We start from the raw sequence: 72089 nt of genomic DNA on the forward strand, positions 1-72089 counted from the left end.
TGGTGGAAAGTCATGGTTTCCAAAGAGAACATGCTGGCTCCAAATTCAGTGATGCCTCTCTCGAGCACCTACTGGATGCAGTGGAGGCCCTCCAGGATGTCCTCTACTCTCACTCTGGGTGAAGAACCTCATCCAAGGTGACAAATCTAGCATAGGAGGTGTTGGCAGTGGTGGTGAGTGCATGGTGGTGAGTGCCAACTCCCTACAAAAGAGGACAGCCACCCAGTGCCGAAATATATTGAATGATCTCCATTCCACCACTCTTCCCATCACTCTCAACTCACACACTCACAAACCCATCACACATCCACAGGGATCTCAATCAGCGCCAGCTGAAGAGACTTCAACCATTTATTCTCCCAGACACACAGTCATCTCTGCGGATCGTGTCCTCATCCCGCCCATGGCACCACTCACCACCCACACACGCCAGGCATCCTTCTCATTTGGACTGGCAGGCGTCCAGTTTACCCTCTCTCCCTCTGTCTTCATGCAGGCCAAGCTGGCTCATAACAAAACAGCAAGGTCCCAGGCTGGGGCTGGAATGCCTCAATTGAAGGTCTTGACTGATTTTGACAATAGAGCCATCTACCTGACCGGCGAGGATGTGGACTGTCCCTCTGCTGATGGTGAGGTTGGCGACACTCAACCAAATAAGGATCCAGCCATGTAACATCCATCAGGAACCATACTGTGAGTGCTGTTTCCTGTTCCGCAGTCCCCTGCCACGCACTAATGATCTCTCCTTTCTTTCACAGGTACATTTGGGAAGCATCCAAGGGCGTCTACGAGCCAGGCCCTCAACTCAAGCCCCAAAGACACCTCAGAAGAATCTGATGACACAGCACTCACCCACATCATCCACCAGTGCAGACACATCTCAGTGGGACCTAGTTCTACAGTAACCTTGGGGTCATAATCTGGTTAACATAGTGCAATTGTATCCACAGCAGGCGGCAGCAGGGACCTCCCAGGGTGCCGACACTCAGAAGACTGCTGGAGGCCAGGAATCTGCTGAGTCTGATGACAAGCGTTGGGACTTGGTCCTACCTCAGTTGCTGGAGTTGCAAAGACAAGTTCAGGGACATTAGGGAGGGTAGTCCTCTTCAGATTGTAAGACACAATGGAGGAGTCCCTCTGCCTTCAGACTAAGGTGAAAATGCCAGCATACCAATGCACCAAGGTCAATGCTGTTAGGATGGCGGCCACCATGAGATCTTAGTCCAGGACATCGGTCTTGCACTGTTGCAGGAGCTGCACTCCATCGCTGAGGCATTTGCCCGTTTCCATCAGTGTCGATGTGAGCCAGGGCGGGGCATCTTGTGCTCATTCCAACTGCCCCTTCCTCTCAAGGAGTCAGCCAGGGGCCCTCAGGCACCAATAGGGAGGAAGATCAGCAGGTGCATAACCCGTGCCATCCACCAAGGTGACGCTGGGAGTGACTGGCCGATCTGAATCCCCTCTTCCTGATACCCCAGCAGCTCCAGCTCCACAGGCTGAGGAGGGTGGTATGGCAGGACACCAAAAGCAGGACCCCGCGGCCCTCCAGATCTCGGCCCTCGAGAGCATGCCTGCCAAGGTCATCACAGGCAACAAGGCGTAGCAGCCAGCAGGCCTCCTCCATCTCCTCTGTGGATGTTGGGGATGCACCAAGACGTAGAGGCAGGATTAGGAAAGCCAAAAAGATGTAGTTGCACAACATGGGCACGGGTGTTAATCACTTGTACTTAATGTTCCCCAGTGTAAATACACGCATAATGATGTCTTCTTGTTTATGGCTCCTTGTTAATGATGAAGTGTGTTTGTGTCATTCAGGTCCCTGCACAAAATGAAGTCACAAGTCGCAGTCCAGGGATTCTCCTCTGTGCAGTACATAACCCTCTATAAGAGCATAAGAAATAGGAACATGAGTAGACCATTCTGCCCCTTGGGCCTGCTCTGCCATTCAATAAGATCATGGCTGATCTTCTTGTGTTTCAATTTCCACATTCCCATCAGTGATTGTCTCGTCCCAAAGTCAGAGCCCATCTTAGTGATGCCTGCACCTTGATGTTGATTGTGTTTACTGTAAGAATATCGTGCCCTAGCGTTGTTGGGTCACGTGATGTTATGTACACTCTGAGCACCATCAAGGCCTTGGTGAAGATGGTGTCTGTGATCTCCTGGATACATTTATAGGTGGAGGCTTGCAAGATCCCACACAGTTCCCCAGTGGAGCCCTGGAAAGAGCCATTGGGCACGGTGGTCACTTACTTGCCACTGGCAGTGGATGCCCTCCGAGTCTCCAAAGTGATAAATCCTGTAGAAGGTGGCATCTGTGAGTAACCAGTTCCCTTGACAATCGCAGTCTTTGGCGACACTGGTTCTCACTCATCTACGGTTGGGCGAGCGCCATTATATACCCTCGGTCTAGCGAGGTGCCTAAGAATAACGGCTGCCTGTGGGTCTTCCTCTACATGCAGAGGAGGCCCTTCTGTACCTTGATCTTGAGTGCTGTGCTCCTTCCTTTGCTGAGCCAGATGCATCCATCACATTCTTCTCCTTCTCTCCTGCCCATAAGCCATGAGGCAGACAGCATGATCAGACTCCTGATGGTCTCCTCATTGCAGTACCAGAGAGAGAGACGTGAGGATCATCATATGTCTCCTAAGGACCTTTCTTGGTTAAGTCTCCAGCTCCGGAATGCCCCTTCATACAGGCCGGAGAGTCCTGCCACTACTTGGATGGCTAGTGCTTAGTTCGCTTGATGCCTGAACAAAACCCCACCAACCTGTGCCCCACACCACGTGACCAAGTGGTGACAGCTTCGACCACTTAGCTTAGGTGCAGGTATTATCTTAAGCTGCACTCCAAGGCTGTGCGGTTAGCTTGGACCATAAGGTTTACTGCTCAAAGCCTAAATAACTAAAAGCAAAGAGGTTCTGAGCACCTCCCACAGTGACTGTTCCATGCCCACCTCTCCCAAGGGAACCTCTAACTTGCCCACACACCCAACTGTTCTGCAGCGCCATTAAACTATTTTGCAGTCTGTGCCCGAGGGGTTAAAAGTTCGGCAGTGCTCTCAGAAATTTGTGTTGCTTATTTGGGCATAATTGTTTCAAAAGCCAGACTCCAAGCGTGTCAATGGAGCTGATGCTGAACGATCTCAGCTGTGGCAGAATGGGTCACAGTCTGAGGATATGGGGTTGGCCATTCAGGACTGAGATGAGGAGAAATGTTTTCACTCAGAGGCTGGCGAGCTTGTGAAACTCATTACCACAGAAGGCTGTGGAGGCCAAGTCACTGAGTATATTTAAGAAGGAAATAAATAGATTTCTAGACATTAAAGGTGTCAAGGAGTATGGGGAGAGTGCAGGAGTACAGCATTGGGATAGATGATCAACCATGATCATATTGATGGTGGAACAGGCTCGAAGGGCTGAATGACCTACTCCTGCTCCTATTTTCTATGTTTCTATGCTCAATCTTGAAATGCTATTCCAAGTGCCTGGCCGATGTCGTGCCCCCACATGAGCTTGTTTACTTCCTTCAGTCTGTGCTGCCTTGCCCTCCTCCACCCCGACCTCATCCCGCACTGAAAGCTTGCCCCAGACTCCCCTCAGTGCTGCCTTGTCCCCCATTCCCCCAACCCCACCCCCTCCCCTCCATACTGGAGCCCTTGCCCCGGCACTGCACTGAAAGCCAGATGGGAAGAAACTGCTTTGGTGACTAGCCTGTGATCTCCCTCTCCGAAATTCACTAAGGAAAATTTTCCCAATCCCTTTCAGAATAGTTGATATGTCTCTGATTGTTTGTAAATGTATTATCCTAGATTTCAAGGTAGGTGACAACAAGGAGTAAAGCCAGGTCTATGTAGGATTATAAAAACAAAAAAACTGCGGATGCTGGAAGTCCAAAACAAAAACAGAATTACCTGGAAAAACTCAGCAGGTCTGGCAGCATCGGCGGAGAAGAAAAGAGTTGACGTTTCGAGTCCTCATGACCCTTCGACAGAACTTGAGTTCGAGTCCAGGAAAGAGCTGAAATATAAGCTGGTTTAAGGTGTGTGTGTGGGGGGCGGAGAGATAGAGAGACAGAGAGGTGGAGGGGGTTGGTGTGGTTGTAGGGACAAACAAGCAGTGATAGAAGCAGATCATCAAAAGATGTCAACCACAATAGTACAATAGAACACATAGGTGTTAAAGTTAAAGTTGGTGATATTATCTAAACGAATGTGCTAATTAAGAATGGATGGTAGGGCACTCAAGGTATAGCTCTAGTGGGTTTTTTTTTTATTTTTTTTTTATATTTTTTTTTATATTTTTTTTTATATAATGGAAATAGGTGGGAAAAGGAAAATCTTTATAATTTATTGGGAAAAAAAAGAGGAAGGGGGAAACAGAAAGGGGGTGGGGATGGGGGAGGGAGCTCATGACCTAAAGTTATTGAATTCAATATTCAGTCCGGAAGGCTGTAAAGTCCCTAGTCGGAAGATGAGGTGTTGTTCCTCCAGTTTGCGTTGGGCTTCACTGGAACAATGCAGCAAGCCAAGGACAGACATGTGGGCAAGAGAGCAGGGTGGAGTGTTAAAATGGCAAGCGACAGGGAGGTTTGAGAACACCTGCGGTCTGTCCGCAAGAATGACCCAAACCTCCCTGTCGCTTGCCATTTTAACACTCCACCCTGCTCTCTTGCCCACATGTCTGTCCTTGGCTTGCTGCATTGTTCCAGTGAAGCCCAACGCAAACTGGAGGAACAACACCTCATCTTCCGACTAGGGACTTTACAGCCTTCCGGACTGAATATTGAATTCAACAACTTTAGGTCGTGAGCTCCCTCCCCCATCCCCACCCCCTTTCTGTTTCCCCCTTCCTCTTTTTTTTCCCAATAAATTATAAAGATTTTCCTTTTCCCACCTATTTCCATTATATAAAAAAAAATATAAAAAAAAAATAAAAAAAAAAATAAAAAAAAAAACCCACTAGAGCTATACCTTGAGTGCCCTACCATCCATTCTTAATTAGCACATTCGTTTAGATAATATCACCAACTTTAACTTTAACACCTATGTGTTCTATTGTACTATTGTGGTTGACATCTTTTGATGATCTGCTTCTATCACTGCTTGTTTGTCCCTACAATCACACCAACCCCCTCCACCTCTCTGTCTCTCTATCTCTCCGCCCCCCACACACACACCTTAAACCAGCTTATATTTCAGCTCTTTCCTGGACTCGAACTCAAGTTCTGTCGAAGGGTCATGAGGACTCGAAACGTCAACTCTTTTCTTCTCCGCCGATGCTGCCAGACCTGCTGAGTTTTTCCAGGTAATTCTGTTTTTGCTATGTAGGATTATGCCCATTACACTGCAGCTTGGAAAGCTCTGAAAAATTTGCTCAACCAACCAGTCTAATTGTACTTCATTTGCTATGAAAATTTAATTTGTGCTCAAAAGTAACCATATGCAAATTACATTCTTAATACTTGCTTTTGTTGAAACACTTTGCATTTATTAATTTAATTATGGAATAGCTTCAGCACTGCAAAAATTCTGCTACCAGTAAGTTTTAATTTAGTATATAAAAAACTAATCAATTCAGATATTATCTTTAAACAAAAGAACGTATTAATGGGATATATATGGCATTAATGCAAAGGATTTCTTCAATAGGCTTTAGTGGATGCTACCTTTCCACAGCTAATTAAACTGATTTGTGTAAATAATCTAACAGCAACATAAAATCAAAACAATCAACAGCTATTCAAAAAGTCTGGCAATTAAAAAAACTTTGCGACTAAAAAGGAGGTGGGAAGGCTGTTTAGGGATGACATTCTAGTATTGAAAACAATAGACCATAAGAAATAGGAGCAGGAGTAGGCCATCCTGCTCACCAAGCCTATTTCACCATTCAATACGATCATGGCTGATCTGATTGTGGGCTATCTCTGATTTTCTGACTCCTCTCCAGATAATCCTTGATTCTCTTGCTGTTCAAAAATCTGTCCAACTTGAATAAGCTCAATGATCCAGCCTCCACTGTTCTTTGGGGTAGTGGATTCCAAAGACTAAAAACCCTCTGAGAGAAGAACATCCTCCTCATTTCCATTTTAAATGGGAGACCCCTTATTTTGAAACTGTGTCCCCTGGTTCTAGATTCCCCACAAGGGGTAACGTCCTTTCAGGATCTACCCTGTCAAGCATCCTCGGAATCTCATATGTTTCACTAAGATTACCTTTCATTCTTCTAAAATCCAATAAGTGTAGGCCCAACCTGCTCAACCTTTCCTCATAAAGCAACCCCTTCATTCCAGAAATCAACCTAGTGAACCTTCTTTGAACTGCCACCAATGCAAATATATTATTACAATCCTCATAGAGACTGATAACTTTTAAAAACATATTTAAATTCCCAGTGACTGACTGAAAGGATCACACAAAAAGATTTCAGGTTTTAAGATCCTTACTGTAACAAACTAAGAGCAACATTGACTAAACACTATTTTGTAGGCAACCTTTACTCTAAAGTACAGAAAAGTTTTCTCAATAAACTTTTAAGATGACTGAAAATCACCCGCCACGGTTATATTTTACACAGCCCCCTAAATAGATTCATTCTCCTGCAGCCAGTCCAAAGCCATTCTCTGCTCCCAATGGCTTGCTTCCCTCTTTCTCGGCTGAGTTTCACCTAATCCCAGAACTGACTTTGACAGTTAAAGTGGAGATTCTCTCTAGCCCAAATTAACATATCTTCTAGTCTCCTTTAAATCCTTATGAACTTGATGTCTTTACTCTGAACATCAGCTCCCACCCATGTTCTGTGTGATCAACAGTAGTGATGAAATGGTCATCATTTTCTCTGCTTCAGGTGCAGGACTAGCTACCTCTGTCTCCTGCTTTCTGCCTCTCAGCTGGCTGCGTACTAACTTATGTCTGTGAGTTTCAGGAATACCTTAGGAATCCTGTAACCTGATACTACAATGGCTTTTCCCTTCCCAAAGCTCATCTCCATGGCTACATGAATCACATAGGTCTTATACCCATGTAGAAATACTAATTAGTTATCTTCTGGAACCTCAACTCCATTTTATCTTGGTATTAAACAAACGTCTAAAGTTAGGCATTTATAAAACCTGACATTCCTAACTTCTCCCTGTGAGGCTTGGTGGTTAACATTACACTCACAGCCAGCAGACATGATCTTGCCATTGTCCCCGGGTGTGAACATCTTACACCTTGTCAATGGGTTTCTTGACTTGGCCTTCTATTGTCCCCATAGCAGCCATGATACTTAGGCTTGTTATTGGGTAGAATTCAGAGCAGGCCACACGACCCCCTTCATTCCTTCCTTTTACCTTAAATGAAAGTGACAGAACCAAAACATAACAATCTTACAAACTACATATTTGTAATAATATTACTCCTTAAATAAAGAGATGAAACTGCATGTAGTACTTGAGCGTGGTCTCCAATGCCCTTTACAGTTGTAGCAATGCTTCCTTACTTTTATACTCCATTCCCCTTGCTATATAGGCTAACATTTAATTTGTCTTCCCAATTACCTACTGTACCTGCATGTTAACTTTTTGTGATTCATGTACAAGAGCACAGTGAAAGTCAGTTCTGGGATTAGAGGAAGCTCAGCTGAGACAGAGGGAAGCAGGCCATTGGGAGCAGAGAATGGCTTTCGACTGGTTGCTGGAGAGTGAATCTATTTTGGGGACAGTGTAAAATATAACCATGGTGGGCAATTTTCGGTCATTTTAAAGTTCAATGAGGAAATTTTTCTGCATTTTAACGATTCCCTACAAAATAGTGTTTAGTCAAATTTGCTCAATTCTCTAACCATGCTAACATATATATTACCCCCAATGCCATGAGCTCTTATCTTGTGTAGTAACCTTTCATGTGGCAATGGGTGAGGTTTCCTAAAAAATCCAAAGGCTACTTGGCCTTTTTGCCAGCGAAAACTTTTATCCAATTATAATTTTAATGGCCTTAATAGGCCTGTTAATTGTCAGCGGGCATGCTGCCAACTCCCACGCATGCCTGCTGACCGAAATATCGCACAAGTGTGCAATGATATCAGGGCGCTTGCCCAACATCATCGCACGTCATTTTACGCTCAAGTGGGTCAGGCGCATGTGCAAATTTCTGTCCATAAATTTTGTTTTTGTTGCAATGGCCTGAGTATGCTTCACCCGTTTTTTATTGGTGCAGAGTATGCCAGTATGCACTGCTGGATCTGAGTGGCTCTTAACTTTATTGCACAGGCACTGAGTGGACTTTGGGTTCAAATGGAAGGTCATTTCAGGCAGCCTGGATGAAGGAGTGTTGGATCAAGGCGTCCCTGGTGTGCCTGGCTCCCTGAAGGATACAGAGATCTGCCTCTATGCCCTCAGTGTCTTCTGACTCACTACTGGGTTCATCCTCTGTGGTCTGTGAAACTGTGTCAAAATCCCCTTCCTCCAGTGGGTCCCCTTGCCAGATTGCAGCATGCAACCGCTCTCAGTGATACCCGCCCTGGAGGGTATTGTAGTGCTCCCCCTCAATGGTTCAGCCATCAGAAGTGCATCTTCAGAAGACCTATGGTCCTCACTATCGCCGCCCTTGTGGAGGCATGCCTCCTTTTTTAACGATGCTCTGCCTCTGTTCTTGGGTGGCAGAGAGGCATCATAAGCCATCTTTTCAATGGATAGCCCTTGTTACCCAGCAGCCATCCATCCAGTCAGACTGGAGCACTGAATAACCTCGGCACCTGAGAGTGTCTGAGGATTTGAGCATCATGAGAGCTACCAGGGTACTTTGCACAGACTTGCAGAATCTGCATCTTGTGGTCATAAGCTATATGGACGTTCACTGAGTGGAATCCCTTCCTGTTGACGAAGGCATCCAGATGACCCGCTGGCTCCTTGCTGGCCACATGTGTGCAGTCAATTGTACCCTGGATGCGGGGGAACCCAGCAATCTCTGCAAACCCTTTGGCTCACTCAGCCTGGCTGGCCTTGTCTGTACATAAATAAATAAATGACATTACCTGCCTGAACAGAGCTTCTGTCACCAACATGACGCAACTGTGGGCAGCTGTTTGGGATGCTCCACAAAGATGCCCCACTGACCCCTGGAAAGTGCCAGAGGCATAGAAGTTGAGGTCCACTGTGACCTTCAGAGTCACTGGCATGGGGTGTCCACCCAGACAGTCGGAGGTGATCTCAGGCCCAATCGTATGACAAATGGAAGTCACTGTCTCCCTGGAGAGGCGGAGTCTCCTTCAGCATTGTACCTTGGACATATTGAGGTAGCTGCATCGCCGCCTGTAAACCCTGACAGCAGGTTAGTGGTGACTTCTGCGGCCCCTTCCACCTTGGACTTCCTGTTGGCCCTGCGCCCCTTGTGCCTGCGCCTCTCCTCCCTCAGGTTGCTCCCCTGAAGCTGCATCGGTCCACCTGACCTCCTCTCCCTTCTGCCCCTCTCTTCTTCCACAGAGGAAGTGCCTCCAGTGGAGGCCACAATCCCCATTACCATGGTTACAGAAGGTTGTCTGATACCTGGAAGGGTCCACACAGTAAAAATCCTCCGGGGGCCTTGGAGACACTAATGTGTCCTGAAGTAAAGCCTAGAAATGCTAAGAATGAAGCTCAGAACCAAGATGAAACTGTCAAGTTCAAATAAGCAATCAGTAGCAAACTATCTCCAAAGCTTCTCACTACTCACACTGGCAACGCTCCCGTCTTTGGATGAGGTTTTGCAAAATGCGGGCTGCCCGACGAGCACAAAATCACATGGGCAAAGTAAAATCGAGTTCAATTGGATTTTTGATGGTATTAAATGGCCTCTTAATTGATAGTGGGCGTGGCTCCAACACACGTGTGTGCCCGCCGACCTGAAGATTGCACGTGTGCAGGATGACATTGGGACGTTTGCCCAACATCTTCTCATGCTACTTTACGCCTGATCGGGTCAGGTGTGCACCTGCCCATGAGGCGTAAAATTCTGCCCTCTAGAGTGGTGATATTCGGGGACTTCAATTGCCCAAGGAGCAATTAGGATAGTGTTAGAGTAAAGGGTAAGGAGGGGGAGAAATTTATGAAATGTGTTGAGGTGATCTGTTAGTTCTCAGTCCAATTAGACAGAAGCCAATTTTGGATCTGGTGTTGGGGAATGAGGTGAGACAAGTGGACCAAGTGTCTGCAGGGGAACTCTTGGGTAAGATTAATCATTGTATCATTGTTGCATTGGAGACAGTTCAGAGGAGGTTTACTAGATTAATACCTGGAATGAGTGGGTTGTCTTATGAGGAAAGGTTGGACAGGCTGGGCTTGTTTCCACTGGAGTTTAGAAGAGTGAGGGGTGACTTGATTGAAGTATGTTTTTTATTCATTCATTCATGGGATGTGGACATCGCTGCCTAGGCCAACATTTATTGCCTTTATTTGGGGGGCATTTAAGAGTCAACCACAATGCTGTGAGTCTGGAGTCACATGTAGGCCAGACCTAAAGGGACATTAGCGAACCAGATGGTTTTTGCGACAACCGAAAATGGGTTCATGGTCATCACCATTCTTTTTAATTCCATATTTTTACCGAATTCAAATTTCACCATCTGCCGTGATAGGATTCGAAGCTGGGTCCCCAGAGCATTACCCTGGATCGTCTTGAAAAGGTGGACCTGGAAAGGATGTTTCCTCTTGTGCGGCAACTCATAGACTGACAGAGGTTTACAACACAGAAAGAGGCCATTTGCGTAATTGTGCCAGTTAACAAAGATCTGACTGCACTAATCCCATTTTCCAGTGCTTGGCCCAAAGTCCTGGAGGCTATGGCAATGCAAGTGAATATCTAAATACTTCTTAAATGTAATGAGAGTTTCTGACTTAACCACCCTTTCAGGCAGTGAGTTCCAGACTCTCACCACCCTCTGGGTGACAAAATTTCTCCTCAACTAGGGGCCACTGTTTTAAAATTAGGGGTCGCCCTTTGAGGACAGAGATGAGGAGAATTTTTTTCTCTGAGGGTTGTGTGACTTTGGAAGTCTCTGCTCAGAAGGCTGTGGAAGTGAGGTCACTGAATATTTTAAGGCAGAAGTAGATAGATTGTTGTTAGGCAAGGGAATCAAAGGTTATTGGGGGTAGTTGGGAATGTAGAACTTGAAATACAAACAGATCAGCCATGATCTTATTGAATGGTGGAGCAGGTTCAAGGGGCCAAATGGCTTACTTCTGCTCCTACTTCACATGTTTGTATGTTTGTTTAAGTTTTAGGCCAGCAATGTAGAAATGCAAGGAATAATCTAAAGTAGAACATTTAAATTGGAAGAGGACTGTAGCCAATCTTTCAGCAAGAACACATTTAACTAAAATGGAGCTGACATTAAAGCAACTGTGCTGCAAACATCAGAAATGGACCAAGTTTTTTATCCCAGGAACCAAAAGGATTTAACTGACCTTTTAAAAGACAAGCTGGGAGCTGAAAAGAAATTATTCAAACATAGCCAACATGAAGTGACTTGATGAATATGTTAACCAAGAGATAGCTGATGCAATCAGACCACAGATTGTTATGTATTTGCCCAGATTCAAGTGACTGTTTTGATCATTGAATTCCTGTGGCTAAGCTGTAAATAGCACCTACAAGCAAACAGATGCTTGGCCTAAATAGCCAAGTGGTTATGGTACTGGGTTTGTAACCTCAAGATCAAGAGTTCAAATCTCACAATGGTAAATTATGAAACAATGTAACTTCATCTGAAAACAGATGGAAACGGGTTTGTACTTGAAAGAGTTACAAGCAAACAGATGCAGTTGCAGATAGTCATTCTGTAGTACAGAACTTGAGTATTGCTGACAAAAGAGACATGCAATCAAAGCTTTACATCTTACCTCATCAGAACAACTTGCAAGAAATTACCAACAGTAAAGGGGAACAACAATTTATACTTCATGAGAAGAGAGTGCTGATTGATTGATTTATCACATAATCACTTAGCCACCAGATTAGGTTAAAGAAGTTGGGGCTGTTCTTGGAGCAAAGGAGATTGGGGGGAGATTTGATAGAGTTAATAGTGGTATACAAGACAGGTTTGGATAAGGTAGACAAGGAAAAATTATTCCCTTTAGTCAATGATACAAGTAGTGGACACAGCTTTAAGATTTGAGCAAGGGGTGCAGGGGGAATGTGAGGAAGAGCTTTTTTACACAATAAGTGGTGATGGCCTGGAACTCACTGCCAGTGAAGGTGGTTGAAGCAGATGATTTTGAAAGGAAATTGGATCAGCACTTGAAGGAAATAAACTTGCAGGCTACAGAGATTGAGCCAGTGAATGGTACTGAATATAATGCTTTCCAAACAACCAACATAGTCTTGATCGGCCAAAAGTGCCTTCTTCTGTGCCATAAATGACTCTAAGCATTATGAGCTCAAAATTCTAATTGCAAGCAGAGGGCAGTTTGGGCAGAGTTATCTGATGAGCGCCAGAATTTGGCACAGAACCTAGTCCCACCAGTATTTTGCCCATTTACTTGGGTAAGGGGGTAAGACGGTGAATCTTCCACCTGTCTACTTATATCAAAGGGGGTGGACAGGCGGTTAGGCTCATTAAGAATCTTGTTGAACAGGGATTAAGCGGATGATTGAATTTTCCAGTCGGCCTCTGGTTTCTCAACGTGATGGGGCAGATCAACTGCCTGGAGATGGGCATTCATTGACAGGCTGGGATGCCAGCTCCCTTGGCCGGCCTTACAGGCTCTCCCTGCTTGCCTGAGTGAGGGTTACTGCCAAAAGCCACCCTATAGAGGGCGCATCCCCACCTTTCACAGTGGTGGCCTGGCTGCTTTTTGTGTTTTTTAATTAAAGTTTTTAAAAAGTAGCTGCAGGCGCCTTCTTGTTGAGGCACCTTCCTGGATATTTACCTTGTACTGATTGGCTCTCTAACTTCAAGACTCAACCTGCTGCACTTGGATGAGGAACCTCTCTCCATGCTAATTAAGGGCTCACCCATGCGTTAATCTTAATTTTAAACAATTTTCCATTGGAGGTTGCTTTGGGACTTAAGAACTGCTCTTACTCCGGTTTGCCACTTGTGTGGGGAAAACTTAGCCCAATAGCATCCTGCAATATACGCTATACTGCTATCCTGGCAAATCTAAGTGCTCACACATCCTACTTCTATCTGCTTTGAGAGAATACAATAACATTGCCTCTCTTTACATATAGGGCCATTACACCTAGGCTGCACTGATGGACGACGTAATGGGAACTGTTCAATATCTTGTCTGCTCCCGCCTGGGACGATCAGCTGGGTAGAATTTTAACGTGACTGTGAACCTTTACGGCAACTGGCATCAATGTCCTCACCCTGGTGTGAAGCTGCAGGTCTTTTTGAAGGAGGTGGAACAGCTCAGTGATCACCTCCTTGCTGAATCTGAGTTGCCTCAGGCATTGCTCCTGGGTGGGGTGGAGGTATGAAAAGCGCTTTCTGAAAACTTATGGCAGTAGCTCTTTTGTGGAGAGCTCTCCTCCTGTTTCCCTCTTCACAGAGCTTCCTGAGGAAATGAAGCTCATAAACTAAGAGATGACCTTGGTGCAAAAGTGAAATTTAGATACATTTGCAATGACAGAAGTGTTGATAACATTAATTCCATTCCAATAGCAGCAACATCATGCACATTTAACTGAACACAATGTCCCAAGGCACATCAATAAATATCAATTTATAATTTGAGTAATGCTAATGCTGCTCTGGATTTTCTACATAAGCATATCACAATAGTAAATGCCAGTGAAGTATAATAATAATTTAGTCAATTATTTAGCAAGTTACAAATAGCTGAATCGATGTTCCATAGCCCATATCTTGAAATGGTGCACTTTAATAAATCACATTTGGAATTGTCTTTATCAATTCCATCAAAGACAATGTAACAAAACTGTAGAGTATCATTCACACTAATCATAGCGGGAATTGTACTGCCTGAGAAAAATCAAAACCAGAAAATGTCAGTGCAGGAAAAGGAAGATGGTAAGGAGAGATACTTGCAGATAGGAAAGACTCTACATATTTTGAAGAAGCTTCCTGTCTTTGACAAAGAAACAGACATTGGATGTTTAAGTATGGCAAATAAGTAACCATCTCCAACTTTAGAGACATCCTTTGAGACTCCAACTCCTATAGTTGCTAAAGTGACACCATTAACTGTTTGGCTTCTGGGTGTTTCCAGATACCAGGGAGAGATTACAGTAAAAAAACAAAAAATCTGCGGATGCTGGAAATCCAAACACACTGATCAAGATGCCAAACACAAGAATATAAAATTCAGGAGGTGATTGATCCACTAATACAATTTGTCCATTTTTTCAGAGAAGATTTGGCTAATCAGACATCAAGAATTTTATAGTAAATAAAGACAGAAATGCTGGAACTACTCAGTGGCCAGGGTTTTTCAGGGGTCGGGCAGGCTCGACCGGAGTGGTGGAGTGGTTGGGGGCGGTCGTAGGGTTGACTGCTGCCTGCGATTGGCTCCGCAACCGCGATTTCAAGCAAGCGGGCCAATTAAGCCTCCTCCTGCATGGATCACGAGTGGTAGCGCTGACCTGTGTGGGCGGGGGGAGGAGGGAGAGTTGGGTTCAGCGCTCTTTCGTGCATGTGCGTGACAGAGCGCTTCAATCTCCTTGAGACACAGAGCTGCCTCAGGGAGATTGAAGTGCTTTTTAAAAATATATATAACAATTTAATGAAACGTATCCCCTCATGTGACTGTGTCACATGAGATGGGACGTGTTTTTATTTTCAAAATAAAGTTTTTATTTCATCAGTGTTAGCTTTAGGAAAACTCATCCTGCTTGTGGATGAGGGTTCCTAAAAAACATAAACGCCGTTTGGCCTTTTCGTCTGCCCGCCAACCGTAAGGTTGGACAGGCAGCGTAAAATTCAACTTAATTACCTAGTTAATGGCCTTAGTAGGCCTTTCAGTTATTGGCGGGCATGCAGCCGACTCTGGTGTGCACCCACCGAACGAAATATCATGCGAGTTTGCGATGACGTCATCGCGCGTCATTTTATGTTCCAGCGTGTTGGGCGCGCACCCACACGCCAAATATAAAATTCTGCCCAGTAGGTTTGGAAGCAACTCTAGGGACAGAAAGAGTTAATGGGCAGAATTTTGTGGAGGGGGTCCCGCCACCACAGCTACAAGCCTAGGGAGAAGACCCTAGTTTGAAGGGTTGTAGACCTGGGGCCACATTTTGCTGGCAGAAGCCAATTAGAGGCTGCTAGAGGCCTGCAGTCCATATTAATGATAATTCCCCCGCCATCGCTGTGGGGCTGGCCATTGCCATTTGGGCCCCCTCCGTGGGCTATAGAGTGCCCAAGTGGAGGGTCCCCACTGCAGAACCCACTCAGAAGTTACCTGGGTTTACCTGGTGGTTTCCCCACATGACGATGGGCCCCATGACTGGAAAAACCTATCAAAACTGCCCCCTAAAATTTCCAGCCAAAGTTTCAGGTTGATGACCTTTCCAGATTATCAAATCATTGATCTGAACCATTAACTCTATTTCACTCTCCAGAGATGCTGTCTGATCTACTTGTATTTCCTGAATTTTCTGTTTTTGTTTCAGTTTTCCAGCATCTGCAGTATTTTGCTTTTGTGTTATTGGTGCAAAATGTTTTATATTATTTCTGGTATCCAGAGCATACCGGACATGGTCGACTGTACCCGTTTGGAATTGTAGGTGTCATTGATCAGCGTGAGGAGTACATCTGCTTTAATGTCTAAATAAGCACAATGTTTGTGATACTCAGGGAATTTTCTCCACTTGGGCATTCAATAAATTGTAAAGTATAGCTTCAATATCTATGTAGACTTACTAAAATGACTCCTTTCATTAAATTAGTTAAATGTAAGCTGGCCAAACCTTCATATGATGCAAAACTAGAAGGGATAATTGAAGCTAAAGATGTTGAATAACAGAAGATAAAATTTAATCTGCCAAGTTCCTTACAGATGAGACTGTTCTTGTTCATATTTGATGACTATGCACACACATGTACAAGTCTCTCTGGTTTCCAGTGATTATTTTTTCATGTGCTTGAACATCTATTTTTAATATCATGCTATTTCCTGAATACCCAGACTATGTGTTTGAATGAACGGGCTGCATCCCCATAACAACAAATTGTAACAGTAACTGCTTTTGTATCTAAGGGAAACTGAGTTGAGTATGGGTTTCAAAATGTAGGGGACAGTTTTTTTTACAAATCACGTTTAGGTAATAATGCCAATAGGATTTGCATTCTTTTTTAACCAATGAATCATTGTGTTAAATGTCTGAGATGGCAACCACAATAATATGTGAGTCCATATGCGCTCCCTGATTAACTGTTTTATTTCCTTAATGTGCTCAAAGATGGATTCCCTTCTTTCAGTTCATTACTACAGAGTGTTTGCCTGCTGCCTTCCTGATCAGGCACAACTTTATTAGATTTTATTTAGTCAATGTTTGATTCCCTTTGCTGATGAAAATAATACTGCCTCAGCCATCAACTGACCTTCATCTGGTGCCATGGAAGGGTAGCCTCAGTAAGTATTGCTGCATAGTTAAAACATTGCTGGTATAGTCAAATTTTAAAAAGGGGACAAATGTAATCAACATCTTTCCAAAATAGATCTTTTTCAGAAGGAAACTTGATCTAAACCTTCAGTATCTGTCTAGATCTAGACTGTGGATATGCTGGACTTAGGCTACATATAATTATATACAGCATAGGAAAAAGTCCATGCAAATTTCTTAAATTTCCTGAACTCTGCAGGGATTGACATGGCAAATGCTGTAGGACTTTGTGCTGTCTTCAAGAATTTTGCACAAATTACTTGCTCCCAAAAATAGGGCAGAAGGCCTCTCAGTAAAAAGCCATATCTGCCCAGAGTGTTCAGGGAACACTGCTCTTACCTGAAACTCAATGAGGAACCATATAGCACGCAGGGGGAGGTGATAGCATAGCGGTATTGTCACTGGACTAGTAATCCAGATAACCCAGGGTAATGCTCTGGGGACACGGGTTCAAATCTTGTCACAGCAGATGGGATTTGAATTTAATAAAAATCTGGAATTAAAAGTCTAATGATGAAACCATTGTCAATGGTAAAAACCCATCTGATTCACCAATGTCCTTTAGGGAAGGAAATCTGTTGTCCAGCCGACATGTGACTGCAGACCCACAGCAATGTGGCTGACTCTTAAATGCTGAAACTCCCTTCCTAACAGCACTGTTATCCAAAAGCAGCAAGCATTTGTGGGTTTAAATAAAGAGGATTATTTATTCACCCTGTAAGTTAAATGCTACCTCAATCACACAAAAACACACACATACTCAAGAAAAAATACAATTAGGGAGGCTAACACACTTTTACAAGTTTTAAACAAACGAATAGGTCATAGTTCATATGTTTGGATCACCTGATGAAGAAAGTAGCCGTGGGACTGTTGAAGAAGGCATTTTCACTCCTGCAGGGTTAGTGTAGGTAGATTCAAATAGCTGGAGTTGTATGTCAGAGTTATTGCAGGATTCTTCAAAGAGGTGGATTTTTCCAACATGTTTCAAAGTTGGTTACTTGTGATTTGCTTACCACGAGGTCAAGTTTCTGTACAGGTGGACTTGGAATTGGAGCCAGGCTGGGAGACTTTAAAGATACAGCAATCTCTGGGTTTTAAAAGGCATGGGTCTATTGCTATTTCTTGATGCTGATGCCCTGAAGTTGGAGACCTTTGTGTAGATTGACTTGGTTTCTCTTTGATTCTTGGGACAAAATAATTTGTGATCTGAAGTCAGTTTTGGTCATGTGGCAAATGTTTTGGGCCTTCCATTGCCCACATAAAGGGCTGGAGCAAGGTGATTGATATGCAATGGGGGAGTAATTGATAACTCATCGACATAACAGCCACAAAGATAAAAACAAAAAAACTGCGGATGCTGGAAATCCAAAACAAAAACAGAATTACCTGGAAAAACTCAGCAGGTCTGGCAGCATCGGCGGAGAAGAAAAGAGTTGACGTTTCGAGTCCTCATGACCCTCGAAGGGTCATGAGGACTCGAAACGTCAACTCTTTTCTTCTCCGCCGATGCTGCCAGACCTGCTGAGTTTTTCCAGGTAATTCTGTTTTTGACATAACAGCCACGTTGAGCTGACTGAATGACTTTTTTGATATTCTATCCTCACGGCTCTGATGAGTCTGGTGGCCAAATTTGCTAAGCCCCATCCATTAGAGTATTCACTTTCCACATGAGAAACCCATTTTCATTTAAGAACTTTCAAGGGACATTTTCAGACATGAGTTAACACTTTGTCTTTGCAGAAATTGCAAAAGTCACCAGACATTTGGCAGCCATCTTAGTCATCTGTCCATTTTTAAGTAAAAGACAACTCCAGAAAATTATATACTGAGAACAGTCCATGTTTAAAATTAAGAATAGGACATGCATCAGAATATCATTATCAGGCCAGTCATCCAGCTGTTCTGCAGTCCACTAAAATACTCATGACTTTGCAGTCTGTGCCGGATGGGGGGGTGTTGTGGGGGTGGGGGGAGGTGAAAATCTTTGGAGCACTTAATGGCACTTTGATGCCTTTCCACGGCTTGAATGGGCAGATAAGGTAGAAGCCTGACTCCAACCATATCCATGTGCACCTGAACTGTCTGAGTTGCAAAGGAATGGTCACTTCATATAGGTTTCCCTAATGTGTGGCCACTTCCCTCGCCCACGCTACCACCACCCCAAATGCTTGTGTGCTATATTCAACAGCAGGCCCTTGGGCCTCCCCATCATAAGTCACCTCAATGGCAGGGCTGCCCTTAACCACAACTCTCCAGCACCCCTCAAGCTTGAAGTCCAACAGGTGACCCTGGCAAGTGCTGCACAATGTTATTGTGTACTCACCTCCGAGTTGTCCTCAAAGTGCAGGCTGCCAGGTGCATGTCACTTATGTGTTGTTTTGAAACAAGTTGGTATGCTTTCCCGCCGGTGTGGCTGGATGACCAGTGAGTGGGGATGGTTCCCTTGGGCTCGCCTGATGATAATATTCTGATGTATGACAATGAGCTCCCCGACATCCGATGGTGGGAAACATGCTCTGCTGTCGGCAAGCTGAGCAGTCGATCGCGAATTGGTTTTGTGCTGTTGTAAAACCAATCACGCCATATTGTCCACTCATGCCACCAATCACACCCAATGCCGGCAGGCACGCAAAATTCCACCCCATGGCTCTGTAGTTGTTTAAACATCCTGAATGTGGATAGTAGGTCAACTGTATCCTAATTAACACTGGGGAATTTTGTGGGCATTTTGACAATGTCCCTTCGACCTTCCTTCTTCTACAGTACCTGGAATGAGTTCCATTGTAGCCACTTTTACACACTCTTCTGAAGATCCATCTATTATAGTGGCAACCTTTTCTGCCCTGATTTTTATGTCTTTGTTTTTGTTTGGCTCTCCCTTGCTTGCCATTAACCCAAACCACACCCTGGTCACTCACCTTTCCCGACTGAACTAACCCAATGCTGGTCCTCTGTACATGCTGTCCTATTCATTGACTGACAGGCTATGTGCTGCAATCTCACCACAAGGGATCCATCTGCTTACCAGCACTTTATTCGAGCACCATCCCAGTACTACGTCTTCATAGCTTTTTTGTGCAGTCACTATGCTGTGGTTTCAACACTCTCCAATGATGAGACTCCATTCTGGCCTGACCTGAATGCCAAGGGTCATCTCATTCCTTGTAGCATGATCTAAGTTTGTTCACCATGTGTAACCTGTACCTAATCATGCTGCCATGCTGTTTGACCACTGCTGAGCACCATATCTTTTTGTTGTAATGACATAAAGGCACCAATCATTTATAAGGGATTGGGTAAACATGTGTATTCATTTATTTAGACTAGGCACATGAGAGCAAAGGTACATGGATAGTAAGTTTGATGACATCAGAGCTGCGGTTTGTTCTACTCAGAGACAAAAGTGAAACTGAGACTGGATCGCATGACGCATTTTCCTTCTGGTGAGATTCATTAGGCTGATTCCTGGGATGAAGGGGTTGACTTACCAAGAACGGCTAAACAGGTTAGGCCTTTATTCTTTAGAGTTTAGAAGAATAAGGGGTGATCTTATTGAAACGTACAAGATTCTGAGGAGGCTTGACATGGTAGGTGTTGAGAAGATTCCATTAGTGGGGGAATCTTGAACTAGGAGACATAGTTACAGAATAAGGGGACACTCATTTAAAACTGAGTTGCAAAGGAATTTCTTCTCTCAGAGGGTAGTAAATGTCTGGAATTCTCTACCTCAGAGACTTGTGGAGGCGAGATCACAGAAAGTATTTAAAGAGGAGGTAGATAGATTTTTGAAATATTAGGGAGCTGAGCGCTTTGAGGAGCTGGCACAAAAGAAGAGTTGAGGCCTGGGGCAGAACAGCCATCTTATTGAATGGTGGGGCAGGCTTGAGGGGCCAAATGGCCTACTCCTGCTCCTATTTCTTATGTTCTTACATGGATATTATTTCTTTCTTCTGGTTCTGTCACTTTTTTCTACTGCTGTTATGTTATGTCTAATATAAGTGCAGCTACTCCACTGCTCCTTACTCCATCTCCATCTTTCCTAAATCTGCTATACACTGTAATACTTAATTCCCAGTTCTGATTTTTTCCATAACCATAACTCAGTAATCCCTACTAGACCTGGTTCCTCACAATGAATTATTGCCATCAGTTTCTTTGTTTTATTACAGACAGATTAAGAGAACTCCAGTTGGTCACCTACAGCAATCACCTAGATTGGGGTTTTGTATTAAATCCTCCAGGGAACCACTAAGCTGCAGCTTGTCAGGAGGAGTTTTGAAATACTGACAAAGCTGTTTCTATTTTCTGCCTCTCAAGCTTCTTAACTTCCTACTGTTTTCACTCTGATAACTTAAACAAGAATCCTGATTGGCAGTGTCCTCCAAATTGATGAGAATACTGACAATCTGCATAGATCCAGAAGAGGAAGGGACTATAACCTTAATATTGCTCCTTCTGCTCTGTCATTCAGTCAATGGAGATGGGGAATAAAAGAGAGTTATAAAAATATTGTGCAACTTGCTGCCCATATTTCCATTTAAATATATTTATTCCTCCTATTCGAAATGCTTTACTGATAGCCATTAAAAGTCAAAGCAGGTTTTGAAATCATCCATGGAACAAAAGATTTAATGAATATGTTTTCTGGCCACTCTGGCACTTTATTCATCTGATTCATAAGAGAATACATTACAGCCACAGGGAATGACATTTTTATTCAAACCATGCCAGTTTGATAGATATGGCAGATCATTCACAGCTTATTGAGAAGTGTTAGATTTTTTTTGAGAAGAATTTTTTCTCCGATTGTTTCAGAATTAAGCAAACAATATTGTATCACAATTGTTCCTTTATTAATCTGAAAGGCTGCTAATATTCTAATAACATTTAAATTACCATGGATTGATGACAGAGTTAAACCATAAACCCCAGGTGGAGTCTGCACAGGGTCCATTGGCCAGAGGATGACCGCCAAGGTCATCAAGGCCAACAGGGAGCAGAGTCAGCAGGCTGTCTCCAAAGCTAACGAGAGGGGAGCACCTAGATGTAGCACTCGCAAACGTAAGTTAAAGGCACCATGAGCACAAGAGGGACAGGTCACTGGTGATTTTATGTTCATTTTTGTTTATTTTATGTGTATAGATCTGATGTTGAATACCAGAAATTTTTCTGTTAAGATTTTTGAACTGTCAGGATGATATAAATTGTGTTTTTGTCATCATTGCCTGTGTATGCTTCACCATTTTATTTCATTGTTTCGGGGAACGCCAGTATGTAATGCTGAACGTAGGTGGCCCTGACCTTTATTGCACAGTCACTGAGTGTTCTTCGTATTCAAATGAAAGGGTCCTTTCAGACATCCGGGATGGAGGCAGCAGCCCTGGCTTGTGTTTGAAGCTGATCTTTGGCAGCCTAGCTGAAGGAGCATTGGATCAATGTGTCCTTGCCTCCCTGCAGGTTACTGAGGCCTGGCTCCATGCCCTCAGCAATCTCCTCACCATGCTCCTCTTCTGGCTCACTACTTGATTCATCAGCTGTGGCCTGTGCAGCTGTGTCAAGATCCTCTTCCTCCAGTGGGTCCTCCCTTGCCAGAGCCAGATTGTGGAGATCGCATCATGAACCACTATCAGTGAAACCGACCCGGGCGGAGGGGGGAGTATTGTAGTGCTCCCCCTGAATGGTCCTGCCATTGGAACTGCTTCTCGAGGAGACCAATGGTCCTCTCTACCACCGCCCTTTTGGAGGCATGACCCATATTGTAACAATTCTCTGCCTTTGTTCTTGGGTGATGGAGAGGCGTCATGAGCCACCTCTTCAAGGGAAGGGATAGCCCTTGTCACCCAGCAGCCATCCATCCAGTTGGGCTGGAGCACTGAAGAGCCCTGGTGCCTGGGAGTGTCTCAGGTTGTAAGCATCATGGGAGTTGGCTTGAGTACGTTAACACTGAAGCAAAAGGAAAAGGCAAATTACCGGACAGCTGGAACAAGAACACAAAAGAGGGAACACAATATCTAAGGAGAAAACGGTCGACATTTTGGATGGTAGCTCTCATCAGCACAAGGTGGCCAATCTTATTGAAACAAAGCTTGCATTTCTCTTGTATTGTCTGAGAATGTCAACCCAGCTGCTATATTTTTTTAGCAAAATAAAATCCATGTCCATTAGTGCAGTCATTACATATTCATTGGCTACACATACAGGCGTAATCAAAGATACAATGAATAGTTAGAATTTTAAATTGAAATGAATAAATTATAAATTTATGAATAGATTATTTTTAGAAGCATTGATAATATTTCCTGTTTATCAAGGTGCCGAACCTAAATACTGGAAAAGGATTCCCTACAAATTTACACCTCAGGTCATCATCAGAGACTCTGATCATATAGGATGTGGTGCAGTTGGAAAGTGAAGTTCTTTTGCACTGCTCATCAGTGTTCTTCAACCTTAATCTCAAATCATCCTTACAGCAGCTTGGCACCTCCGTCTCTCAGATAAATCAACCTTGTAGCCTTTCTGAATAAAATTACCTGCCTGTCTGCTCCTGAGAAAGGGAGGGATCTTTTTTGATTGCTATAGACTACATAGAAACTAATTCCAGAGGTGGAAAAACATTCAGGTGCACAGTGCAAAGAGATAAACATTGTCTTCTCCTTACCTTAAAGTGTTACTGAAGCTAATTGAACATGCTAGCAGATATTCTGAAGGAGATGTTCCCTCCTCCACTCCACAATTACCTCAAGCTTGAGGAACAGAATCACATTCTTCAGTTAGGCAATTTACAGCCTTCTGATTCAACATTGAGTTCAACAATTTCAGGCCATAACCTCTACTCCCATTTTGTTTTCTGTTTCCGCAGATTTTGGTTTTACTCTCATTTTCCTCTTGTTTTTGATTTTGGACAACAGTTGTTTATCTTTCTGCCATTTCCAACTCCTTTAAACATATCTTTTGCTTCTTTACTTGTTTCTTTCTTTTTCTATTCACTCTTGGGATGTGGGCATTACTGGCAAGGCCAGCTTTTATTGCTCTACTTTAATTGCCCTTGAGAAGCTGTTTGTGAGCTGCCATCTTTAACCGCTGCAGTCCACGTGGTGTAGGTACATCCACAGTGCAGTTAGGGAAGGAGCTGCAGGATCTTGACCCAGTGACAGTGAAGGAACAGTGAAACAGTTCCAAGACAGGATGGTGTGTGACTTGGAGGGGAACTGGTGTTCCCGTGCATCTGCTGCACTTGTATTTCTTGGTGGTCGACGTACCACTCCCTTTGGCTTTGCACCTCCGACTCTCTTCTCATTTAATTTCTCCTGTTTTCTGCCCTATCACAGATCTTTTTTTTGTTCATGTTCTCTACTTGTTTAAAACCTGTTACATTTCTAATTTTTCCCGGTTCTGATGAAAAGTCAATGGCCTGAAACTTTGGGCAGAATTTTGCTGTTGGTGAGCAGGGGGTGGGGCCTGCTTGCTGACACATAAAATGACGCGGGATGACATTGGGCAGAACACCTGACGTAACCCCGCCCCATTTAAATTTTCAGGAAGGTGGGGTTGCAGCAAAATCAGCTGTGGGCCCGCCGACCTGTCAATGGCCACTTGAGGCCATTGACAGGATCATTTAAACAATTAAAGGACCTGCCTGTCCAACCTTAAGGTTGGCGGGCAGGCCAGGAGCCCCGGCGGCAAATAGAGAAAACATGAAACATCATCCAGTGGCGGGATGAGGTTTCATGCAGGGTTTTAAAAAATTTTTAATAAGGTTAATCTGTAAATTATGAACATGTCCCATCTCATGTGACATTGTCACATGAGGGGGACATGTTAGGGATTTTTGTTTTCTATTTTTAATATTGTTCAAAGTGGAAGCAATTTCCCTGAGGCAGCACTTAGCCTCAGGGAGATGAATGCGCTGTTTTGTGTGCATGCATGAAAGACTGCACTCTCAATTTCAAAGATTCACCCCCCTACCCCCGCTTCCTGCTGGATGTCACACTGGGTGGGCCTTAATTGGCCTACCCACGAAAAATGGCCGTGCGGCCCGCTTTGCTGGCAGGAATCGGCTCCCCGCTCGCCGGAGATTGCGTCGGGCCCACCCACCCAACAGGCAGAAAATTCTGCCCATTAACTCTGCTCCTCTCTCCACAAATGCTGCCTGACCTGCTGAGCATTTCCAACATTTTCTGTTTTTATTTACTATTATTGAACATGCAATCAAATGCACCAAATGTATAATTGCAGAATAGTGATGTTGGATCATTGACTACTTGGGTCAAATGAATGAAAGAGCTGTCTAGCACTTGGAGAGAATGTCCTCCATCAGAATATGCAACAACTTTGCAACCACTTTCATTTAGTTATTGATTATGATTATCGATCCAAGTCCTTTGTGACTGAATATTTACTGAAAGCAAGGAGAAGGAATCCTCTTTTCAAATAATCTTATAAAAATAATTATCCCTGTAATTAAACTGTAAGGGAAATTTTTTGACTGGTCGATAAATCTAGGAAATTTGGTGATGTGCAAATTCATGGCGCACCTACTATTATCTTACGATGTGCAATTTTCCAGTCAGGGTTCGCATCCATGTATGTTCCCTTTACACATTTTGGATGAGTGCTGTAATTTAATACTAAAACAAGCCTTAATGGAAAAGAGAGTAAAATTGATTTTCCATTGTTTAGGTTAGAATGGTATTGTGGACTTAGCCTGCCATTCACTGTGGGAATGAAGAGAAGAAATAGATGGGGCAGAATTTTACCCTTGGCATGGGGAACGAAGAGAAGAAATAGATGGGGCAGATTTTTACCCTTGGCATGCGGGATCGGTGGGAGCAGTCGGGAAGCTGGCCACTGCCCGCGATCGGCAGTGCTCCAAGATTTTACGTGGGAGGGCCAATTAAGGCCCATCAGTATGATACGTGGCCTGGAATGTGTGCAAAGGGGCAGACGAGGGCGTGGACATGATGTCCGCTGGGTCCAATGGTGACCCGGCGCCAATTCAAGTGCGGCCTCAGAAGCACCAGGAAGGCTGCCACTGAAGGACGCAGAAGTGTTGCGAATGGAAACTGTTGCAGGTGGACACGGCAGGCAGGAGGGCAGGCCGTGGGGCAGTTGGCTCCACGTTTCTCAGATGAGTGCCCCGCAGCCCTCCTGGAGGATGTGGCAGCCAGGAGAGAAACCCTTGTCCCCAGGGAAGGGAGGAGGAGGCCCCCCACCTCACCAAAAAGGCCAGGAAGGAGGTGGCATCCAGGTTCAGCAGCCATGACATGGTGAGGCGCACATGGGTCCAGTGCCAAAGCTGCTTTAATGATCTGCTGCGATCGGGAAGGGTGAGTACCATGTTGGCATGGGTCACTTCGCAGAGCAGTTAAGAGCTGCCTATCCCCCCGTGGACCTCAGAAGTGTTACTGTGTGAGTGGCAAATGTCAATGAGGCAAGATCTGGCCAAGGGGGTGAGCCCTGGCTGCTTGGACTGAGTGCCTTGTGGCTCCAGGGTCACGAATCGGCTGAGCCCTGTGAGGTGTTCCTCAGGTGTGATTGGCCATGCTGCAATGGCGCTGCAGGTACAGAGCGGACTAATCGATGCTCCTCTGCCTTTTCAGGAGAAAACATCCCATAGCATTGCAGAGAGGTTGTGGATTGGCAGGAGACCCCCACACCTCCTCATCCTCTCGCGGTAGAAGCAGGAGGCCCTGGAGCTGGAGAGGCGCCATGTACCTAGGTCAAGCAGCCGCGGTGAGGTTGGGGTGCCAGAGGGAGGTAAGAGTGCAGTGCACTGAAGTGAGAATGTTGGTTATTGCTACCAATCCAGTGTAGTCTCTATATTGATCTGAGCCTCGAACCTGGAATCCCCATTGATAATGGAAAGACAAGGGCACCCTGATGCATACCCCTGTCCAATCAGGGTGCCAGACATGCACAGTGACAGTGTTTTGACTTAAACTAATGACATATCCTTCTTCTCACTTTTAGGGTCACCAGCAGCCCCTTGTGAGGAGCCTGAAGGCCCACCCTGGCCCCTGAAGACCACCATGCTCACCATACACCAGCATTACACCCTCTCTGTCAAGCAGGCAGCAGCGCAGATACCAGCACCTCGGTGGAAATAACATCACCATCTAGTCTATCGGTGCACATTGGTGAGGGCACTTCACACTCGCTTGAGATTTCAAGCAGAGGCAGAGAGTTCCCAGGACATCAGCAGTCGGAGGACCACTGGGGACCAGGACAATGCTCAGTCGTTGGCTGATGGTGGGCCTTTGAAGTCATCCCTGAGGCAGCAACTGCTGGATGTCCAGCAGGGTGTGCGGGAGGATCTGGTGGAGATACATGAGGCAGGTGCCATGGCGTTCATTGTGGAGGACTCCCTGCAGAGCATGAGCAGTGTGTTGACCCTTATGGCCGAGCGCATTGCGTCCTCCATGGAAAGAATGGTGAATCTCATGGAAAGGCTCCTCCAGGAACTGAATCAGGAGTTCCTGGGGATGGGCTCAGACCTGCAAGCCCTCACACAGGCAATGACCTCAGCTGGTCAGTGTCAGTGTGGGAGTTGGATTGGGCACCCAGTATCCCTGCTAGGCCCGTCCATCAATGGTGAGCGGGGAGGTCCAAAGCGACCTGATGGTGGCACACAAGATGCCTGCCGTCTCTGCGGGCTCCTTCAGGGTGCTTTGGACGATGGCAGTAGCTCCTCTGCCCTTCTGCCAGTAACCATGACATCTGATGAGCCAGCGGCAACTGGGGAGGTGCCAGACATGGCATTGGCCGCTCCCTCCCAGGCGGGGCCAGCACAGGCTTCTTGGGCCAAAGGATGCTTGTTAAGGTCATCAAGGCCATCAGGACAGCAGAGTGAGCAGGCTGTCTCCAATGCTGGCACCAGTGAAGGGGGAGCACCTAGACGTAGCACCCACAAGCAAAACCTAAAGCATCTTGAACAAAACATGGGCTTATCACGGGTGAAATTTGTTTCCCCCATTTTTCTTTTTTGTTAATGGTGTGATGGAAAACACCGGCTCACGTTAATTTTTGCAACTTTTAACATTTACAAGTAAATGATATCTTATTTTGTGCAACTGGACTCTTTTTGCTTCATTTGTTCTGTAGGTGCAGAGTAGGCCATGATGTTATGATGGAAGTGTGGCTCCTGAAACCTTATTGCAAAGGCACATAGTTTATGTTGTTGTCCAAGGAACTAGTCCTGTCAGGGGTCGAGTATGGAGCCTGCAACCCTAGCATGTGGTGGTGGTTCTTCTTTTGTAGACTAGCTGAAGGAGCATTGGATCCAGTGTCCTGGGTGTCTCTGCCTCCCTGGAGGTTGCCCAGATCTGCGTCTATGCCCTCAGCATTCTCCTCACCATGTTTGTCCTCGGACTCACTACTAGACTCATCATCTGTTGCTTGTGGAACTATGTCAAGATCTTCTTCCTCCACTGCGTCCCCCCTTGCCAATGCCAGATTGTGGAGAGCGCAGCATGCAACCACTATTAGTGACACATGATCTGGGTGTATTGGAGTTCACCCCCCCCAGAATGGTCCAGGCATTAGAAGCGCATCTTGAGAAGACTGATGGTTCTCTCTACCACCGCCCTCATTGAGACATAGCTTCTAATGTACCACTGCTCGGCCTCTGTTCTTGGATGGCGGAGAGGCGTCATGAGCCACCTTTTGAGGGGAAAGCCCTTGTCACCCAGCAGCCACCCATCCAATTGGGCTGGAGCACTGAAGAGCCTCAGCACCTGGGAGCATCTCAGGATGTAAGTGTCATGGGAGCTGCCAGGTTACCTTGCACAGAATTGTAGAATCTGCATCCTGTGATCATACACTATCTGCACGTTCATGGAGTGGAAGCCCTTCCTGTTGACGAAGGCACTGGGCTCACCTGCTGGCGCCTTGATGACCACATGTGTGCAGTCTATAGCACCCCGGACGCGGGTGAACACAGCAATCGCTGCGAAGCCTCTGGCTCGCTCTGCCTGGCTGGCCTCGTCCATATGGTAATGAATGAAAGTCAATGCACGCCTGAACAGAACGTCTGTCACCAGTTTGATGCAATTGTGGACAGCAGATTGGGAGGTTCCACAAAGATCCCCCACTGAACCCTGGAAAGAGCCAGAGGCATAGAATTGAGGGCCACCATGACCTTCAGTGCCACTTGGAACTTATCTCAGGGCCAATCCTCTGGCAGATGGAGGTCACTGTCTCCCTTGAGAGATGGAGCCCAAGTTGGTATTGCACCTCAGGCATATTGAGGTAGCTACCTCGGCACCTGTAAACCCTGGCAGCAGGATATTGGCGCCTTCTGCAGCCCCTTCTGCCTTGGACTTCCTGTTGGTCCTGCACCCCTTGTGACTGCATCTCTCCTCTCACAGGTTGCTCCCCTGGAGGCTGAATAGGGACACCTGGCCTCCTCCCCCTCCTGGCCCTTTCTTCCTCAGAGGAGGAGGTGCCTCCAGCAGAGACCACAATCTCCATTACCAGGGTAACGGAAGGCAATCTGATACCTGGAAGGCCTACACAGTGTGAATCCTCTGGAGGCCTGGAAAACACAACAGTTGAGTCCTGAACTGAAGCCTCTAAAATATCGGAATGCAGCTCTGAAGCGAAATGAAGCTGTTCTGTTCACAGTTGCAACCAGCAGCAAGTGATATCCTGCACTCCTCACTAATCGCTTTGACAAGGCCACTGACCCCCTCTTATGTCGCCCTTGGGTGAGGTTTGGATAATTGAGGCCTGCCCACCTGCCCATTTTGCCCATGCGACAGCCTAAAAATAGTACGGCAAGTCGGAGACAATTAACGTCTCAAGGGCCTTAACTGGTTACTTAATTAACGGTGGGCTGTCTCCGTCTCCATCGTGCGCCTGCCTAGTGAAATATCGTGAGAGTGCGTGTTGACGTTGGCATGCTCGGCCGGTGTCAACATGCTTTATTTAACGTTCGAGAGGGTCGGGTGCGTGCCTGCCCATCAAGCTAAAAATTCTGCCCTGAAAGCAGTTCTTAAAATGATGGAGGATAATGTAATGAATATTTTTCAATGGCTTTATACTACTGTTGTTTGCGAGATTACTTAATGTTATTTTTCTGGGTGGGTTTCCCACTTTTTTTTTTGTCAGCAGAGCATGTTGGGACTGTTAATGTGGGCATAAAAATAAATCAGCAAAACGATGGGGAAGCTGAGTCCAACTGAAAGATTTACAAGAGTTCACATGAACAGAAAAATTACCGAAAGAGTGGGCAGGTAATCAAGCTTGAGAAATACAAATTTATTTTAGTGAACACGAGGTACTCTAGAAGTTATAGAATTCTAGACTGGAAGGAAACACAATCCAACATTAATGCCCAAGAAGCCAAAACACTCCAGTAGCAGTATTTCAAGCTTGAAGTATTACAAAATGAAAGAAGGCATGCCAAGGAAATGAGGGAGAGCCATATCAGGCTGCATCTTCCATTACGCTAACAAAGGCATCTGCAGGTCTTGGCCTTTCTAACTGGCAATTATCTTAATAGAAGCTGGAGAATAAAAAGCAAAGTCTCTGACTATAATCTTTAAAGTTATTTGTGGAGGGGAAAATTGTCTCAGAAAACTGAAGAGTGGAAAACGTGACTCTTTGTTTTAAAGAGATGAGATAGGGATATACCAGTAAATGATAGGCTAATTAATTTCACTTTATTTACTCATAATCTACTGGGGTGGGGGTGTGTTATAGAGTCAAAGAGGTCTACAGCACAGAAAAAGGCCCTTCAGCCCATTGAGTCTGCACTGGTCAAACAAGTACCTAAATATTCTAATCCCATTTTCCAGCACTAGGCCCATAGCCATGGCATCGCAAGTGCACAACCAAATACTTCTTAAATGTTATGAGGGTTTCTGCCTCTACCATCCTTTCAGGCAGTGAGTTCCAGATTCCCACCACCCTCAGGGTGAAAAAATTCTTTCTCACACCCCCTCTAAACCCCCTGCCCCTTATCTTAAATTTATGCCCCCTGGTTATTGATCCTTCCACCAAGGGGGAAAGTTCCTTCCTGTCTATGCTCCTCATAATTTTATACATCTCTATCATGTTCCCCTTCAATCTCCTCTGCTCCAGGGAAAATAACCGCAGTCTATCCACACTCTCCTCATAACTAAAACTCTCCAGCCCAGGCAACATCCTGGTGAATCTCCTCTGCACTCTCTCTAGTGAAATCATACCCTCCCTACAATGCGGATTCCAGAACTGCACGCAGTACTCTAGCTGTGGCCTAACCAGCATTTTATATAGTTCCAGCATAACCTCCCTGCTCTTATATTCGATGCCTCAGCTAATAAAGGCAAGTATTCCATATGCCTTCTTAACCACCCTATCTACCTGTCCCACTTCCTTAAGGGACTGGTGGATTTGCACACCAAGGTCCCTCTGATCCTCGGTACTTCCCATGGTCTTACCATTCATCATGTATTCCCGTGTCTTGTTTGTCCTTGCCAAGTGCATCACCTCACACTTATCCGGATTAAATTTCATTTGCCACTGATCAGCCCATCCAACCAGCCCATCTATAACCTCCTGTAATGTAAGGCTCCCCTCCTTACTATTTATCACCCCACCAATTTTCGTATCATCCACGAACTTACTGATCAATCCTCGTACATTTATGTCTAAACCATTTATGTATACCACAAACAGCAAAGGACTCAACACCGATCCCTGTGGAACCTCACTAGACACAGGATTCCAGTCACAAAAACACCCCTTGACCATCACCCTCTGCTTCCTGCCACTCAGCCAATTCTGGATCCAATTTGCCAAATTGCCTTGGATCCCATGGGCTCTTACCATCATTATCAGTCTCCCATGCGGGACCTTATCAAAAGCCTTGCTGAAGTCCAAGTAGGCTATGTCAAATGCATTGCCTTCACCTACACACCTGGTCACCTCTTCAAAAAATTCAGTTAAATTGGTCAGACATGACCTCCCCTTAACAAAACCATGCTGACTATCCTTTATTAATCCCTGCCTCTCCAAGCGTAGATTAATTCTGTCCCTCAGAATTGCTTCCAATAGTTTCCCCACCATTGAGGCTAGACTGACTGGCCTGTAGTTCCCTGGTTTATCCTTTCCTCCCTTTTTGAATAACATTGGCTGTCCTCCAGTCCTCTGGCACCTCTCCTGTGGCCAGAGAGGTATTGAAAATGATTGCCTGTGCCCCTGCTATCTCCTCCCTTGCCTCACTCAACAGCCTGGGATACATTTCATCCAGGCCTGGAGATTTATCTACTGTTAAGCCTGCAAGACCACTTAGAATCTCCTCCTATTCTTTGATAATTTCTTTAATTATATCACAGTCCTTCTGCATGATTGCCATACCCACATCATCCCTTTCACTTATGAACACCAACACAAAGTATTAATTTAGAACCCGACCTATGTCTTCTGGCTCCACACACAAATTACCACTATGCTTCTTAATGGGCCCTACTCTTTCCCTAGTTATCCTCTTACCCTTAATGTACTTGTAAAATAATTTTGGATTTTCCTTTATTTTACCTACCAATGTTTTTTCATGGCCACTTTTTGCTCTCCTAATTTCCTTTTTAAGTTCCCCCCTGCACATTCTATACTCCTCCAGGGCTTCCGCTGTTTTGAGACCTCGGTATCTGCCATAAGCCTCCCTTTGTCTCTTTATCCAATCCTGTATATCCCTCGAAATCCAGGGTTCCCTGGATTTGCTGGTCCCACCCTTTATCTTTACTGGAATATGTTGGCTCTGTACTCTCCCTATTTCCTTCTTGAATGAGTCCCACTGCTCTGACGCAGATTTACCTAAAAGTAGCTGCTCCCAGTCCACTCTGTGTTTGGGTGGAATCATTTTGCAAGTAAACACTGCCAGTGGGTGAGCTTCTCCAAACCAGTCCATAGTTGGAAAATTACCACCGCTCCACACTCCTAACCCCCCACAACCCCTCTCCCACCACTGCCCCACTGCTCCATTGCCCCCAACCACAGTTCGTATAGACAAATAAATTACTACTCACATGGAGAAACAGGAGTTAATCAGAGGCATTCAACCTCTGTTATGTTCTCCCTGCAAGGCAGTGGAGTCCAGCCTCTTTTAATTCCAGTTTATTGCTCTGGTGGTTGGAGACACGTGTTTTGACTCATGAATGTCAAATGTTCACTCCTCAGCTTGGAAGCTTTTCGCTTTAAGCAAACTATACCTAGAGAACTGGTCAAGATATCTTCCTGATTGGTGCAAAAAGGATCCTCCTTTGTTGTGTTACAGTTGTGAGGTTTATAAGATTGTGATGCTTTGGAACTGTGTCTTTCACTTAGGATAAAATGAGGGAGGCCACGTGACCCGTCCTGAAGTCTGTCTAACAACAGGCCTGGGTTATATGGCAGCTAAAGATTAAAGAAAGGCTCAAGTTGTTTTGCTGGAAAGAAAATGTACGATGTTCACACATGGAAGTAATGGCATCAGCAGCTGTGCTTACAGTGTTTTGACTGCTTCTCACCAAAGTCCCAGGAAGGTGTTGAGAATGTCGGGTTGTAAACAATCATTCTTTAAACTGTCCATTTACTTCCACGATAAAAGAGAGTTAGGGTCTCAAGGATTCAAGAATTGAATCAACATTTCTACCTGGATATAAGAATCATGTGATTCATGTTGCCATGGAGATAAGCTATGTAGGTGGGAGCTTATACTCAGAGTGTGAGGATTTGAAACAAGGTTAGAAAATTTGCTTAGCTTCCACTAAAGAGAGAATCTCCAGAAGATCCAGGAGAAACCTTCACAGTGAAAGACAGTTCTGGGATTAAATGTTACCAGGCTGGGAAAGGAAAACAAACAGAAGTAAATCCTCTAGAGCTAAGAATCACTTTGGTCTGGCTCCAGAAGAATTGAACTTCTACCTAATAGGCAGTGCAAAATATGAAGTGGGATTTTTGGCTGTAGAAGGGAAAAGTTTTGTTTGTTAGTCTAAAGTAAAAGTTATCTACACACATAGGGCAGAATTTTGCCCTTGATGGGCGGGTGGGCTCCACCAGCTCGGCGGTTGGCGGGCAGCCAATCACTGCTGCCGAAACAGGCCCCCTGCCATTTTGAGTGGGTGGGTCAATTAAGGCCCGCCCAGCGGGCCACCTGACAGGAAGCGCTTTGCGCTTCCTGTGCAGGGGGGCGGGGCAGGGAGGGATTCCCCAACTGTCAGAGTGCGCTCTTTTGTGCATGTCTCAGGGAAAGTACTGAGAGTGTTATAAACTTAAAAAATAGAAAAATAAAAAAATTATTAACATGTCCCCCTCACGTGACAATGTCACATGAGATGGGACATGTTAATAAATATCACATAAAGTTTATTAAAGTTTTTTAAAACAGACATGAAACATCATCCATCCAGTGGATGAGGTTTCATGTATTGTCAGAAGCCCGCTGGGGCTCCTGGCCTCCCGCCAGCCTTAAGGTTGAAAGGTCAGGGCCTTTATTTGGCTTAATTACCCTGTCAATGGCCTCAATTGGCCATTGGCAGGTCGGCGGGCAGCCAGCTGATTTCGCTGTCCGCCCGCCTTCCTGAATATTTAATTTGGGCGGGATAACATTGGGGGTTCCCCCAGATGTCATCCCGCGTGATTTTCACATCTGCGAGCGGGCCCCGTCCCCAACTCGCCGATGGAAAAATTCTGGCCAGTTTAGTCAAATTTGCTCCTAGTTTGCTTGTTACAATAAAAGTCTCAAAACATGAAATCTTGTCATGTCATCCTTTCAACTATTAAATGGGAGTTGCAATTTATTTTTATAAGTTATTGTCCTCTAAGTTGATCGTAACAGTTGATCTAAATGCACAATTTTTAAAAAAAAGTCTTTTTCTAATTCTCCACGCATGGAGGCTTAAAGATCTAAGGGCTCCCAAATTGTTTCCCTTTTCTCCCTGACTCTTTGCAGTGGGGCTTGCAGTTTCTGACCTAAAAAAGTGGATAGAATTTACAAGTAGCAGGATCATTTTCACAGATAGGATGTAACCATTTGAAACAGGGATCTTGGGCATCCGGCTATGAAGTCTGGTTGTTGCACTTTTCTAAACAGGTTTTATACTCATATATTTTGCGCTTTGCAGCACTGGTCACTGGATAGCAATCAGCAATGGAAATCTTCTTTTCAGTTATGGTACCCAGATGATGTCTGAATCTGTCAATTCAGCACATCCCGTAAATCAAACCTTAGACCTTCTGCTCTGTATGGGCTGGTATTAAAGTGGGCCATGCATTTAACCATTGGAGAATTGGGAATAGTGATGTACACACCATAGAGATTGCTGGATCTTTGTGGACATCTTTCAACAAGATCAGCAGCGAGTACTGTTATTTTGCAGCAGATCACAAAATCTGGGCCATTGGGCAATACCGCTGCCCACAAGAAAATTTATATGTCTTGTAACTTTGCTAGTCCTACTCCCTGCTCTGGTCTGATCTCCCAGCTATGCTAAAAGCTCTGGAGAAAAACAAGATGTTGGAAAGCCAATAAATATTATGGGCAGAATATTACACCCTGCGGGTGTGTGCACGCCCGGCCCGAATGGACAGGAAATAGCACGAGATGACATTGGCCGAGTGTCCCGAAGTCATCCCGCACGCGAGCAATCCTCAGGTTGGCGGGAATGTGCAGGTGTCGGAACCAAATCCATCATCAATAAAAGGCCACTTAAGACCATTAAAAAGGCAATTGTTCATGATTTTATGTTGCCCATGGGACTTTGCGCTAATCACACAGGCAAAATAGGCAAGCAGGCAGCCCACTTTTAACAAACTCTCATCCAAGGGTGGGATGAAAAGGGTCAGCAGCATTGCCCTTGTGAGTAGTGAGGAGTTTTGGAGATAGTTTGCAGCCGGTTGCTTATTTGAACTTGACAACTTCATTTCTGTTCTGAGCTTCATTCTTAGCATCTCCAGGCTTCATTTCAGGGCTCAGTGGTGTCTCCAAGTCCCCCCGAGAGTTTTGACGGTGTGGACCCTTCCAGGTATCAGACAGCTTTCTGTAACCCTGATAATGGGGATTGAGTTCTCCGCTAGTGGCACCTCCTCTGAGGGGGAAGAGAGGGGTAGAAGGGAGAGGAGGTCAGGTGCCCCAATGCAGCTTCCAGGGGAGGGACCTGTGGGAGGAGAGGCGCAGGCACAAATGGCACAGGGCCAGCAGGTAGTCCAAGGCATAAGGTGCCACAAAAGATGCCACTATCCTGCTGCCAGGTTTTATAGGTGGCCATGCAGCTACCTCAATATGTCTGAGGTGCAATACCAATGGAGGCTCCGCCTCTGCAACCTCCCTTTGTCATATGAGTGGGCCCAAGATCACCTCCAACTGTGTGAGTGGATACCCAGTGGCTCTGAAGGTCACTGTCACCCTCAACGTCTATGTTTCTGGCTCTTTACAGGTGCCAGTGGGGGATCTGTGTGGTGTGTCCCACTCAGCTGTCCACAGTTGCATCAAGCGGGTGACAGAAGCTCTGTTCAGGCGGGTAATGACATTTATTCATTTCTGTATGGACGAGGCTGAGCGAGCCAGAGGCTTTGCTGTGATTGCTGACTTCCCCCGCATCCAGGGTGCAATCAACTGCACATACATGGCCATCCAGGCACCAGCGGATCAACCGGGTGCCTTTGTTAATAGGAAGGGATTCCACTGCATGAATGTCCAAATAGTTTGTGACCACAAGAAGATGAAATTGCAAGTCTGTGCAAGATACCTTGCCAGCTCCCATGACGCTTCCTGAGAGACTCCCAGGTTCCAAGGCTCTTCAGTGCTCCAGCCCGACTGGATGGATGGCTGTTGGGTGACAAGGGCTATCCGTTGAAAAGGTGGCTCATGACACCTCTCTACCAACCAAGAAGAAGCAGAGCATTGTTATAATAGGAGTCATGCATCCAAAAGGGCGGTGATAGAGAGGACCATAGGTCTCCTGAAGATACGCTACCAATGCCTGGACCATTCAGGGGGTGCACTACAATATCCCCAGAGCGGATGTCACTGATACTGGTTGCATGCTGTGCTCTCCAAAATCTGGCACTGGAAAGGGGGGATCCACTGGAGGAAAAGGATCTTGAGACAGCTCCACAGACCACAGAGGATGAACCCAGTGGTGAATCAGAAGGGAAGCACAGTGAGGAGAATGCTGAGGGCATGGAGGCAGACCTTGGTAACCTCCAGGGAGCCAGGGACACCAGAGATGACTTGATCTAACGCTCCTTCAGCTAGGCTGCCAAAGATCTGCTTCTACCTCATGCCAGGGCTGCCGCCTCCATCCCGGATGTTTGAAATGACCCTTTAATTTGAATGCAAAGTCCACTCAGTGCCTGTGCAATAAGTTTAGAGCCACTCACATCCAGTATTAGATACTGGCATACCTTGCACCAGAAAAAAAAGGCAAAGCAGAAGGCCATTAAAACAAAAGCAAAATTTATATCATTTTGACGCTCATATCAATTGAAAATAACTATATCTGTTGTTAATGACCACACCAGTAAACGCATTAACAAAACATGGCAGAACAAAAGAACTCCCGTGAACAGTCCCCCTTGTGCTCATGGTGTCTTAAACCTACATTTGCGAGTGCTGCGTCTTGTTGTCCCTACTTGTTGGCTGCGACTATGGAGACAGCCTGCTGAGTCTGTTGTTTTGTTGGCCTTGATGACCTTGGCAGTCGTCCTCTGGCCAGTGGAGCCTGTGCTGGCCCCGCCTGGGAAGGAGCGGCTAGTTCCACAGCTGACATCTCCCCAGTCATCACAGCCTCATCAGATGCCACGGTTACTGGCAGAGGGGCGGTGGAGCTGCTGCCCTCATCCAGACCACCCTGAGAGGTACCTGCAGAGATAACAAAAAAGCTCATGCGCCAACATGTGTTTGCTCTGGACCTCCCTGCTCGCCACTGATGGACAGGCACCTAGCTAGGATACTGGGTGCCTTGTCCATCTCCCACACTGGCACTGACCACCTGAGGTTGTCCAAGCACAACCCCAGGAACCCCTCATTCTATTCTTGGAGCTGTCTCTCCATGAGTGTCGCCACCATCTCAATGGAGGAGGTAGTGTGCTCGGCCATAAAGGTCAACGCAGTGCTCATGCTCTGCATGGACTCCTCCACAACAGAGACCATGGCACACAGACCCTCACGGATCTCTGCCAGATCCTCCCACACATCCCGTTGGACATTCAGCATCTGCCACCTAATGGATGATTCCAGAGGCCTTTGACTGAGCATCATCCTGGTCCCCAGCAGTCCTCCAACTGCCGGCGCCCTGGGCACTCTCTGTCTGTGCCTTCTCATGCGAGTGTGAAGTGCCCTCACTGCTGTGCACAGACATTCCAGCCAATGATTTAATGTCCACCCAGGTGCTAGTACCTGTACTAGTGCCTGGTTCAGAGAGGGGGTTGTTGCAGGTGCATCTGAAGATAGGTGGTCCTCTGGTGTCAAGGTTTGCTCTTTGGGGTCCTGCGATTGAGTGTGTGCTGGCAAACCTAATAGAGAACAACAACATGTCATTAGTTTAAGTCATCACACTGTCACTGTGCATGCCAGGCACCCTGGTGAGACAATGGAGATCTGCATCATGATGCTCTTGTCTTTCAATGATCAATGGAGACTTCAATTTTGAGACTCCCATCAATAATGAGACTACACAAGAATGCACCACCTGAAACTCTCACCTCTGTGGACTGCAGTCTTACCTTTTCAGAGATCTCAGCCTCTCCACGACCGGCTGACCAAGGTGCGTGGCAGCTCTCCAGCTCCAAAACATCCATTTGATAACTTGTCATGATTAGGAGGTTTGGGGGGCCTCTGCCTATCCTTAACCCCTCGATGTTATTATGGCTCCTCTTCTTCTGAAAGGGCAAAGGAGCATTGATTAGTCCACTCTCTACCTGCAGCACCATTGCAGCCTGGCCAACCCCACCTGAGAAGCACCCTGCAGGGCACATCGAGTCGTGGCCCTTGAGCTGCAAGGCACTCAGTCCAAGCAGCCAGGAGAGCTCCCACATCATTGGCAGTTGGCACTCAGACTCTAACACCCCTGAGCTCCATGGCGGGGACGGCTAGCCCTTAACACTTCTCCACACTGATCCATGCCAACATGGTACTCACCCTTATTAAGTGCAGCAGATCATTGAACCTTTTGCGGCACTGCACCCATGTGTGCTGCACAACATCGTGGTTGCTGACCTCGGCTTTCACCTACTCCCAAGCTTTTTTGGTCTTGTGCGGTGGCTACCTGATGCCATCCCTGGTACAAGGGCATCCTGCCTGACACTGAACTCCTCCACAAGGACCATGAGGCACTTATCTGAGAAATGGGGGGGCCCTAGTGCTCATCCAACCTGCCCACCCTCCTGACATTTCCTGCTACTGGTGAGGTAATTGTTCCAGTTTCCGGAGTGAGTCTACGGATTCTCCCCTGGCAACCTTCAGGGAGCTGACTTTACTGGTTTTAAAACGCCTGCCATGTCACCATTGGACCCGATGCCTGACAGTTCTCTGCCCCTTCCCGATCATTCAGACAAAGTGTTTCACGTTGGGCAGACCTCAATTGGCCACCCAGTGTGAACTGGCAGCCGGCGGCTGATTGCGATCTGGGGCTTGTTTCCCAGATGTTCCCAGGCCTGCCGATCGTGCCTGCCCATTGAGAGAAAAATTCAAGCCTATGATATATAGCCATAGAGGTGGAAAGCAAATCTCACAAAATCATGGTAAGGATTCTCTTTCCACAAGTGTTGTTCCAGCAGAATGGGACCTGACATCGCTCTGAGATGTCCAGAAACAGCCCATCTTCCGGGGTCAGGGGTAAATAAGCAAAGTTGCCTCCTGATAAGATTGTCACCACTAAAACGCAGCCCAAGCTGCAAAATGTGTAATTAAGGAATAAAACCAGACAAACCATCTGGCATTGACCTAGGCACTGGAAATGACAATGGCACACCCAGCTCTGTCCATCCTGCAAAGTCTTCCTTACTAACCTCTGGGGGCTTGTGCTAAAATTAGGAGAGCTGACCCAGAGGCTAGTCAAGCAACAGCCTGACATAGTCTTACTCACGGAATAATACCTTAGAGGCAATGTCCCAGATACTACCATCACCACCCCTAGGTATGTCTACACCCACCAGAGGTGGTGGCACAGTGGTATCCAGTCAGGAGGCAACGCCCTGTGAGTCCTCAACATTGACTCTAGAGCCGATGAAGTCACATGGCATCAGATCAAGCATGGGCAAGGAAACCTCCTGCTGATTACCACCTCTGCTAAATGTGCATTTAACTGACTACATTGCTTGTACTTGTATGGCCAGCACAACATACAGTTAGCCTGTACTTCTGAAAGACAGCCTGCACTTCCGAAAGGGGAGGTGTATATTTTTTATTATTAATTCATGGGATATGGGCTTCGCTGGCTGGGCCAGCATTTATTGCCCATCCCTAGTTGCCCTTGAGAAGGTGGTGGTGAGCTGCCTTCTTGACCCGCTGCAGTCCATGTGGTGTAGGTACACCCACAGTGCTCTTAGGAAAGGAGTTCCAGGATTTTGACTCAACAATAATGAAGGAACAGCGATATATTTCCAAGTCAGGATGGTGAGAGACTTGGAGGGGAACTTCCAGGTGGTGGTGTTCCCATTTATCTGCTGCCCTTGTCCTTCTAAGTGGTAGTGGTCGTAGGTTTGGAAGGTGCTGTCTAAGGAGCTTTGGTGAATTCCTGCAGCACATCTTGTAGATGGTACACACTGCTGCTACTGTGCGTCGGTGGTGGAGGGAGTGAATGTTTGTGGATGTGGTGTCAATCAAATGGATTGCTTTGTCCTGGATGGTGTCCACTTTCTTGAGTGTTGTGGGAGATGCACTCATCCAGGCAAGTGGGGAGTATTCCATCACACTCCTGACTTGTGCCTTGTAGATGGAGGACAGGCTTTGGGGAGTCAGGAGGTGAGTTACTCATCACACAATTCCCAGCCTCTGACCTGCTCTTGTAGCTACAGTACTTATATGGCTAGTCCAGTTCAGTTTCTGGTCAATGAGAATCCCCAGGATGTTGATAGTGGGGGATTCAGTGATGGTGATGCCATTGGACATCAAGGGGCGATAGTTAGATTCTTTCTTGTTGGAGATGGTCATTGCCTGACACTTGTGTGCTGCAAATGTTACTTGCTCCTCATCAGGCTAAGCCTAGATATTGTCCAGGTCTTCTGCATTTGGACATGGACTGCTTCAGTAAGTGAGGAGTCGCGAATGGTGCAGGCTACAACCAATGGTGGAAATGTTAGTTAAAATTTCTGAGGGAAGAAGAAGATTACCAATGGACCAACAGGTAAGAAAGAGGCCTCCCAGGTTCACTGATGCACTGCTGGACGTTTTTGGCCAGATGGCTGAAAGGAGGAGAGTGGTCATGTTTCCATATGGGGCCTGGAGGACCTCGAGGCCTATTCTGCATAGGCATGGGATCAGATGGGAAGAGAGCTGATTTCCATGAGTCTGCTTTTAGGTCCAATGGACTGCCACCTGACCCACCAATGGAGCCTCATCATGGAGTGTGCGAGCAAAAGCAGACCTCTGCTGAAGAAGCACTGACACTAGATCTGACATCTGCGGCCATCAGTTCTGGTATTCCATTGCATGAAGTTTGAAGGGTAGTAAAGAGGCTGGATCAGCACGTGGTTAGTCACGAGGCAAAAGTAGGCTGCAGCCAGGGCAGGGCAAATGATAACACATATGCCAGCGCACCAAAGGATGAGGTCACAGATGAGTTCTGCTGCATGAAACAAATGAGGACTTTGATGGGGTGGCATATAGGAGGCACCATATCTTGAAACCGTGCCTCCTAGTTCTACAATCCCTCACATGAGGAATCATCCTCTCTGTATCTACCATGTCAAACTGCAGTACTTTGCTTTTATCCCCACAAAATCTTACATATTGCAATATGATTACCTCTCACTCTTCTAAACTTCAATGAGTATAGGCCCAACTTTCTCAACATTTCAGCATAAGACGACCCCTTCATCCCAGGATCAGCCCAATTAACTTTCTCTGAACTGTTTCTGATACAGGTAAGATCCTTAAGTAAGGAGAATAAAATTGTGCACTGTATTCCAATGCCCTGTAAAATTGTAGCAAGACTTTCCTACGTTTATACTCCAGCCCCTTGCAATAAAGGTCAACATTCCTGTTTGCCTTTCTAATTACTTGCTAACTTTTTTGTGGTTCATGTACAAGGACACCCAGATCATTCTGTATTCTGCAGCCTCTCTCTGTATAAATAATATTTTGCTTTTCTATTCTTCCTGCCAAAGTGGGCAACCTCACATTTTTCCACATTATATTCCATCTGCCATTTTTTTGCCCACTCACTTAATCTATCTATATCCCTTTGCAGACTCTTTGTATCCTCCGCACAGCTTGCTTTCCTGCCTTTCTTTGTATCATCAGCAAATTTGTTGACAATACTGTTGGTCCTTTCATCCAAGTCATTGTTATGGCACAGCTGATGGTAAATGCTGAGCTGCTCAAATCCCAAAGGGAAACTTGAAACAACCACCACAACCGTTTTCAATTTGAATGTATTTTGAGATGCAGGCTTTGAATTCAGTAGCAATAAGACCACTGGCTCCTAAAAGTTTCTTTCAAAACTAAATTAAACCTTGATTAATAGAAGAAATGATTTTAAGTACATACATAGATTGACACATTACTACCATGATAACTTCTAAATCCCCTAGTTAATCTAACTCTCAGTTACACATTCATTAAGGCAACAGTGAGACACATAGATTTTAAAAGATCCAGGCAAAGTGACACACACACACTGACCAGTGGAATTAAAGGTGTTTTTTTAAGCTTCGGTTCTTTGTAGACAGCAGCTTGAGGCTTAGATGCTGAAGGCTTTTCACACTTGTTTTAGATCTTAGAATGCCTGCCCTTACACACAGCCTTCTCTCCTTTATATATATATATATATATATATATATATATATTCGCCTTTGAATGCAAATTCCTATTGTTTCACCATGCCTTTGGACTTTTACCTTTCTAATAATAAAAATCCATCAAAATACCAATTGTATCAGTAGCCTTTGGGAAAAAATAAACACACTGTTTCTAACCTTCTCCTGGGTAGGTGAAACATTTCACCCCACTCCCTCTTTTGAATTTAAGCCAGTTTGGTTAATTTAAAAATGCAAATGTTCCCTTAACATCTATGTTTATCTACTTAACATTTCAAAACTAGCTTACCTTCTGTTACATCAAAGCCTTCAGACAAGCTGCCTTTAATTCAATTAAGTCCCCCACACACACATAGACACATAGACACAGACCCCACTATTAGTGTAATTTACAATAAATTCCAATAACATTATGAAAATTATCTTTTCCTGACAGCCCCTACTTATTAAAAAATGAACACTCATAATTTAAAAGGATGGCTTCATTTTCTGAACTTATCTTACATTACCTCCTATAATTATTACACTATCACATTACTAGACACATGCATTAACATAACAATATGTATACAAATCCTTGGTATCAACAGAAAACATTCCAGTCCAGTGTTCAGATTTTAAATGTCCAAATTTCCCTTTAAGCTTCAAACTCTTGACAATGCATCTGCAATCAGATTTTCTCATCCTGCTACATGTATAATCTGTAAATTAAATGGTTGCAGTAATTAACTCCATCTGGATAGCCTTGCACTTCTGTCTTGAAATTTGTCCAGAATCTTTAAAGTGCTGTGGTCTGTATAAACAGTTGTTTCTGATGAATTATTTGCAATGTAAATTTCAAAATGCTACAATGCTAACACCAACCCCAAAGTCTCCTTTTTGATGATTGAATATAATGTAATGTTGTATATTCAACTTCTGTGAAAAATACCCTATTGGTTTTTCAATTCCAGTGTCATCCTCTAGTAACAGTACAGCCCCAATGCCTATATCGCTTGTGTCAATGGCCAACTTCAATTGCTTGGCATAATTGGGTGCTGCCAAAACTAATACTGTAGTTAATACAGTTTTCAAACTATCAAATGCCTTCTGACACTCATGTGTCCATTGAAACTTCTTGTTATTTTTTAAGTGTTCAGTCAATGGAGCAGCCACACTGCTAAAATTTAGTACAAGTTCCTGGTTAAGGCCACTCATGCCCAGAAATCTTAAGACTTCTCGTTTTGTTGTAGGCACTGGGAAATCCATGATAGCCTTGATTTTTACACCCCTAGAGCTACCTTACCATGTCCAATGGTTTGGCCTAGATACATGACTTGTGCTTTTGTAAATTCACTTTTAAGCAATTTCACCACCAAATTAGCTTCTTGCAGTCGAGTAAATAATTCTTCCAGATGTTGTAAATGCTCCTCCCATGTCTGAGTGAAAATTATCAAGTCGTCAATATACACAGCAAAATTGCTCAGATCTACAATTACTTAGCCACTCTTTGAAATGCTGCAGGTGTATTTTTATATCAAATGGCATGACTTTAAACGGATATAGTCCATCTAGTGTCACAAAAGTCGATTTTTCCTTTGCTCTCTCCGATAATGGTACTTGCCAATATCCTCTTAGCAAATGAAACTTTGTGATAAATTTTAATTGTCCGACTTTCTTGATATAATCTTCCACCATGATATTGGATATGAATCCACTTTCGTCACCACATTCACTTTTCAATAGTCCACACACAGTCTTTGTGTTCCATCCAGTTTTAGTAACCACACAATAGGCAAACTCCAATTACTGCATCTAAACTCAATGATATCATTTTGAAGCACAAATTCAATTTCTTTCTGTACTTGTGACAACTTTGCCGGATTTAATCTATAAGGAGGTTGCCTTAGTGAAGATGAAATGTCTACCTGTGTATCATGTATAGCTAAATTTGTCCTTCACAACTTATTTCCACAAATAAATTTGTGTGACTGCAATAACTTCTGCAAATCACTCTGACACTTGAGTGGAATGTTGCTCAATATTACATTTAAATTTTCAAGTACACCTTCATTATCCAATTTGATTTGAGGGAAATCAATTTCAGAATCATGCACTTCTATTTCTTTTTCATTATCTACCATCACCAATAACTCCTTTTGGTTCACTTCCCTGTCAAAGTACTTTTTACGCATATCTACAATGACATATCCACTATTGTCAGTAAGTGCTGATTTAGTCTTAGAACGGGGTCCTACAAAATCAATCATTACCCTAGTAAAAGGTTCTCCAAATGCTGGAATTGAAATTAACGTGCCGGTTTAATCACTGCATGTGGTTTTCCTATCACCTGCCATGCGTGACATGTTGTACAGAATTTGACTACAGTCCCTATGCAATCTAGGGCAATAAAAATGTTTTTGTATTTTTGCCTGTGTCTTTCTATTTCCTAAATGTCCCCCCATTAGAATTTCATGAGCTATCCTCAGAATCTCATTTCTATATCTAATTGGTGTTACAATCTGACACACTTCCCTCCAGCTTTCATTTACTGAAGCATATTAAGGCCTCCATTTTCTCATTAAAATATTACCCTTAAGGTAATAATGTCATGGAATACATTTTGCTTCTGTTTCTGAGTAAGCTGTCTGATATAACTATTTTATTTACAAATCCTTTCTCTGTAACTCTACCAACTGCTTTGAGTTAAGCACCGCAGTTACATTGTCTTCCAGTCTTTCTTCCTGAGCAATCTTATCAAACACAGTGTCAGCTAATTGGGCTTCCATACATTCTCTGCCTTTGAACTTCCTGTTCTTGTTTCAACCTATGAGCCTGTGATTTTGTTATCACACAATCTGGAAACAATCCAGGGTGCTCCTCTTGTAACACCTCTGTTGAAAACACCTCTACAGGCTGCTCAACCATCATAGGCATCACCCACATCTGTGATCCAGCTATATCATTACCCAAAATGAATTGAACCCCTGCAATGTGCAATTCTTTCACTATTCCAAAAATCACCTCACCTGTTTTCCACTTACTCTTTAAATTTACCATCAACAATGGAATAGGTTTAGCATCTCTATAAACCCTACCTGTTCCTGCAATACTGAACAACAAATGTCACTATACCACAACATTAAGGATTGACTAGCCCCTGTGTCTCCTAAAATTTTAACATCTTTACCTACTCCACCCTTCACACATAAAATCTTTAACCATTTCTGTAACCTGCCCCTGAGAATTATCTTGGGTAAAATGTGAATACATTCCCAGTTCTTTACCTATCACAGATTCTTCCTGTTTTACCTGAACACAAACCTTTTTTTTTCCCTGTGCCTGAACCTCAGAACCCACAGTACTTTTACTTCTAGAACTTTTCTGCACCCCTATAATTCCCACAGACTTTCCATGAAATTTTCAACACACTGACTTTGTGTGTCCAACTTCATTGCAATAAATACAGCTCAATTTTTGTGCGTCACTTCTACCCTCAGCCACCTCCTTTTTATTCTGAGAAAAAAACTTCCTGCAAATTTCCACCTACTCCTTCTCTTCCCTGACTGCCCACCTTCCTTTCACCTTCCCACTTTCTATCCTTTTCTGATTTATAAAAGTGTGATGAAAAGGTTTAGCTCTATGAACTAACTCATAATCATCAGCTAACTCTGCTGCTTGTCTTACAGATCAACCCTCTGTTCCTCCACATGAGTTCTCACTACTGAAAGAATTGAATCTTTAAATTCTTCCAAAAGAATTATCTCTCTAAGAACTGCATATATTTTCTCTATCTTTAATGTTCACATCCACCAGTCAAAATTAATTTGTTTTACCCTCTCAAACTCAACATAAGTTTACCCAGGCTTTTTTTCTCATATTCCTAAATTTCTGCCTGTATGCCTCAGGAACCAGCTCATATGCACTCAAAATAACCTTTTATTTTACCACATCATAATTCACCGACATTTCTTCTGACAGTGAAGCATAAACCTCATGTGCTCTACTCTCCAACCTGGATTGTAATAATAATGTCCAGTTTTCCTGTGGCCATTTCATTTGCTTAGCTATCTTCCCAAATGAAATAAAGAATGCTTCAGCATCTCTGTCCTCAAACTTCATAAGAGCTTATACAAATTTAAACATCTCCCCACTGGGTTTTAGGTTAAAAGTTTTCTCATCATCAGAATGTTCCTCAGCATCTGATGTCTCCTTTTTTAAAACCAGCTTCTTAAGCCAGTGCTCTCTGTCTCTTTCATAGAGTCATAGAGCTCTACAGCACAGAAATAGTCCCGTCGGCCCATCGAGTCTGCACCAGTCAAACAAATACCTAACTATTTTAATCCCATTTCCCAGCATTAGGCCCATAGCCTTGTATGCCATGGCATTGTAAGTACCCATCCAAATACTTCTTAAATGTTATGAGGGTTTCTGCCTCTACCACCCTTTTAGGAAGTGAGTTCCAGATTCCCACCACCCTCTGGGTGAAAACATTCTTCCTCACGTCCCCTCTAAACCTCCTGCCCCTTACCTTAAATCTATGCCCCCTGCTTATTGATCCCTTCACCAAGGGGAAAAGTTCTTTCCTGTCTATTCTATCTATCCTGCTCATAATTTTATATACCTCAATCATGTCCGCCCCTCAACCTCCTCTGCTCCAACAAAATTAAGCCCAGTCTATCCACACTCTCCTCATAACTAAAACTCTCCAGCACAGGCAACATCCTGGTAAATCTCCTCTGCACTCTCTCGAGTGTAACCATACCCTTCCTATAATGCGGATTCCAGAACTGCATGCAATACTCTAGCTGTGGCCTAACCAGCATTTTATACAGTTCCAGCATTACCTCCCTGCTCTTATATTCTAAGCCAAAATAAAATTTGTTCATGGGATGTGGGCATCACTGGCTAGGACACCATTTATTGCCCATCCCTAATAGCCCTCTCTCAAACACATTGCTGTGGGTCTGGAGTCACATCTAGGACAGACCAGTAAGGGTAGCAGATTTTCTTCCTCTGAACCAGATGGTTTTCACAACAATCATCATCAGACATTTAATTCCAGATTTTTTTTTTTCAAATTCAAATGTCACCATCTGCTGTGGTGGGATTCGATCCCAGGTCTGAATAGTATTACCCTGGGTCTCTGGAATGACAATCCAGTTGCAATACCACTATGCCAATGTCTCCCCTGTCCTGAATGCCGCTCCTTTCCTTCATTCTCTCTTCCATTGCTAACTTTTCTCTCTGGAGATCAAGTTTTCACATTTCCATTTCTTTTTGAAATAATCTTTCTTTTTCTGTTGCCATTAGTTCTAGTTTTTTAACTTCCAATTCTTTTTCCTTTTTGTTTGCCTCCAATTCAAGTTTTCTCAGTTCCTTTACTTGTTCAAATTCAACTTAGTCTTACTACCTCCAGCTGTGATTCGTTAGTGTCAGGTATCACTGCCAACTTCAAATGCTCTACTATACCTTTAATTATGCCTGCTTTTCTTATTCCTGCGGATAATCCTAATTGTAACTTATTCGCCAATTCCATTAACTTAACTTTAGTTACCTTTTGTAAACCAATCAAAGTTATAACTTCAACTCAGCAAAAGCCAAAGCCATATTGCAGTCTCACCACTTTAAAAAATCATCACAACCTGAATTCTAAGTAGTTTGCATGCTCGTAGCCTTAAGATTCACCAACTCCAAACCAATCAAAGAATCTCAAATATATCCCGCAAAGTCCTTCCAACTTGAAAAAGAGCAACAACTGTTTTCAATTTATATACATCTCCAGATGTGAGCTTTGAATTCAGTAGTAATAAGACTACTGGGTCTTATAGGTTTCTTACGAAACTAAATTAAACCTTGATTAAAAGAAGAAATGATATTAAGTACATACATAGGTCTACAAATTGCTACTATGATAACTTCTAAATCTGCCATTTAATCTAACTCTCAGTTACACTTTCGTTAAGGCAACAGTAAGACACATACGGCAGAGTTTTGCTGTTGGTGGGCAGGGGTCGGGGCCTGCTCACTGACACGTAAAGTGATGCGGGATGACATCAGGCGGAATCCCGATGTCATCCTGCCCTATTTAAATTTTCAGGAAGGCAGGGGCACAGCCAAATCAGCTGTGTACCCGCCGACATGTCAATGGGCAATTGAGGCCATTGACAGGATAATTTAAGCAATTAAAGGACCTGCCCGTTCAACATTCAGGTTGGTGGGTAGGCCAGGAGCCCTGGCGGGCAATAGAAAAACCATGTAACCTCATTGACGGGATGATGTTTCACGTAGGGATTTAAAAAGTTTAATAAAGATATAATGTAAATTATGAACATGTCCCATCTCATGTGACCTTGTCACATGACGGGGACATGTTATGGATTTTTTTTTCTTCCAATTTTCGTATTTTTAGACATGTCAGCGATCTCCCTGAGGCAGCACTTAGCCTCAGGGAGATGTGTGCTCTTTCGTGGAATTCAAACACAAGCAGATCAACCGTGATCTTATTGAATGCAAGGGAAGGCTCGAGGGACTGAATTATCTACTCCTTTTCCTATTTCTTATGTTCCTTGTCCTCTGAACTCCGTGAAAAAGTGTTGCATCCCTCCCTCCTAAATCCAATAACTTTTCAGAATGCCTCTAACAACATTGCCAGGTTGGATGCTTTATCAATATTTGCCGCTGAACAACATCGCAACAGCAACAGCATCCTCATACTGCATGTTTCTGGCATACACATGGCAGACCCATGTTAGTGCCCTTACAAGAATAGTGTGCATGCAGACTGCACTATGGAGCAAAGTTTAGCAGTCAATTTTTCAGGTCAATGACCTTTTGTCAAAATTGTTCCGATGAAAGGACCTTGATTTGAAACATTAACACTGTTTCTCTTCCCACTGATGCTGTCAGACCTACAGAGTAGTTCCAGAATTTACTGTTTTTATTTCAGATTTCCAGCATCCATGGTACTTTGCTACTGTACTTTTGAGTATATAATAATATTAAATTGTGAATGAAACGCTTTTGGGATCTTTATGAAAGAGGTTAATTCATCTGGAATCTACATTGCATTTTTATTAGTGATTCAAACTTCATTGGGATATTAGAGATTTCAAAGCTTCCAGCACCAGATGGGGATGACAGCATGATAATGAAGTGGTGATTAGTAATTGTATCAGCTGTCTCCTAGTAGCTACTTATCATTTCTGACTGACTACTGCAGCTCTCATGGGCATGGTCTATTATTAGAGAATGGGGTATCTAAGTCATTGTGCATTCCTCGTTTATACTTCTTTAACAGAATGATTAGGCCAGGGCAAGTTTATTTCCCATTTAATTGACCTTCTGATTTAAATTTTTATCAATAATATTTCTGAAACAGGCAACTTTTCTTGGTGGAAACATTGAGTTTTATTTACAAGACAGCAGCAGTAACTACATGTGTGCATCAAACTCTATAACTAAAGAAGAACTCCCTCCTAGAGGTTCCCCGAACTGTTAACACATTGGTTTACACAGATCATATGACTTTACAAAATAGGATTACTCTTAAAGCTACAGTCCAACGTTTATCAAAACTATAATTACTACAGAAATAAACAAGGGGTCAACATCTATGCAATAGTATGACGAGCCATATTAATAATCAATGACTGATAGTTTAAAAAGAAACAGATTGAAGGCAGTCATTCAGATCGACCAGACAGCACAGAATTCTATTCCCCGGCCTGAATTTTCATGTCCCATCATGGGTGGGAATGAAGGCAGGTGGAGGACAAGAATACCGGGACTGAATGGTGTGTTGTTTTTCTGATGCTGTTTCTGGCGTAAATGAGTTTCACCAGATTGGCAGAAGGGCAGGCCCGAGAACCCACCCAATCTAATTAACCATGGCAATTAAGATGGTTAAATAGCTCATTGAGAGCTCATCAATTTTGATCGAGACAATTGGGTCTGGGGCAGACCAGGAACACGGAGGCACACACACACACAACTTGGGGAGCCAGTTGTGGCCACTCCAGGGAATTAGATGAGCCCCATGAAGGGTGAAAGGCTCAGAGGAGGGACGAAGGGAGGAGGGGGAGAAAGGGGCGAGGAAGTGAGGGAGGGGAGAAAGGGGCGAGGAAGTGGGAAGGAGGAGGGAAGGAGGAGGGAGGAGGGAAGGAAGGGGGAGGGAGGGGGGGAAGGGGGAGGGAGGAGGAAGGGGGTGGAGGGGGCGGAGGGGGGAAGGAGGAGGGAGGGGGCAGGAAGGAGGAGGGAGGGAGGGAGGGGGTGGGAAGGAGGACGGCAGGATGGAGGGAGGGAGGGGGTGGGAAGGAGGACGGCAGGATGGAGGGGGAGGGAGGGAAGGAAGGGGGAGGGAGGGAGGAGGGAGGGAAGGGGAAGGAAGGGGAGGGAAGGAGGGAGGGTGAGGGAAGGAGAGGGAGGGAGGAGGGAGGCGGGGTAGGGAAGGAGGAGGGAGGGAGGGAGGGAGGGAGGGGGAGGGGGAGGGGGAAAGGGGAGGAGGAGGGGGGAAGGAGGGAGGGGGGAAAGGGAGGGGGAGGAGAGAGAGGGAAGAGGGGAGAGAGGGAGGAGGGGGGGAGGAAGGGAGGGGAGGAGGGGGGAGGAAGGGAGGGGAGGAAGGGAGGAAGGGCGGAGGGGAGGGAAGGGAGGAAGGGCGGAGGGGAGGGAGGGGAGGAAGGGCGGAGGGGAGGGAGGGGAGGAAGGGCGGAGGGGAGGGGAAGACTGGAGGGGAGGGGAGGAAGGGAGGGGAGGGAAGAGGAGGGGAGGAAGGGAAGAGGGGGAGGAAGGGAGGGGAGAGGAGGGGAGGAAGGGAAGAGGGGGAGGAAGGGAGGGGAGGAAGGGAAGAGGGGGAGGATGGGAGGAGGGGGGTAGGAAGGGCAGGGAAGAGCGGAGGGGAGGGGAGGAGGGGAGGAAGGGAGAGGGGAGTGGAGGAGGGGAGGGAGGGGAGGGAGGGGAAGGGGGAAGGGAAGGGGAGGAGGGGAAAGCAGAGAGTGGGGGAGGAAGGGGGAGGGAGGTGTGGGGGAGGGAGCGGGTGGGGAGGGATGGGGAGGGAGTTGTTGGTTCGGAAGGGGGGAGGGAGCGGGTGGGGGGGAGGTGTGGGTTAGGAACGGGGAGGGGAGGGGGTGAGGGGAGGGGAGGGCAGGAGGGGGCCAGGGGGCCATTGGTCAGCACAATTTGTGAGGAGAGTGGTCAGTAGTATTTAGGTTGTCACCTTCCTGGGCAAGGCAGGGCCATAAGAGGAATGGGAAAAGCTTTCTAACAAAACTGGGGGAGGTGGGGGCACCCGAGCTCAAGGAAGGCAGCAATTGGCAACAGGGACATGACTCTCAGATTTTGGATGCAGTTGCGATGACAAGCAACATCCTCTGCAGGAGACTGTGACTCTCCAAGCAAGTCGTCACAGAGATTTGTGCACATGTTGCTGAAGACATTACACCTCACAGTACTCCTCGCCATGCCCTGTCAGTAGCTGTCAAAGCCACTGTGGCCTTGAAATTCTTTACTTCCAGCTCCTTCCAAGCTGCAGACCTTGGTGGCAACTTGCAAACAGCTATACTTCACTGCACCTCACCGGTCACTGATGCTCTATTTATGAAAACTAGACAGTACATTCAATTCCAGGCAGACATGGTCTTGCAGACACAGGGGACAGTGGCTTTTGCCTCCATCATTGGATTCTCCAGGTGCAGGGCACCCAGTGTCTGTGGCACTCAGTGTCTGCCCACTTGGATGCAACAACAGGCTTCCACTCCCAGTGTTCAACTGGTCTGCAACCACAACAGGAGCTTCCAACATGTGTACGCTTGCTTCCCTGGCAGCTGCCATGATTCCTTCATCTTCCATCAACCCAGGCTGTTGCAGCTCCACATGCCACCACCCAGACTTTGTGGATGGATTCTAGGGGACAAGGGCTGTCCTGTGAAGAGATGGTTAGTCACCCCCTTACAAGAACCCAATGAGTGTCAGGAAAATGTGCTTTACTCCAAATAAAGATGTTTAATCCACTGGCTCAAAAAACAACAAAACTTTAAAATACAGAGACTTTTTAGACTTTTAAAACACAGATTAAAAGTGTGACTTGAGCTCACAACGAAGATGGCCACACAACTTGCATCACTGCACTCACCACATTGCAACCTGCTGAGACGAAGACATCACATCTGCAAAGACCCATCAAGGATCATGACCTCAGCAGAATATGAGTAAGCCACATATAATGTGCCCATTAACATGGCATCAAGGTAACCTGGGATATTCAACAGGAGATTTCCACACATGAACTCATCAAGTTACAATGGGAATACGCTAAACCCAATCACTCGAATAATGGGGCCCAGGCTGAGAGATCGGATTCCCAGACATGAACTGATTAAGTTACAAGGGAGAAGTACACTAGTAATGACCATGTTTGAATCACTGGGTGACAGTCATGTGACAGGTCCACTCATTGTGTGTTGAAGCTTCTGCTTTCTCCGTAGGAAAAGAACAAGCATCTGAGACATTGACAAGAGCAGACCCAAGTGGGCTCCCTCCTTCTTCCCTATCTCTCCAATCACCTTGCAAGCTTCAAACCCTGTTAGCTGACTTTGACCAGCCAGGGTTATTCCTGCTGTAGACAGAGACTTCTTAAAAGAATTCAACCCAGCAGTACCATCTCCAGAAGAACCATAAATCAGCTGAATACATCTTTAAATTGGAAGCACCAGGACCACCAAAGGAAAGTTGCAAGACTGCCAAATTCAGTCTGAAGCCAGCCAAGTCACCAAACTATAGACGGTTTACCCTTTTTATTTCTCTGCACTCTTGACAAATCTATCCTTCCCTGCTCTAATTGAATTGTGTGTATGTGCATGTGAATTTTGGGTGTGTGCTTATGTGCATACTTGAAAGTCAAAGCGTATTTTATTATGTAACTTAAATCGGTTTAAGTATAATAAAGTTAACCTCTTTCTTTGCTGAACTCAAGAAAACGTGTCTGATTGGTTCTTTTATGATTACAGCGCAGTAACAGTTACACACTCACTGACTTGGCAAGTATATCCTTTTCAAAAGAAGTCCATTGCAGCCAAAGGAGGAGGAAAAGAGGAGAGCCATTCAACTCCTCCTCAGCTGATTGTAACAAGAGGCACAAAGGTACTATAACCCATGCCATCTGCTCACTAGAGCAACCATTGTGCAGGCCATCAACCTTCTGAAGATGTGCCTCTGGTGCCTGGACTGGTCAGGTGGGACCCTGCAATCATTCCTGCCAAGGTCTTTTTCATTGCAGTTGTCTGCTACGCTCTCCATAGCTTGTCTCTCTAGAGACATGTGGATTTTGAAGAGAGTGAAGCACTGGAACAACGCAACATTCTGGAGAAAGAGGAGAAGCAGGAGAAGGAGGAGGAAGATGCAGAGTGGTGAGGTGCCCTGGCAGTGCTGAGAGGTGGCAGGAGCCAATGCAGGGCTCGAGGGTCTCTTCAGGGTGCTGTCAATGTCTAGGGTCATCTGATGCAGGCTTGTTTCACATGAATCCCCTTAACTAATTAAGAACAATGTGGCTGGAACTCACTTTGAGTTGCCTGTGAGAACACTTCCATTGAAGACGCAGCTTGGAGCAGCTGAACTCTCACTGCAATGAGGGATGCACATCTTCAAGAGGTTTCATTGTCACTATTCAGGGATGCTTGCTCCCTTTCACCTCTTCATTTCTCTTCTTTTCTTCTGCCATGAAGAAAAGGAGGTATTCACACCTGCCCTTACGTGTCAATGTTTGCATGGTGCTACAAAAGCCAATAAGTGGCTTCTCTGGGCCAATTCTAAATGGTACTCCCCCTGTGCCCTCATAGGAGGTGGAGGCAACTGGCTCATTTGTCTTGGCTTGTAGCTGAGATGTGCATGGCAATTGTCCTCATTGTGGAAATGCCCATGGAGGCATCGCCAGAGGCTGCTACACTGACATCAATGTATCATGGAGTTCTGCTGCACAGGTGTCCTTTATTTAGAGGATTCAAAGGAAGCCTTTGATGATGATGCCCCATGAGGGGTGGCACCCTCAACTTCCTCAGTTTCTGCATCAGCCCTTGCTGTGCAATGGCACCCCTCTAGATCTCCTACGCTGATTGGTCAAGTCTACATCCTGTGAATGTCTCTGTGCTGCTGCATATGGCTCTGCATGAGGTTGGCCATTCTCTCGATAGAGGAGCTCATGCATTCAAAACATGGCACTATGGTGGCGCACCATGGATGAACTCCTCCATTATCTGCCCGTGACCGCATGCTGCCTCAGGGGTCTCTGGCATGTGGGAGCGCATCTGTTGCTGTTGATGTAAGTACAACCTCCTTTCCTGTGACTTCTGAGGTGTTGTTTCTATTTCCAGCTGAGCAGGGATCTGTTTGTCCTCATTCTTCCGAGGGGGACTGTCTGCAGCTGACTACCTCTGGCATCTTCTCATCCACACTGCTGTCATGCTGCTTACCCAGTGGCACACTCTGTAAATGTAATGTGAGGACCCACTGAGGTGACTGCACTGCAGGATGGTGTGTTGTATGGTGTGACGGTGCTTGATCTGAGCTCAGCTGGGGCTGCACTTGGCCTGGTGATAATGAGGGAGTTGATCTAACTGCCTCAACATTTGACAATTTGACATAAGAAGAAATGATGAAAGCTGGCATTGGACAGCAGAAGCCTCTGCAGTGTTGAGGCTTCTCAGTGCATGTCAGTGTTCGGCTGCTGGATGGAGTGGATGGCAATGTACCCTCTGAAAGAACACACTGCTTTCTCTAATCACTGTGGTGATTAGAGTGTGCCTGCTAATATGTGTAATATAATAATTTAAAAGTATGATTATGTAAGTAGTTATGTCATCACTGAAAGTGATGCAAAGTGATGCAGCGGCCATCTTAGTTAGTTAGTCTGCACAATAAGCTGCACATGTAGCAGCAGTAAGAAGCAGCCTCTACTCAACCTCTATGTCTGCCTTAAGCTTTGTATTAATCTAGAAAGAGATAATACAACAATCACCATCGCCATCACCACGGAGCCCATTTTGCCACCTAACGTGTTGTGGCCAGTGACCCTGGTGATGTCCATCACTTCCTGCTCCATGGTGGTGATAATTTGTAGCTATGGAACCCCACCTCCCATCTGGGCCCTATTTTGGGTATTATGAATCCATTTCTCCTGCAAGGAAAAAAAGAGAGTGAGATAAAGCAATTATGGTCTTTACTGCCAATGCCTGTTGTTCCCATTAATTAGAAGCTGCATGCTTCAACGTTGGCAGGTCCTTAGCAGCACTGTGGCTCAGAACCATTCTGAGGAGCCACTATGTGCCCTGGGCAGACACTCATCCCATGTTTATGAGCTCCTCAGCTGGTGTGTCTGCTGGAGGGTGCAAACCCAGAGGCCTATCTTGAGGTTTGACATTGCACTCATCTTGTCAGGGTGAATCAGGTCACTGAACATCTTCCTGTACTGCACCCAGTTTCTACACACCACACTCTGTCAGATCACTGTCTCAGCAACATCTATTCAGGCCTGCTTTGTCTGGATGTATGGCCTCTTCCAGTCACCCTCAAGAAACAGGACCCTCCCATCTCTCTCACACAGCCTCGAGGAGGACCTCCAGGTCTGCATCCACTAATCGAGAGGTTGCCCTGACCCGGCTTCCAGGCCTCTGCTTCTCCTGAGGCAACTTTCACACACATGATAAAGCAATGAAAGAACAGCCACAGTAATGGCTGCCATTGTCTGCTTAAATTGGGCCCATACCTGCACAGTCCTGCCTCCTTTCCCATCTCTCCTGTTAGGCCACAAAACCAGCTTCCAAGCCAATTAAGAGGGTGTTCTCGTGAAACTTGGGGCTGGTGACTCTCCCCTGGATGGATAGAGGACCTGGAAATGGTCCTGACATTTCTTGCCCACTGTAGGCTATCCCCTTCCCTGGATCAGCTACTTAGTCTTTGTGGTTTGGAGGTCTACTCTGGATATCAATGACTCAATGTACACTTGCATTATAAACAACACTTTAATTAACCAAAATCCCTCAGCGTATAAAAATACTGAGAAAAATATCTTCTAATGTATACTCACGAACCTGTTGTTTGGTTTCTTGAGAGGCAGGCAAGGTTGGGTGGTCGAACTGTCCTGTTCTGTAACTCTCTTCCGACTGCAGCCACAAGTCTTCTGCATATCTGGTTCTTATACCCTTCTGTTGGACCTGCATAGTACATTTACAGTGATGTTGCTCACTCATTGGTACAGTGCTTTAGATTCAAGTTACCCCCCCGCCCAATGAGATGATGGGTCCTTGGGGTCATCACAACTGCTGCATCCTGATTGCAGCATTCAAACTACATACAGCTGGTACTTTGTTCCAGGGTTCTACAAAAAGGTGCAGTTTGACTCATTTCTGCCTACGTGTCTGGGCATGTTCTCTCTCTTCTGGCCATTGTCTGTCCACAATCTAACCCTCTTCCTGTCAGCTCTCGGTCCACCAAGCAACCGTTTTGTGTTACACTAAAAATACATTGTTCAATCTCTAATACTACATTTGGTATGACTTCTATAAAGAAAACCAGTAGATAAATGGTTTCAAAAATGTGGATCGGAGAAACAAACAACAAAAATATCAATATCAAAATATGAGTATCTCTAAAAACACCAATATCAACATCTATTATCGCAAATACTGGGCAAATTCCATTCTGATAATGTCATCACGATCTTGTTCTATCTCTATATTGCAAAGTTCAATGGTTAAGTTACAGATATTATTCTCTTAATTTACTGACAACTGAACCATGCTATCTGTTGTTTAACAACAATGTATAGGTTTCTGTTGCCAGACTTATTAATACTTTCATGCCCACACCATCCCAGGAAGAAAAATCCTAACCCCTGTGCCTGTTCCTACAAACTGCTTTAGTTTTTTTGTAACGATTGCAGAGTGTAATAATTTACTTTCCAATACAAGAAAACAGTCAAAAGAACACCTTGCTTTTAACATCAACTGTGGATGAATACTTAACACCTTGATCTAACATTGGTCTATTATTTTCAATTGGTTAATGCTTCAAGGAGGCTCTTAACATTAAGGTTTCTTTAGGTGCAAGGGTTCCATTAAGCACTTTATAAAAGCTGTTAAATGTTAAAGCATTTCATATACTGAGAAACAGACTACTGCATGAAACCAGTAAATGTTTCTGCATAGTTTTTTGAAGTGATTTTCCGTTATTTAAAATCAGGTTACTCGCAGTCAATTGTCTAGATATTTTTGTTAAACACTTGCTTTTAGTGACAAACCTGTTCTCAGCTGTATTAATAAAACTGCAGCAAGGAATATTATTAATACTAGAAAAAAATAAACAATTATATTCTAAAAGTCCAATTATGCTGGTCCATTCTATGTTTGTCAACAATGCAAATAAGCTTGAGCAAAAATATTCAAACCAGAAAAGCAGCGCAATTTTGAGTGTGATTTGCTCCTCGGTTGCTCAAAGCACCCACAGCGCAAACTCTACCCCTAGAATGTTTCAAAAGGACAGCAGGTTAATCAACATCTGAAATGGAATGCCAGGTTAATATTTGGGTGCAATCCTTCAACATAACTCAGTTCCAAGATTTTGTTTTGATGCTATTGACTCATTGTCATCTGTTTACCAGATTACTGCAATTATAAAATAAGTATTCTCCAGCTGGTTTTTTAAAACTTCATTCATGGGATGTGGGCTTCGCTGGCCGGACCAGCATTTATTGCCCATCCTTAGTTTCCCTTGAGAGGTGGTGAGCTGCCTTCTTGAACCGCTGCAGTCTCTGTGGTGTAGGTACACCCACAGTGCTTTTAGGAAGGGAGTTCCAGGATTTTGACCCAGCGACAGTGAAGGAATGGTGATATATTTCCAAGTCAGGATGGTGAGTGACTTGGAGGGGAACTTCTAGGTGGTGGTGTTCCCATCTATCTGCTGCCCGTGTCCTTCTAGGTGGTAGTGGTCATGGGTTCACACCCCATCCACCACAATGTTCCTCTGATTTGTCTGATGCAGATCAGAAAGTGAGTCGCTTTTTCGTCTTGTGAAAGTTGATTGTTCTGTGAGTTAGGATCATTATGGCTATATGTTGAAAAATGTTCCAATTCACAAATTAAAGTGGGCCTGAATTTTGCATATATTGAGCACGCGAGATTGACGGGCTTGGAACCGCGATTGCCCCTTCTGCCCGTGAATGTCAGAAGAAAGCAATTTCACACCAGCAGGCCAATTAAGGGTCAGCCAGTGTGAAACACACCCTCACACTGGGGAGGAGCTGCTGGCGGGGTTGGGAGCATGGAGGGCACGGGGTTCAATGGGGATCTGGAGGGAGGTTGGGAAACGGCTTAGACAGTACCCTGAGGCTGCCAGAAGTTCCTTAGGAGGCACAGAGAGCTGTCCAAAGCTAAATTGAAGGTATGGCATCAGCACCAGATCAACACGCCAGGCGGGAGGGCAATGCAGGTGGGCTCTCTGCCTCCCGCTTCTCGGGCAAGTGCCTGTGTATTTTCAAGGAGGCAGTGACCACCAGGCGGGACATCCTGATGCTGCAGGATGGCAAGAGGAGGCCATCCCACTGAATGAAAAATGCCTGGGCCGAGGTGGCAGTCCAGGTCAGTGGGAACAACGAGGTGCGCCACACCTGGATTCAGTGCCAAAAAAGATTTAATTATCTTCTGCTCTCGAGAATGGTGCATCCTAATTTGGCATAGTACTGTGTGGAGAAGCCTTGAAGGTGTGACGCTCAGGGGTATAAGACTCAGAGTAATAAGGCTGGGATACCAGAGTGGTAGCCCTGGGTGCATATGAGGGTCAGGTGTGCAAAAATGATGGGCACTTCAATCTGCTTCCTGGGGGTGGGTGGGGGTGGGGAGCGAGCCTGATATGGTGTTGCAGGCAGAGGGCGGACTAATGAATGGACATTTGTGCATACTGAAGGAGGGAAGCCTCAATGCCGCTGAGCACACAAGTGTGGTGGGGAGGCCAACCTGCTCATCCAGAACAAATGCGAGATGGACGCCCTAGAGCCTGGGTGTGTGTGTGCACCAAGGTCATCAGGTCATGGAGGATCAGGCATCTTGGAGAAAGGTAAGAGTCCATTGGACAGATGTGGGACAGGCAGGGATTGCAAACCATGTAGGGTCCTCTCATCTCAAAAGGTAACTTGCAATCAAGAGCCCCCAGTGATGCAGCAATGACAATGGCACCATGATGTCATTGTCCATGGTCTCACCAGGCTGCCCAGCGTGTGCAATCAATATGTGATGATTGATACCACTGACATATTGTCTTTCTCCTTCAGATGCACCATCCTCCAGAGGCACATGGGACCCTGAGGACCCTCTAGTGACACTGGAGGAGGATCCACACACAGATCGCTCCCTGTCCTACCCTCTCTTGCCAGCAGGCACCAGCTCTGGTACAAGCATGTCGGCGGGCTATCGTTTGTCGGCTCAGGCAGTTGTGCACTGTGGGGGGTCACGGCACACTCACATGAGGAGCTGATGGAGACAGAGAGTGCCCAGGGTGCCAGCTCTCAGAGGACAGCTGAAGACCAGGACGATGCTGAGTCCAAGACAGATGTGAGCCTCTGGAGTCGTCCATCAGGTGGCAGATGCTGGATGTCCAGTGGGATGCATGAGAGGATCTAGTCGAGATCTCTGAGGGTCTGTGTGCCAGATTTCTGCCATGGAGGAGTCCTTGAGGAGCTTGAGCACTGCATTGACCCTAATCACCGAGCACACTGCCTCCTCTGTTGGGAGAGTGGTGACTCTCATGGAGAAGCAGCTCCAGGAACAGAATCAGGGGTTTCTGGGGTCACGCTCCGACCTACACTCTCACACACCGGCAGTGACTGCAGGAGGTCACTTACTGTGAGAGATGGATAAGGCACCTAGTCTCTCTGCTAGGTCCATCAATGGTGAGCAAGGAGGTACAGACAAGACTCATGCTGAAGGATGAGCTGCCTGTCATCTCTGTGGTCTCCTCTCACAGTGCTCTGGACAAAGGCAGCACTCTTCCACCCCTCTGTCAGTGACTGTGGCATGTTTCAAGGCCATATTGGCTGAGGAGTGCCTCACTGGTTGCACTCTCTCAGGCAGAGCCTGCTCAGGCCCCGATGGCCAGATGATGACTGCCAAGATCATCAGGGCCTTCATGACAGCAGAGTCAGGAATCTGCCTCCAATGCCACTGCCAGTGAAGGCTGGGTTGGGGGGGGGGGGTGGGGGGGGGGGGGAGGTGGGGTGGGGGTGGGGTGGGGGTGGGGAGCTTGTTGGGGGGGCTGCTCCATGACGCAGCACTCACAAGCGTAAGCATCGTGAACAAAGGATGGGGTCATCATGGGAGACATTCTTTCATTTCATCAGTGTTATGTACTGTTTTTGTGTGACAGTAGCAACAAAATTATGTTATGTTCCTTTTTTTGCAACTCTGCAAAAGATATAAATCTAGATTTTGTTTCAATGTTGAGTGTCCTTCATGTTTCCCATAGGTGCAGGTCTCATCAGTGCCTTATGCAAGACAGCAGAGGCAACAAACTTTAATACAGGGGTTGTGAGGCAACAATGGGGTCATGGGATTGCTTCCTCAGAAATGTGTTTGAAGGAGGCAGCGCCCTTGCCATAAGGTCGAAGCCATGCCTTGGCATCCTAACTGAAGGTGCATTGAATCAATTTCTCTCTGGTTTGCCTGCCTCTCTGGACATTCCTTAAGTCTACCTCTACATCCTCACCCTGTGCCTCCCTGGCCTCCCCATCAGATCCATCAGTGGAGTCATCCTCTGAGGCCGGTGGAGCTGCTTTGCTATCCACATCCTCCAGTGGGTTCCCTTTGCCAGTGCCAGATCATTCAGTGTGTAGCAGACAACGATAATAAGCAACACACGCCCTGGGGAACATTGTCGGGCGCCCCCTGATTGGTTCAGACAGCAGAACCTCATCTTCAGTAGACCAATGGTCCTCACAACACCACCCTCGTGGGGGCATGACTCCTATTGTGCCTCTTGTCTGCCTCTGTCCTTGGGTGTTGGAGTGGCATCATGACCCACCTCTTGAAAGGATACGCTTTGACACCCAGGAGCCAACCCATCCAGCCAAGCTGGAGCCATGAACAGTCTAGGCACCTGGGAGTGTTGTAGGATGTAAATGTCATGGGAGCTGCCAAGGCACATTGCACAGACTGCAGAATCTGTGTCTTGTGCTTGTATACTATCTGCAGAATGGAGTAGAAGCCCTTCCTATTCACAAAGGCACTCGGCTGACCCGCTGGTTCCTTGATGGCCACATGAGTACAGCCTATAGCACCCTGGATGTGCAGGAACCCAGCAATGGCTGCGAAGCTTTTGGTTCACTCAGCCTGGCTGATTTGGTCCATTCAGTAATGAATGGATGTGAAGACCTATCTGAACAGAGCATCAGTGATGAGCCTGACACAACTGTGGACAACTGATTGAGACATTCCACACACATCCCCCACTGATCCCTAGAAAGATCCGGAAGCAAAATCATTGACGACTACTGTGACCTTCAGAGCCACTGGCATTGGGTGCCCACCCACACAGGTGAAGGTGACCTTTGGCCAAATCATCTGGCATGATATCCCTACAGAGGTGGAGCCTCCTGCGGCGCTGGAACTCGGCCATGTTGAGGTAGCTGGATCGCTGCCTGTGCACTCTGGCAGCAGGATAGTGGCATCTCCTGTGGTCCCGTCTGCCTTGCTGTCCCTGCTGGCCCTGCACCCCCTGTACCAGCTCCTCTCCTTCCACTGGCATGGGCCTGCAACACTGCCTGTGTGCAGCTATCCTCCTCTCCCTTCTGCCCCTCGCTTCCTCCTCACACGAGCTCCTCCCAGCGGAGTACACAATCCCAATCTGCTGAAATTCAGATGGCACTGTTCCATGCAATGAAGGCTGTATGCAGCAGAAATGCTCCAAGAGAATTGACAAAACAAAAGAGTCCTCAAAACAAAGCTAACAAAGCAAAACCTTCAGAAGAAACTAAAGGAAAAGAACTGTAACCTCAACAAACAAGAAGCAGCAAACTCTCACCTCAACTCCTAACAACTCACACAGCCAATGCTCCGCTCCCTTTGGTGCGCAAAATTGCATGGGCAATGTAAAATTGACTTCAGTTGCACTTTTAGTTGCCTTCCGTGGCTGATTGATTGTTGGCAGGCTCAATTCTGAGTACCACATGCGCAGCCAACCAAAATACCATGAGAGTGCGTGATGTCTTTGGGATGCATGCCCAACATCTTCTTGTGAAATTTAATGCTCTTCTGGGTCAGGCACGTGCCCACTACTAGCATGTAAAATTCTGGACATTGTGTACCTTGGTTTATCATCCCAACGAAAGGAATGAAATCTTGTAAAGTTCTCTGGAAATCGCCACAACTACTTTTATTTTCATATTTTAAGTATCTGTGACTCTTCAGGAAAAATCATTTTTGGCTTGAAAAGTAAAATTTGGCTAGGCTCCAAAATGCTGGAAGATGCTTCCAATTGAATGTCAAAAATCTAGATTTCCTGGGGTTCATCTCTAACTTGGCTACAAAATAAATCTCTCACATTCATAATTTTCCAATCCACCATTAATGAAAACTCTACTCTCCTGCAATAAAATTGATTGAATTTTAATTATACCTGCAGTTTAAGTTGTGGTTACTGCTCTTTGTTTTGACTTGTCAAAGACATATATTCTGGGTTGTTTTTGAGCTGTATTTTGGGGATTGCATCAGCTTTTCTGAAGCTGTTGCTCAGCTTTGGATAGTTTTCTAGGTCACTGCAGATTTAATAGTTGTTTAGACATTCCATATTATCCAGATGAACTGTGCATATCTCAAATCAAACAGTGTGTCATTTAACAATTAGAGAGGTAAATGTGAGGTGTTCAAAAATTAATCTTTGCCATCTCTTAATGCTCAGTGCCCTAATAAAAGAGTGCAATGGTTAATGTAAAATAGGATTTCTCTACTCAAGTTATTTCAATGCTGTAAAAAGACAAAACCAATAACAAAGGAAGGAATTCAAGGCAGGAGATTACCTGCACTGCTTGTGGCTCGTGGGAAAATGTGATGCGGGATTTATGCCACTTAATCTTCAATAATCATATTATTTTCAGAGAGCTTGTGGGTCCAGGAAGAAATATCCAAGCTACTTAAATGGGCACATCATCTTTTTCCAAGGAAAAGCTTGGATAGAAGACTTAATTACTTGTTTACAGACTATGGGAGGGCATCCTTGTGTGCCAAACAGGAAAGTGTGCTTGTCTGCATTCCATGCAGCATCAGCTCTATAAGCAACATCAGAAAAATCTAAGGGATTCCTCCATGCTATAAGGCAGAGACTTCTAGGTTTGCTTGGGGTTTTATAGAGTTGCAGCTAATTGTAGTGAGTTACAGGACAATTGGCCCTGATGTATTTTTTTGTTTATTTATCTGTTCACGAGATCTGAACCCCCAGGATGTTGATCGTGGGGGATTCAGTGATGGTAACGCTATTGAATGTCAAGGGCGGATGGTTAGATTCTCTCTTTTTGGAGATGGTCATTGCCTCGCACTAGTGTGGCACGAATGTTACTTACCATTTGTCAGCCTAAGTCTGAATGTTATCCAGGTCTTGCTGCATATGGGCATGGATTGCTTCAGTTTCTGAGTCATCATGAATGGTGGTGGGACAGCTATAGCGTTACCATTGACCAGAAACTGAACTGGACTAGCCATATAAATACTGTGGCTACAAGAGCAGGTCAGAGGCTGGGAATCCTTGGTGAGTAACTCACTTACTGATGCCCTAAAGCCTGTGCACCATCTACAAGACACAAGTCAGCAATGTGCTGGACAATGCTCCACTTGCCTGGATGAGTGCAGCTCCAACAGCAATCCTAAACTTCAAAACCATCCAGGGCAAAACAGCCCACTTCATTGGAACCTATCCACCACTTTAAACGTTTACTCCTTCCATTGTGGAAGCACAGTGGCAGCAGCATATACCATGTACAAGATGCACTGTAGCAACTCACCAAGGCTCCTTCGACAGCATCTTCACTATCTAGAAGGACAAGGGCAGCAGATGCATGGTAACACCATTACCTGCAGGCTTCCCTCCAAGCCATCCACTATTCTGACTTGGAACTATATCACCGCTCGTTCACTGTCACTGAACTCCTTTCCCAATAGCACTGTGGGTGTACCTACATGGATTGTAGCGGTTCAAGAAGGCAGTTCACCACCACCTTCTCAAGGGTTCCGTGAGTGTGGCCAGGTTAGGGATAAATTTTCCCACCTAGTTCACCATCCCCAGGAAATGTTGATTATTGGTGATGTATGGTGGTTGGGGAAGCTCAGAGATGGCCTTTGTTTTCTGAGGGTTGACCATAATACCATACCATTGGATGATGTGTCCTAGGAATTTTATGTTGCTCCTGGCGAACTCACAATTGTTGTTCACCATAAGAACTGCTTCCTGGTTGGGGACCTCCCTTACCCTATGGTTGTATTCGGCTCTTGTAGAACCATTTATAAGGCTGTTGTCCATATGGCGAACACCCAATTTGCTTGCATGGTACATTGGGATATCTTAGGGGCAGACAAAATGCCAAAAGGGAGGTGGTTAAAGCAAAATCAACCAACGGGCATGATAAAGGAGCCTAGTTTCCTTGTTGAGGGGTATTTACCAAAGTATGCTGTTAACATCCAGCTTTGTAAAAAGGATGCCATTGATGAGCTTGGCCAAGCTGTCATCCACTGACGCCAATGGTGGACATCCCGCTGCACGGCTTTATTAAGCTGCACAAGCCGGAGATGGCAATCAGGCTTGGAATAGATGACCACACTGGAACACAAGCAGGTTGGCTGTGTGACTGGGGAAATAACACCCCTGTGTAACGTGTAGTCAAGTTCCTCCTTAACCTTCGCAATAGGGAGTGCGGCACTCTCCTAGTGGTGAACAAACACACTGCACATGGTGTTTGGGAGCAGGGAAATATGATATTCAGTCTTCAGCTTACCCAGCCCTTGAAAAAGTTGTGGAAATTCCTAGTGGAGGGTGACCCTGGTGTCAGAGGGAAGAATATTATTGACTTTTTGTATGAGGCCTAACTGTACACTCGCGTTCCTGCTAAACAGGGAAATGGTTTGGTTGTGGATGACATAAGGGGTTTCCGTGATCTGCCAGCTCTAATGGCACTGTGTGACGGTAAACTGTCTGATGCCCTTTCTGAAGCTAGTAACATGTAGGTTTGTTCTACCCGGGCCCTAGAGTTTCATATTGGAAGGCTGGAGAAGAATTGTGTGGAGCCATGCAAGGTAATCAGCTAGTACAGACACCCAGGCACCTGTGTCCTGTCTGAAAATGTTGGGAATCCTCAGACCTCTAAACTGATGGACCAGAAGTCCTGGGAATGCTGGCGAACGTCGCCTAGGAAGTGTGAGATAGAAGATAATTTCTGATGGTGTCATTATTTTCCCCATTTGTTGGAGATTCTAACTGAGCAGAAACATTGGAAATGTCCCGTCCTGCTGCATCTGAAACACTCAGCATCCCCTAATGAGCAATCCTGCTGTTTATGCTGTCGCCTCTTAGGGCAGACATTTCAAAATGGCAGCAGAGCAGTTTCCCACCTTTTGTATCATTTTGGCAGGCTTTGGCATGGATAAATTAGCGAGTTCGGCCTCACAAAAGAAAGGAAAGAGCTGACCTGGATTGGTTGTGGAAACTTCTCATGGTGCGTCTTCCAGCAGCAATCTCTGTGTAAGTCTTCAAGCTTGAAAATGGGTTGTATAGGGACAGTGACTGTTGCTGCAGTGTTTCCATCATTACCCATCTATGGTGAGTGTGTCATCGGAATGCTTGATGAGGCACCTTGTCAAATCAGGATTGTAGTTGTCTTGGACCAAGGGTATTTGTTGTGTGGCACCACAATAGACTAAATTGGTGCTGCTCTGCTGATACCATGTTGTAGAAAGTGCCAGGCCAGAATTCTAGCAAGGAAGAGATACAGGCATTATCAGAGTATCTACTTAAAAACTAGTTTATTTATACTATTTACAATATATACATAGCCAGTTACAAGTAAGGCACATCTCCCCTCAGAGCTGCCCATCTGCTCCTTACAATACATCGCACACAACTGCCTGACATCAGTGACACATCTTCATGTGCCCCATAGATTAGCATATCCATTCTGTTAATCTTTTATACTACAAATCCCTTCAGTAAAACTGTCCAATGCCCTTTCTGAAGCTAGTAGCTCTGAGAATGCCGTCAGCCATCTAAGTTTGTTCTACCTGGCCCCATTCTATCCTATTAGATAACCTCCAAAAATAAAATGCATATTCCTTTTAAGAGTGCTGCAGCTCTTTAAGAACTGCTTCACTTTAAATTCAGGGGTCCTCAAATGATTCAACCTGGAAAAACTAAACAGAAAGATAAGGTAAATTATGGAAATAGTTTTACCCAGCTGGTTTGGGTTCTCGCTTAGCTAGTATCCATGAACACTTAAATGCTAGAAACAGGGGCGACTTGTTAGCTTGACCATGGAATCATTCGTAATGTATATTGCAATCAGTGAAAATAGGAATTATTTTGCACAATACATGGTGAGAGTGAACTATTCTATAGCTTGTATTTTTGCTTTGGTGCACAATAATATGTAACTTTCTCAGTAATTGATTAGTTAATTACAATAATTAAATGAGATTGTGATCAATCATCTGATGTGAGTAAGCCTACACCATGTCAATTGCTGAACTGAAATGATAGCTTTTGTTTGACCAAATGATACATGGGAAATTACATATCATGCATCGATAATAAAAGGTAACACAACTGAGCCGGGGCTCAAGATAAGGCATAGTTTTTGAACTGCTTTATACACTCTCCTTCAAAACTACTCTTGCATTGTCCTACTGAAATACAACCTTAACTATTTTATATAACTTATGCAAAATACTGCATTTACATAACATCCTCTGGTGCAATTGGCAGTGAATCTGCCTGAGGAGGTGGAAAGAGTAGCACATGGAGTGTGATGGATGAGAGTGAATTAGTTATCACTGCATCGTGATGCCCTTACTGAAGCAAGATAACACGTGACTCATGGTAGGATATCACACCCTTTACTTTTACTGTGCAGTACTGATTTTAGTAATGATTTTCTGTATATGTTGAAGCAGATTTTCTGTGCCCTCGCCTGTGGTGAGAGGCCTCATGCCCTGCAAGTCTGCACCGGAACTTTGTGGGTAGGAGGCCTGTAGTTTTCTGATGTGCTCTCAGCATGTAAGGTATCTAGTCATGGGAGAGGATGCAGCACATCTCCCCTGTTACTTTTTCTGTATGAAGCCAGAACTACATTTTGAAGCAGTTCCCTGAGATACCCTTTATGATTATGTTGCAGTTGATCAGGGCCCAAAAAAATGCTGAAACAGGCTATAATTCTAGTAGCCACCAAAGCAAAATACTGCAGAAGCTGGAAATCTGAAACAAAAACAGAAAATGCTGAAATGCTCAATAGGTCTGGCAGCGTCTGTGGAGAGAGAAACAGAGTTAACATCTCAAGCCGATGACCTTTCATCAGAACGTATCATCATTGATCTGAAACATTAACTCTGTTTCTCTCAACAACAGATGTTGCCGGAATATTTCCAGCATTTTCTCCGGGACCATTGCCACTGGTGCTCTCTAGCACTGAAATCGCTGTATTTTTTGAGGCCAGCAAGAGTACACATGATCTACATGGGGTGGCATCACTCACACATGGCTGCCCTGTGCAGATTTTGTACCTTTCTACCACTGGAGAGATTCAAGGAAGGGTAATTTTCAGATCAAGCTGATTCTGACTGACTCTGCTGATCCAAATGTGATACATCATGATTGAAGCATACTAGGGTGATTAAAAGCCAGTGTTTGGTTGATGACCAACCACTTTGCAGCCTCTGGCAAATCTATCTGGCAATGACCATGGATCAGAATCAGAAGAGAGGAATTTGCTGATGCTAGTCCAACCATTACTATCATGCAATATAGTTTTGCTACATCCAACAAGAATAATGATCAGCTAAATTGTGAAACCGCTTTGCAAGTGCCTTACGTTGGACTGCTTATATTCCAGAAGCTGTCAAACAAAGATTGATTTCACCTTCAAGACCTGCATTTATTACCCATCCATAATTAACCTTGAGAAGGTGTCAGTAAGCTGCCTTCTTGAATGGCTTGCTGCATCTTTTCAGGATGCTATTAAGAGTCACCACATTGCTGTCAGTGTGGAGCCACACAGAAGGCAGATTGGGTAAGGACTGCAAATTCCCTTCCCTAAAAAACATTAGTGAACCAGATGGGCTTCCTTGAAATCCTGTAGCTTCATGGTCACTGTTATTGATACTAGCTTTTTATTCCATATTTATTTAATTAAATTAAAAGTTCCAAGCTCTCATAGTGGGATTTGAGTTTATGTATCTAAATCATTAGTCCAGACCTCTGGATGACTTGTTCAGTAATATAACCATTACACTACCATACCTCAATTTAGCTCACTTTGTTTCTGTCTGAATCTTCTTAATACCTTGTCCCTCCAGTCTTTACAAATGCCACTGATATGTTTAGATGCCATTTTGATGCTTTAGAAGTCTTTCTAAATTTTGGTTCCTCTCTGTTATGACCTTCACTTTAAGTTTAATTCACATGCAGTTTGATGTCCCTATCTTTAATGCCCAACATCCACCTGAATTTGAATCTGCGACTATTCCTGGAATTGGTGTATTGTATTGTATATTTTATATGTTACTCCAGTCGTGCACAAACATGGTTGAAATGTTCCTGAAATGGCGGGTGTTCAATTATTTTACAGCTGAATGGGGAAGTGTGATGTCATCTACTTGGAACTAAGGAAGATAGTATTTTCAACTGCATAGAATATTTTGTGGGATTGGAGTCCATGTGCAGAGTAGATCAAGTAGGGAGTCATCTTATTATAATGATATAATAACTTGGGCTTATTTACTGTACAAGACACAAAGCACCAATCACTCCTAAGGGATTGGACAAACATGTTGTGGGTTAAGTTATTAAGACTATGCACAAGAGAACAGTCTTACATTGTTGTAAAGCTTAGAGACATTAGGAGCTGTGTATCTGTGCCCTACTCAAAGCAGAAGTGAAACTAAGATTGGATCACAAGTCACAGTTTCCTTCGAGTGATGATATGCTGATATCCTTTGAAGGCATACTACACCATGCCCCTTTCTCTTTAAAGATACTTTTCCATCTTCCAAAGAAGTATAATTATTCCACAATACATATTCATGTTAGTTACCATTACATAAGTGTATAGAACTGATGAATCTATGAATCTTTAAAGTGTAAAGTAATTTGCTGGTACGCCCAGATCTTGCAAAGGTAACCTTGACTAGCGGTTTCTTTAATTGCTCAAAGTGATCTGTGGGATTTTCATTCTTAGATGTTGTTCCTGGTTGCATTTGGGGTTTTGTCCTAGATACAAGAAGATTGTACGGTGGTTGAGGAGCTGGAATGGATCTGATTTATCCTCAGTTACACCTCACATTGGTGTGTAATGACTTCATAGGGCTTTGATTCTGAACAAATCTTTGTCAACTCAGCTGGTTGCCAAGCATCTTCCGTGGGATCTTGGGTACCAACTGCTTGTCCCAACTGTAAACTTGGCAATTATGTACATGCATTTTTATTGTGCAAGTTGGATTTAAAAGTTGTTCTCTAGTTTCTGAGATAATAGAATGGTAAATTGTTTTGCATTTATCTGCCAAACATGAGCCAATGATAGAATAGTTGCACTTAAAGGTGTTGATCTCAGATTTAACATTGCAATGTGTACATCTTAGTTGGTCTGTTTACATTTGAGAATTAGGGAGTTCACCATGCAAATCACTCATTCAGCAAGGCCAGCAGATCTAGGGTAATGGGGAGAAGAAGTAGTAAATAACTTATCAATAAATAGCGGACTGTTATCCATAATGATCTCTATAGGTACACCAAATAAACTGAAAATAGCACTTAGAGTGTGCGCGACAATTGTGTTTGACATATTGTGCCATTGTTGAATAATGGTGGACTTGGTAGAGTAGTTGACAATGAAGATGAAATCAGTGCCATGTTTGAATGTGATTTTGGACCAAGGATGAGTAGGAATTTCGTGTGGAATCAATGGTGCTTTGTGCTGACTTGGCATATGTTCTCAACATGCCTTTTTAACAATGGCTTCAATGTTCAACAGGCTGTCTCTTTTGCGAGTCTGCTCATCCAATCTATGCCTGTGTGTGTGGTGAATTTGTTGAAGAAGATCAGGTTGAAAAGGTTTTGGTATGATGGCCTGCCTGTCTTTAAAAATGATCCCCGGGAGATGCCCAGCTCATCCCGGTTACGCCAAAATGTGTTCATAGACATGCTGAATTGAATCAGTCCATCCTTCAATGATATTTTCCCACAGTTTCTGTACTATAGAATATTCTGCCATTTATTCTTGTAACTGCTCGCATATGTGTTGTGCAAAATGTACCAGATCAATTTGAAGGACATTTTCAGGTTCAATGTCAATGATGTCAACTTGTAAATCTAAGGATATACCTTCTGTTTTTGCTGGGTTAGACAATCTGGTAAGTGTATCTGATGTGATCATCAAGTTACCTAATCTCACAGTCATAAGCTTGAATCTTTATCAAGAGACGCTGCAATCTTGGTGATCCACTGGTCAATGGTTTTCGCCAAGCCATCTCCAGAGGCTTGTCTGACACAAATCTTTTGCCAAATAGATAGGTATGAAAAGACATGATTCCAAACACTAAAGCTAATATTTCCCGCTCTATGTTGAAGTAGTTACGATTTTGAAGCAAATGAAATCGGTCTGTCTTTTTGTAGTATGTATGCTCTGTGACTTTCTGTGAGACATCTATCTTGAGAGTAGCTGTGTCCCTAGGATCATAAAATTGCAATCTGATAATGACTATTTTAGTGCTTCAATGAGGTGTTGGTGGTCTTCATGCCACAGGAAAGGCAGATCCTTTCTCAATGATACCCTTAGCGATGAAAATCTTTGAGCAAAATTGGGAATGTGTGGAGGCAAGAAATTATGGAGACCTGGACATCTTCAGAGATTGTCCTTATCTTGAGGACTTTGCATGGTCTTAATATCTGCTATTTTACTTGGATCGGTACATATGCCAGCACTAGAATAAATAGAACCGAAGAAATTGATCTGCTGCATGCTGACGCCTCATTTCAGGCTATTAAACAACAATCCTTCATTATGTGATGTTTGCATCAATGAAAGCAGATTGTGGTCATGTTCTTACATAGAAACATAGAAAATAAGAGCAGGAGTAGGCCATTCGGCCCTTCGAGCCTGCTCCACCATTCATTGTGATCATGGCTGATCATTCAACTCAATAGCCTGCTCCCACTTTCTCCCCATGTCCTTTGATTCCTTTTGCCCCAAGAGTTATATCTAACTCCTTCTTGAAAACATACAATGTTTTTGCCTCAACTACTTTCTGTGGTAGCAAATTCCACCGGTTCACCACTCTCTGGGTGAAGAAAATTCTCCTCCTCT

This window comes from Carcharodon carcharias, chromosome 3 (genome assembly GCF_017639515.1).
Source record: "Carcharodon carcharias isolate sCarCar2 chromosome 3, sCarCar2.pri, whole genome shotgun sequence".
In the NCBI taxonomy this organism is placed as follows: domain Eukaryota; kingdom Metazoa; phylum Chordata; class Chondrichthyes; order Lamniformes; family Lamnidae; genus Carcharodon; species Carcharodon carcharias.